This window comes from Vulpes vulpes, unplaced genomic scaffold (assembly GCF_048418805.1).
Source record: "Vulpes vulpes isolate BD-2025 unplaced genomic scaffold, VulVul3 Bu000000627, whole genome shotgun sequence".
NCBI classification, from domain to species: Eukaryota; Metazoa; Chordata; class Mammalia; order Carnivora; family Canidae; genus Vulpes; species Vulpes vulpes.
Window position 1 is genome coordinate 1299457 of NW_027325667.1, and position 72089 is coordinate 1371545.

General features: G+C 43.7%; 3 pseudogenes; 1 reads left to right on the plus strand and 2 right to left on the minus strand.

Moving 5' to 3' along the window:
- The first annotated feature begins 15011 nt into the window (after nucleotides 1-15011).
- Nucleotides 15012-47125, plus strand: LOC140596349 (transmembrane protein 19 pseudogene; annotated as a pseudogene).
- Nucleotides 47126-57914: 10789 nt separating this feature from the next.
- On the minus strand, nucleotides 57915-58950 carry LOC140596374 (microtubule-associated protein RP/EB family member 1 pseudogene; annotated as a pseudogene).
- A 989-nt stretch (nucleotides 58951-59939) lies between these two features.
- Nucleotides 59940-72089, minus strand: part of LOC140596350 (dnaJ homolog subfamily A member 1 pseudogene) — a 13341-nt pseudogene continuing 1191 nt past the window's right edge.

A 72089-nucleotide genomic window follows, 5' to 3' on the forward strand; every position in this document is an offset into this window, starting at 1 on the left:
AGTTGAACTATAGTGTATCTGCTCCCACTGCCAAGGCATGGACAAAGATGTACCCTGGGTGGGGACTGAGGCTTCCTCTCACTAGAGCCTATCTGTTTATCTTTCAAGGCAAATTAGGTTACAGGAGATTTTACTGACTACATATGAATTTACCACTTTATCATAAAGTTAAAATCAACACAAACAGGTTGCAAATAAGTCACTTCTCCATTGTGAACTAATTAAGAAAAAATGGACTGAATTGAAAATATAGCCCCTGCTTCACTGCTGCCAGAGCTGACCCATCTGCCTGGATTGGAGGCCTCACAAGCCACTCCACAACTTCCAGCAACTGGGCAAGGACCTGTAGAGGGGCTTACCCTGTGACATCTGCTCAAGAAGAAGGTGAGGAGGAGGAGAACATGAGCAGTTTGACAGCAGCCTTCTGTGGGGGACTTACCTTCAACAAACTTGTTCCACCCTTGGAATGAACAGCACGTGAGATGCCCCCACTGGTAGCAAGGGAAGAAGTACAGACAGTAGAGCGCCCATAGAACATCTACCATTACTGCCTCCAGGAAGTGTAGGAGACAGGAAAACTAACATAGATTTAAGATATTCTTTCTTTTTTAAATTGTCAAAGTCAACACCCAAGAAACAAAAAAATCCAATCATGAAATGAACAGAAGACATGAACAGGAATCTCACAGAGGAAGACAGACATGGCCAACAAGCACATGAGAAAATGCTCCGCATCCTTTCCATCAGGGAAATACAAATCAAAACCACCATGAGATCCCACCTCACACCAGTGAGAATGGGGAAAATTAATAAGGCAGGAAACCACAAATGTTGGAGAAGATGCAGAGAAAGGGGAACCCTCTTGCCCTCTTGGTGGGAATGTGAACTGGTTCAGCCACTCTGGAAAACTGTGTGAGGTTCCTCAAAGAGTTCAAAATAGAGTGACCCTACAACCCAGCAATTGCACTGCTGGGGATTTACCCCAAAGATACAGATGCAGTGAAACGCTGGGACACCTGCACCCTGATGTTTATAGCAGCAATGTCCACAATAGCCAAACTGTAGAAGGAGTCTCAGTGTCCATCGACAGATGAATGGATAAAGAAGATGTGGTATATGTATACAATGGAATAATACTCAGCCATCAGAAAGAATGGATAAGGGCGCCTGGGTGCTCAGCAGTTTAGTGCCTGCCTTCAGCCCAGGGCGTGATCCTGGAGTCCCAGGATCGAGTCCCATATCAGGCTCCTTCCATAAAGCCTGCTTCTCCCTCTGCCCATGTCTCTGCCTCTCTCTCTCTCTCTCTCTCTCTCTCTCTCTATGTGTGTATATATATATATATATATATATATATATATATATATATGTATATATATCATTGAATTTAAAAAATCATTTAAAAAATCTGTCTTTGAAAAAAAAAAAGGATGATACCCACCATTTGCTTCAACGTGGATGGAACTGGAGGTTATGCTGAGTGAAATAAGTGAAATGGAGAAGGACAATCATCATAATGGTGTCACTCATATGGGGAATATAAGAAATAGTGAAAGGGACCATAAGGGAAAGGAGGGGAACTGAGTGGGAAAAATCAGAGAGGAAGACAAACCATGAGAGACTCCTAACTGGGAAACACACAAGGGGTAGTGGAAGGGGAGGTGGACAGGGGTTTGGGGTGACTGGGTGATGGGCACTGAGGGGGGCACTTGACAGGATGAGCACTGGCTGTTATACTATATGTAGGCAAATTGAACTTAAATAAAAACAAATGTAAAAAAAACTATTCTTTCTTTTTTAAAGCTACTCACTTGTATATTTCTAGAGAATATTTCACTAATTTAGATTTAAGAATATAAATGTGTTATATTATTTTTAAGGCTGTGTGTGTTATATGTAGGAAAAAAATATGGTAAAAGTAACTGGTCTTAAATTTGATATTCAGGTTAAATTTCATATTCAGGTAATAGTAACTGGTCTTAAATTTGATAGTCTTAACTAGTGTTAAATTTGTTGTTCAGATTAAATTATTAAACAGGAATTTAATGCATTAATTGTGTCAAATTATGATGTATACAAAATCATTTTTTCTATATCTCACGTGTTTTTTTTTATAAGCTATTAGCTTCATTTTTGCTAACATCCAAGGTGCATACCATTATCCAGGTTGGTTATCTTATATCCTACCCTTCCTCTGCACTCCCCATCATTTTGTGATGACACAAGACTCTTCTCTTTGCAGGGAAACACTTTCATAGCCAACATTTAAGAATGACATAAAAGATCCCACATTTGTCATTTCCTCTGACAGTGCTATTTTCTTCTAAATATAAAAAAACAGACTTCTTGCATTTTCATTTTTGCTGACGATATCTGGGTCCCAAAGAGAACTTTGGTATTTTTTCCCTCCTTGTGGGAAAAGTAGCACAAGTTTGGTTAACCTGTCACTTTGTGTACAAAGGTATAAATTGTCCATTTTCATGACAGTCATATCATGACTGACATAGATTTTCAAGCTCTACTAGTCAGTGGTGAATACAATGTTGAGCACTGATATAGACTTGCTTTAAGTGGATAGGAAAGGAAACAGACTTTGGAATTCATTAACCATACACTGAAGCCTTATCCTATTTCTAAGTTAACACAACAACCTTTAATGTTAAAATTCTCTCATTGTTATGACCACTTTGTGATAAACTTATCATAACCTCAGCAACGCACAGAAACATGGCATTAATATCAAATGTCATTGAGTCAGTGAAAGGTAGCAACAATTACTTTAGGAAGTTAGCATCACATCTCCTCACCCAGATAACCTGTACTAAACCAAGGTAAACCCCACCATTAATTTTCAAAGGAAAGTATAACCTAAATACCTTTTAAGTTAGACATGAAAAAATACATATGCATTGATGTTTTAAGTAGATACTTTCAAACAAATTTGAAAAAATTATAAATTATCCAATCCCAAAGAGGTTTGCATAAGTGGAAAACAAAATACTGTTAACCTCTTACACTACCCATGACTTTATCTTTCATTTCAATAACTTGGAAATAATTTTCCTATAGAGCCGCTAAGTCCTTACCCATTAAGGAACAAGTTTCTACACTGTTAAATCATTCTCATAGAAAATTATGTTCTACTGAGTTTCAAACATTCGATAGAGACTAGCTATTAGCCTATTGTGTATCCAGTTCTCAGTCTTCACAAATATCTCCTTTCCCCTGAAGCCTCAATTTTCACTTCCTAACCCCCTAACTCACTATTGAATTTGTGCAAGGGCACTGCTTCTTTTGTCTGTTACTCTAGGAATACATAACTCAATCAAAAATCCTCAAAGCTTTGCAAAGAAAAACTGCTGCAAAAGCACCTCAGCACTTCGGATTAAACACATTTTTTAAAATTTTTATTTATTTATGATAGTCACAGAGAGAGAGAGAGGCAGAGACACAGGCAGAGGGAGAAGCAGGCTCCATGCTGGGAGCCCGATGCGGGACTCCAGACGCGGGACTCTGTCCGGGGCTCCAGGATCGCCCTGGGCCAAAGGCAGGCGCCAAACCACTGAGCCACCCAGGGATCCCCAGACAGACCAAATCTTAAAGTATATAAACTCTCCATTTTTAATAACAGCCATATCATGAATAACATTATATAAAATATTTAACCAGGTACTATTCACATATAAAGAAATAGAAAACAAGATAGACAAGAGTTTACTATTTCCATTCTTTCCATTTCCCCTGAAAGAATAGGAAGACTATGTCACATGTATAATTATATGGATTTATGAAATTATAGATTGCATACATAATCTTTCAACAAGGTAACATGGATTACAAATGCATTTCATAGGGAAGAATTCCATTTAAAAGGCTAACATTTAGTCATAGCGCTAAAATCAATATAATCATACTCCTTCAACAAACCATGTGTGCATGTGTATGTACATACATACACACATATATATATTTAAATGCATATAAATACTTAAACAAAATAGAAAGATAACTTTGCATAGAAAGTAAAACCAAGAGAAATAGTCCAAAAGCCTGATTTGGTTAAAAGGTTAGCTTAAAAACACACCATACATTCAATGAGCATTTAATAATGCTATGGATTGAACAAGTGTTCAAAGCTCCACTGGTTTACCGTGCACTTCTGCCATTTTAAATGGCACCGAGGTACAAACATTTTCTAAGGTTTATTATGATGTCTCAATGTTAGCTTTTAAAGGTAATCTGAATCATCAATATAGATATCAAGCATGAAAGAAATAAGCTGTATTTAACATGCTGATATTTTACCCAGAAACCTTGCTGAAATCTCTTCGTAGTTTTGTTAGTTAATTCTCAGATTCCTTTGGATTTTGTATGTAAACATTTGTTTTATCTGCAAATAACTTTTAAATGTTTCCTCTTCTTTTCCCATGCTTTTGTCTTTTCTTGTCTTTTTTTTTTTTTTTGTCTTTTCTTGTCTTATTGTGATATCTGAGGTCTAAGAAATGGTGAGAGCAAATATTCTTTTGGTTTTTGTGATTAAAAGGATAGCATCAATCTAGGATTTCAGTATTAGTTAGATTAAGAATATTCACAAATTCTTAGCGTACTGCAATTATTAATTGCAACCTAGTTTTGGAATGTGGTACTTCTTTAAGATTGATTAAAATAATCCCAAACCTCTCCTCCATCTGTTGATATTGGGGATTACAATAATTCCTGGCTGGTGCCTCCCCTCAGAATTACCCCTCTACCTTCCTGATTCCACTCAGCATCACCGGGCTGCCCTGCAGCCCGTGTTCTGTACACCTGTAACAGAAGGCTTCCAGCTAAGTTTCACAACAGGGAGTCCCTGCCAAGAGGCTGGATGGAAGGAAGGAGGGAAGATACAGAATATCACTCTTCCTTCCTCTTGGCCTCCAGTAGCCTTTCTGAAAGTGACTGCGTTTCCCCCTCTCCCCACCCACATGGCTCTACATCCTGCTGGATCATCCTCTCCCCCTGGGAAATCCAGGCCTTGGATTCCGGTGGCACTGCCTTCTCCTCTCTCTCAAGACCACTGGTTCTCCATCTGAGTACTACTGACTTTTTGGGACCAGATAGATTGTGCTTTGTTATGTGGGCTGGCTTGTGCATCAGAGAATGTTTAGCAGCGTCCCTGGCCTCTCTATACTAGATTCCACTAGCACCTCCCACCCAGTCTCCAAAGACTGCTACTTGTCTTCTGGTAGGGGTGAGAGGGACCACACAGGCCCTGGTTGAGAACCACTGATCTGGGCTAATGGAAGTCATCTCCTTGAAGCTAATCTCTGAGTTACTTCTCTGCCTCCTTGCTTGACTCTTAGCTTTTCTTTCAAATTTGTAACTATGCTCCTATATTAAATCCCCTCTGCTGTAAATACAGAAGTGGTGCGTAACTGATAAAACAAATTCTTAACATTAAAGCATACTTAGGAATGACTGTAGTACAAACTTCTACAATAGCTGGCTTTTATCTGCTTTCTTTCATTTTACTCTGTTGCCTTTAAGACGAACATTTAGCTCATTATCAATTACTCTTCTTTTCTAATAAATGCATTAAATGCATGTACTACACTAGCTACACACTTTGAATTTCGCTATTTGCTGTTTTAATTGGCATCCAGTTACATTTTCTGCAATTTATTATGATGTCTCAATGTTAACATTTGAAAGTAATGTTGAATTATCATTATAAATCATGCATATAAGAAATAAACCATATTTAATTTGTATAAGAAGCAGATTTCAAAAGAGGAAGAAATAGCTTTTAAACTGTATCACCAATATTTGAATACGTTTGTAGCTAATCTCCAATATTTAAAGTATCTATTATTGAGAAGCTTTTATTTCACATTACTTCTCAATCCATAGCTGGAAAATAAAAGGTTTGGGAAAAAATTCTCACTTTCAATAATAATGATCTTGATCATTATTATTATCATTATATTCTCTTAAGAGGTAAATTGAACACCAATAAAAGTTAATTTAAAAAAAAATGAAAGAGTATCACTGATCTTTAAGACAAAGACAAGAGAATCAAATGAGAAAGACTAATGCATTTGGGGGGAAAATGCTATGACCAAAGGCAAGAAAAAATATACAATTACAAACATCAAATTCGAGTAAAACTACATATAAATCCACCTAATAACTAAAAATATGTAAGCACCAAAGAGCAGCACGTAAACTTGAGTCTTTCTGAGTGGTGGAATCAAATAAATGAATCTTGCATATAAGAAAAGAAAATTAACTTCTATCCAAGCTTTCTTCTTTTAAGAGTGCCTTACAGAATAGCTTAACGATTTTATACACACACAGAGGCACACACAGAGGAACAAATTTTGGAAGTAATAAGAGACACTTGAAAATGCAATTATATTTTTTCTGAATTGTTTTGCATTTTATACTTGAAAAACTACATCAGTGTCTATTAATAAACATGGTGTAAGAGCGTCATAAAAATCATCATCAATATTACATATTTCCCTCAGTTCTCTTCCATCAAGAATTCCCTCTCTGGCTTCTGTGTTCTGTCTCCTCACCACTACGTGTGTTTCTTGTAAAAGGTCGCCCATTTGTCTCTGGGATGAGCTACCTGAGAAAAGGTCAGGTCCAAGGAAGGCAGGATTCATTGCCACCCAAGACACAGACGGTATTAGTGCCTCCGTTTACCTCCCATCTTCAGGGCAGAGCGATGCTCAGAGAAGACAGAAGCAGCCAACGTTGGCTCTGTTCTACCGCCCGCAGCTCCCGCAGTACTGTGGGCCCGGAACCCCACCCCGGCGCGCCGCCGCGTAGACACCTGCAGGCGGGGCCACACGGACCCAGGGCCCTGAGCCGCAGCCTGGCCAGCGCTGCCCAGGAGGGTCGGGGGCCACATCCTCCCGAACCACGGGGTGCTCCGCGGGAGCTGCTGCCCTGCCCTGGAGCCCTCCTCAGTCCCCCTCCAATCTCCCTGGGCCCCAGCACAGGGCAGCGGGGGCCGTGGCAGCGCCCTTCCACGAGGTGGGAGCACAGACGGGCCTGGGCGCTTCGCCACGAGCCTGGCTGCTCAAATTAATGACTTGTCGGGCCTGTCTCCGCAACTGCACTGGAAGCTTTTTGCAGAGCTCAAGGCCGTCTCGCTCTTTGATTGTCTCTGCCAGCTCCTGCTGCCCTGCACCCCCAGCGGCCCCCCCAGCAGCCCCGAGCCCCCCCACAGCAGCCCCACATCCCCTCCCCCTGCAGCAACCCCGCAACCCCCGCAGCCGCCCCGCCCCCGCAGCAGCCCGCAACCCCCACAGCGTCCTGCCAGAGACAGCCCCACACCCCGCGCCCCCCAAGCAGCAGCTCTGCATCCCCCCCGCAGCAGTCCCGCACGCCCCCCCGCAGCAGCCCCGCATGCCCCCCCGCAGCAGCCCACACCCGCCCCGTACCCCCGCAGCAGCCCCCCCACAGCAGTCCCGCAGCATCCCCCCAGCATCCCCCCCCCCGCAGCCGCGCCCTGCACCCCCCCAGCCGCCCCCCAGTCACAGGCGCCTGCAGCCTGCAGTTTCGATGGCGACGGGGCGCGCAGAGGGGGCACCACAGGGAAGCAGCGCCGCCCGCTCCTGGGTCCCTGGGGTCCCCGGGACACACAGACGCGCCAGCCAGGACAAGAGGGCCCGGAGAAGACAGGGCGGGGGCAAAGCAGAAAACAACCTGAGATGAGAATGAGAGGCATTAGAACCGCCAAGTGTCTCGGACGTTCCCACCAAAATGAAACGTAAAAATCAGGTCTGTGAGTTTATTTTTTAAAAACTATATATGCATACATACACATATAGGTACATATGTGCACACATACACGCATGTGCATGTCCGTATATACAGGAAAAGTTTGATCTGCCTTCTCTTAACACCTGGGAATAGCATTTCCAGAAAAGTTCATTTTCATGGAAATCTTGAAAAACAGCAAGGCCACTCTGGAGTGTGCTACCATTTCACTGGAGCACATTATCATAATATTGACTCCCGATCATGGATCATGCCCTGTTCTGGGCCCTTCATGAGGCTTTGACATTTATTTTTTTCTTACTTTTATTCAAATTCCTCAATTTTTGTTTTATTTACAAGAATTCCAAAGAAAATTTTGTTTTACTAATAAAAGCTATAGGCTCACAAATACCTCCTAGAGTTAAAATATTTCTAAGCTGTCCAACTCTCCTTCAAAGACTCCACCAATATTCTTTTTCTATTCTGTATTTAAGGCTGCTCACCAGTATCTTGGCTCTCCCTGACCCCAAGACATGTGGTAAGACTGGCTTCCTTCAGCATTTAAAGTTGAGCATGTCCACGTAACTCACCGTGCCTGATGATGCAGGCCTGAGTGACACATGACTCAACTTTTCACTCTTTTTTCCCCACCTCAATGACCATGAGGAATTCACTACGGTGCCAGGTCCATTGGCCTGGCTCCCCAAACGCCTAGAATTGCCCGAGCCTCTGTTCCCACCTTTTGCCAACCCCATGCTAAAGATGTGCCAACTCTCACTCTTTTTAAGCTGCTGAAATGGGGGTGCTGTTTGTTTAAGCATAACTGAATCTACCCCAACGAATACACAAACTTCTTATTCAATCGTAAAAATTTCAACACATTATGCTCATTTGTATGAGGTGTGCAGAAGATTACGAGAGAGTCTCTCTTCAAGATTATGATGTGACAAGACCATAGCTGGTGATTACCATAAAAAACAAAATATGAAACATTCCATAGTAAATGAAAAGCAAAAATTCTGTAAGAATTCACTTTGGGTTGAGGTTAAAACTAAAAGTCTTAGCACTAGAAAGTGGATTTAAGATAGTAACATAGAGGGATGCCTGGGTGGCTCAGTCAGTTAAGCATCCAACTCTTGAGTTCAGCTCAGGTCATGATTGAAGATCTGGAGATCCAGTCCCATGTCAGGCTCTACGCTGAGCATGGAGCCTGCTTAGGGTTCTCTCTCTCTCCCTCTCCCTATGCCCCTCCACTCAACTTGTGGGTACAAACTCTCTCTCTCTCTCTCTCTCTCTCTCTCTCTTGCTCTCTCAAAAAAAAAAAAAAGACAGTGACTTTGAAGAATTAGTAAACCCAAAAGAAGGTCTTCTATCACAAGGAAAGGGTTAGAGTCTGAAACATATACTAAAGGCTCAACTATTAGAATTCTTATTGTTAATATTATTAAAGAGAATTGCAAATTTTATCATACCTAGCAGATTCTGCATGTGGAGGTCTAGTAGAATCTGAATTGTAGAAAAAACTATTTTTTTTTTAGTATAAGTGTGTACCACGCAATATTTAGATGCTTATACTAAAAAAAAAAAAAAAAAAAGTAAAACTATTGATTATCTGCAATTCATATTTTACTAGGCATCCTGTATTTTTACTTGCTAATCTGGCAACTCTAACTCTGGATTCATAGGTATTTCCCGGGTATTATATAGGTTGTATAAGAGGGCCAGGGACAAGGCATTAAAGTTATCAGTAAGACAATTCACAAAATGAATACTAATTACATTTGTTTCTGGGTTTTGTAAAGGAAAGAAGCAAACATTCCATACTAAAATACTTGTTAAAATATCTTCATTTGTTAAATTATTTTCTAAACAAATGATAACAATGCCCTTTGCTTCTATAAAAGACATAAACTAAACAAAATAGTTTAAGCAAGTTTTGCCAATTTTGCATTATCTGTATCTTATAAGTCATTAGTTTTCTTTTTTATTGTTTATGTAATTTTGAGAAATTCCCTCTCTTCCCTCACCTTACCATAAATCCACAACATAGATGATAAAAAATATTTTATGCTGATTTGCTAGTGAATAATTAATAAGTCAATTTGAAGAACAATTTCAAAATATTAGGACATCATCCAAGCCTATTAAAATCAAATAAAAACATCGTTTCCTTTACTGAATTCCTTACTGGAATCTTTGAGCAGGCATTTTAAAAACTTACAGTGTTAAAAATAAAATTTGAAAAGCAACCATTGGGATCCCTGGGTGGTGCAGCGGTTTAGCGCCTGCCTTTGGCCCAGGGCGTGATTCTGGAGACCCGGGATCGAATCCCACGTCAGGCTCCCGGTGCATGGAGCCTGCTTCTCCCTCTGTCTCTGCCTCTCTCTCTCTCTCTCTCTCTCTCTCTCTTTGATGACTATCATAAATAAATAAAAATTAAAAAAAAAAGTTTGAAAAGCAACCATTATGTTTTAGGATCATTTTAGGTTTACAGAAAGATTGCAAAGATGGTAGAGAGAATTATCATATATCTCATACCTGGTTTCCCCTTTTATGAACATCTTACATTAGTATATTTGTTACAACTAATGAACCAGTACTGATATATTATCATTAACTAAAGCCCATACTTTATTCAGATTTACCTAATTTTTCCCTAATGTCCTTTTACTATTCCAAGATCCTATCTAAGACATCATACCAAATGTAGTCTTAATGTCTCCTTGGGCTCCTCTTGGCTCCGACTAGATCTCAGATTTTTCCTGTTTTTGATGACCTTGAAAGTTCTAAGGAATACTGAACTAGATATTTTGTACAATGTCCCTCACATGGGATTTCCCTGATATTTTTCCTAGGATTAGACTGCGACTAGAGGTTTTAGGGAAGAAGTCACAAAAGTCAAGTGCCATTTTCAACCTATCATATAAGATGGATTTTTTTAATTGACAATTTTTTATAAATTGCTTACTTACATTCTTGGAAACTAAATTATATTTTAATGCCCTCAATTTAGTATTACCAGCCTATCCAGTTTGAAGTAAACATTTGGACAAGACTCAGGAGTTTCAATTATATAAATCAATGGCATTTTTATATGAATTCTAACATCATTTAGAATGATCATATGACATTTTAAAGTGCAAGAACAAAAAATCAATTAAAACTTAGAAAAGAGTCTCATGAAAACATTAGAACATTAATTTACATTGTCCTTTAAATAAATAAATAATAAATAAATAAATCCTATATAGCTTAAAAACCAAAATTACAAGCTTAGAGCTAGGGTAAACAAAACAAAACAACAACAAAAAACAGCAACAACAAAAAACAAAGGAGATAGAATCATTGATGAAGATAACAGTAACTGTCTATGGCAGAAAGTGACAGCCTGCATCCCACTTCCTGAGGGCCAAACACACCAGCTGACAGGTCTCTAGGTTTCTCAGGGATTTAAGTTAATTCTTTCCAGCTTGGCCAACCTTAATCCAATCAGTGGTTTCCCCCATGACCCAAGAGTTGGCACATCTCCCTTTGTACTTGAAAGCACAAGAGAATTTGAATCTCGTATTTGTTATTAAACTACTAAATGGTGAACTGCATTGGAAAAAAGTATACATGTTATTTTGTGATTACTAATTAGCTCAATTAATGAGATTAACGATTAGATTTAAACTGACATTTTTGTAGGTTAAAGGAAGTTGCATGTCAGCAATTTCACATGGTTCTACCTAACACTCTCAAGGATACAGCAATGGAGGCCTGGATTTCCCAGAATGACTCATAAATAAAAACCTTCCCAAGGCATGTACTGCCCTTGGTAAACAATTAGGCGAAGGTACCATTTCTATCCTTGAATAAGACTCAAAACCAAAAGCTGAAATTGTTAGCATGCTGAATGTCAACAGTTAAACAGTGAGAAGGAACCAGAATGCCACTTCCACTCAGCTCCTGAGGACACCAGCATCTGGGCAAGAAGGCAGATGACACCTATTCCGTTACTACAAACTCCCAAACTGCTCTCCAAAACTAAACTGTGTCACTTACTGTCAGACACGATTTACAGACAGATTCAAAAGCTAAAGGTGCACATATATGTAGCCAATACAATAGGAGAGAAACATTTTAATCCACATTTTTGCTTAAGTGTAGCAACAAGTTAAGCATCAAAAAAAAAAAAAAAAAAAAAAACAACTCAAAATAGTCCTGATAGTTAAAAGGAAACCTCCTCAATCTAGTAACACTAAATAACTTTTTTAAAGATTTTATTTATTTATTTGAGAGAGAAAGAGAGAGAGAAAACACAAGTAGGGGAGGGGCAGAGGCAGAGGGAGAAGCAGACTCCCTGCTCAGCAGGGATCCGGATACAGGGCTGGAACCCCAAGAACCCGAGATCATGACATGAGCTGAAGGCAGACACCCAACCAACTGAGCCTCCCAGGCTCCCCTAGTTTAATAGCTTTAAGCTAATTTTCTACACGGAGGCTTTATATTTTTCAAAGATGTCATTTGACTAAAGGCACAGCTAATTTAAATAGAAAGGGGATTTTGTGATAGCAGAATCCAAATGTGAGATGTAAAAGTTTATAAGCAAAAACTTATTTTTCTGTTAATATTAATTCCAAGTTACAGATATTTCCTGTATGAGATGAAATGAAAGTAAATATGCCATTATGAAAATATCACCTAGAAGTCACATAAATTGGCTTCTGATATTTTAATATGTAGCTGTTTAAAAAAAAAATTCATATCCCTGACACATTAACATGCATTCTTTATAAACAAGTCACAAAATTTCCAACATATATCATTCAAGGACTTATGCCAAGAGTAACATCTAGATAATACTGCTCTAATTTAAAATAATTTGTTTTCCTTTCAGTTGACAATATTCCAAAACTTAGATGGTATCTTCAATTTAAATATAACGGAGAACATAATATAAATTCACTTTGACAAAACAAACCTACTTCTGAAAATCACATATGATCATATTTCCTATATTTGCCAACATTCAATACTTTCTCTTAAGATAATGTCTTGACAAATGAATATCCTGAAAGTTCTCTAAATCAATATCTCCCAGTGTTTCATATTCCCTGCTTTCTTTAAGATGATGAATATTGTTCCATGAAAAAGTAAACTTTGTACAGTTCTAATTTATTGTTCTAAAAGTAAGTTTAATGTCCTCCTGCCACAAAATTCCTGGCATATTTATATTCTATTTACTATAAGATAATCTCCCCTTGAAAAACAGCCTGCAATACTTGAGAATGCCAGGAAATACAAGAGAGCTGACCTGGTAGGTAAAAGCATTATATTAGATCTGCATGTGGCAACGCATCAGCTCTTCCTAACTAATCATCATACTGGTCTCTGACATTCATTCAGTGATAGATGATCTGTCTTCTATCTTCCCATTTCAACATATATCTGTGATATGATTCAATGGTTAGTACATTTAAAAATTATCCTATATAAGATATTTACTTGAAGCCAGGTAGGCATTCATCCTTGTGCATTCCTACTTTTTCTACATCAGAACAGGTATTTTAAAGTCTTTTTAATGACCAGCCTTCAAAGGGGTTGCATTCTACTGTGGGAAGACAGGAAAATAAGCTTGCAAACCAATAAATAAATTAGATGATTTCCAGTTCTTTCACATGTTGTAAGGAAAATAGAACAGGGAGTAATTATTAGGTGAAAAACCAAGAGAGGATCAACTTCAGGGAGATGTGTACAAGAGACAAGATGGCCAAAGTGGCTGCCACCTAATAAATCGGTGGGAGAGGGTGCAGGTGAGATAAGACAGGGAGGAGTTGAATTTATTTCTTTGTGTCATTGTCAGGGTCCTAAATAAAGGAAAGATATGAGTGGATACAGAGAGAGCTCTCTGGCTGCTGTGGAGATAAACTTCAAAGAAGCTCAGGAAAGGCAGGCTGGCTGGCTAGGAGCCTGCTACAGAAATCTTGGTGAGAGGTGATGGGGGCTGGGATCAGTATTTTTAAGAGTGAGGGTTATAAGATGTGAAAGGTTCAATCAAGATGAGGAGCATCCATGTAATTTTTTTTAACTATTATAAAAAAGAATTTTGGAATACCAGATGTTAATAAATACGGAAATCTGTACCTAGGTATTCTATCATATTGCTTTGTGTGTCACATTCTCTTTTATAAATCAAAGCAAATCGTTTAAAGTAAACTAAAAAGTAATTTAAAATACCTTAAATAATGACCCAGATTATAATCAGTGATTCCCATTCCCTTAAGGACCACGACAATACCAAACACCCCAAATCTGCCACCAGAGTGGGCCTTCCTGGGCATTGGGACCTTGCTGGTTTTAACCTGTGGTCTCTGTTATGGATGTAAAGTTTGGATCCCCACAAGTTGCATGTGTTGAAGCCCTACTTCCTTTAACATGATGATATTTGGAGTGGGGGCTTTGGAGGTAATTAGGGTTAGATTAGGTCATGAGATGAAGTCCTCATGAGGGGATTAGAGATCTTATAAGAAGAGGAAGAGAGAGGACACTGGGTTACTCAGGTAGTCAAGCATCTGCCTTTGACTGAGGTCATGATCTCAGCGTCCTTGGATAGAGCCCCTGGGTTGGGCTCCCTGCTCAGCAGGGATTTTGCTTCTCTCTCTGTCTCTCCCCTCTGCTCATGTGCTCACTCTCTCAAATAAATAAATACAATATTTGAAAATAAAATAAAAAAGAAGAGGAAGAGAGAAAGATACATGCACAAGGAAATGCCATGTGAAAACACAGAAAGACCGCGGTCATCTGCAAGCCAGGAAGAGAGCTCTCGCAGGAACTGAATCAGCAGGCATCTTGATCTTGGATACCCCGGCCCCCAGAACTGTGAGAAACAAATAAATGTCCCTGGTATTTTGTTATGGAAGCCTGAGCTAAGACTCCCATGCAGTGTTTTCACTTAGTGAAGTACTTCCACCAGCACAACACACAAGCCACCAGGCATTCCCTCATTTCCGTGACTGAGGGGATCATGGCATGTTCTTACATTTGGATTTAGGAATATTTGTGCCACTGAGCACGGCACCCGATTACCTACTCAGTGCCTCACAGCATCCTACAAGACTAGCTGTCAAAATGTTCTACCATCTTCCCCTGGTGAAGCACAAACAGCTCTGCAAATTCCGACATCACACTACAGTACGTCTGCATATCTCAACACCTGAAACCTCACACTGTATCTGTATTTTTTAGCTTAATATGCACGTGCAGCTTAGCTTCTTCACACGATGATGGCAAACTTTTCCACGTGCTGCCAGGATCACTGCAAAGTGTTGGGCACCACAGGCATACAGCAGGACAACCCACCTGCCTGCACCGTCCTGCCTTATAACGGGGGTACAAGCAGTTCTACCTTTTCCCAAATGCCTAATGATATCCATCTTCAGAGATACATGAGCGTTAAACACACAGGTAACAATGCTCTGTCTACAGGAAAACTACGAAGCAGAAAATCTGACATTACTCCTACGGTACACGGGCAGCTTTTTAATGTAAATCGTGGGCATGCATATTGCAAACTAATAAGGTACAACAAACAGGAAACAGAATAATCCCTCCCAGTCCACAAAGCGATTCCTTCTAGAAAGTAAGAGGAAAAAACAAGGGCACAAAACACAAGCTGTGTAAGCACAAAGGACAGAGAGAGAAACTGAAAATAACTCTGAGTTCAAAAGCATCTTCTTTGGGTCAGAGCTAAAAGATAAATAAATAAATAATTTTTAAAATTTCTATAGTCAACAAATACTGTATCCGCCACACATTCATTTAGCTCAGATGATGAATACCTACAAGGAACAACATGTATATTCAAATTCAGATGAATATCTGCTAAGGAGCTTCAGAGAACAAGCAAAAATGACATCTACTATTGGTTCAAAAATCTGTTCAATTGTTTTCAAAACTCTCATCCTCACTTTCAAAAGATAAAATATGGGGAAGCGTTTGTAATGACTAAGATGCTATAAAGCTCAAAGGAATAGCTTTGCTTGTATCTCCTCCTACACCCTGTTCAACTCAAGACAGAACTTCATCAGGCTGTCACCCTTCTCTCTCCCACCTGCAGCTCTATCACCCGCCATCCTGGTAGAAAATACATATTCTGGGACGCCTGGGTGGCTCAGTGGTTGAGCGCCTGCCTTCAGCTCAGGGCATGACCCCGGGGTCCCGGGATCAAGTCCTGCATTGGGCTCTCCGCAGGGAGCCTGCTTCTCCCTCTGCCTGTGTCTCTGCCTCTCTCTGTGTGTCTCAAGAATAAACAAATCTCAAAAAATGCATATTCTGACAAGCCACTAGGAAACCACATAAACTCATATGATTTAACTGTGTAACTGTAAAGTATTTACGTTTAGTACTGGAAGATCTTGAGTCTTAGTCGCAATCATAGAATGCATTTTAACAGAGTTGGCACATGGAAGGAAAGGAAGGATTTCATATAAGTGACTTGAAGTAAGGTAGCATGGCACCCTGAGCTTGAAATCCAAGTTTGGACAGGATAGATACAGCTACTCTTCAACTAGAGAAAATGGCTCAACCACTCAGAGGGGGGCAGATGATCTGGGCCTGGAATATCCTGTCATTTGCTACTCTTTATATTGCTTCTTCAAAATTCATCCTCAGCCTAGTTTGTTGACTGAATGGACTGATCAATGAAAAATTGACCAGCACATCAAAAAATTGTGTTGCCAAACTAGTTTAAGCTTCCTGTTCCCTCTCACTTCTTAAAATTTCCACACTTCTCGGGTGTTACAAGCCCCTCAGCTCTCTATCAGAGGTCACCAGAACACAGTCTTCTGTCTCTACCATCCATATTCGTGGAGGGAGGAGGGATGTCAGTTTCCCCAAAGGTCAGTTTCCCTTTGCCCCATAACCTCTTACACTCTCTTTGGTTTGGGGGATTCACATGTACAAGCTACCAGCACCCCAGGAACCGCTCAACTGTTGCAATGAGAAACACAGAATCACTATATAATTCATCACACAATCTTCCAGCTAAATTTAAAAAAGGGGGGGGGCTGTCTCTGAAAGTGCTACAAGCATAAGCAAAACCATGATTAGCATATCCACTCGAGTACCTAAAACTTCACTACTGACTAAATAACATACCCACTGAGAGGATATGAACTTGCCTTCTGAACTTCCTTCAAAAGTTTTGAGAATAGGGGACAAATTAAAGTTTTTTTCATAACTTTACACACGACTTCATCCTATTGGAAGCCTACAGTTAGAGTGATAAGAATTCTCTGAAAACTTCTTCAAATATTTAAGGAAATATGTTCAAAAAACAGAAGCCAGCTACAGTTCACACTTCTAAAACTGTTCTGATAAAGCCTTCCAGGCGCCAGACTCAGCAGCCCACTATGAGAAAAAATAATATTCTGGGGACATTTCTATAGACTTCAATCCGTGAGGAACAATAGGGCTTCGTTTTTACTACTCTTTTAAGCAGCACATATCTTTGCAAAAAGAAAAAAATAGAACTTTTTTGGGAGCCAATTTGATATGAAACAATTTTTGAAGTGATATAAAGAAATAACAGGAATTACTTCCAGTGATGGTATCCTCTAAGTGATACCCAATGGCATGGAATATAGCAGTATCTTTACAACCAGTAGGGGAATGAGCATTTCATAATCATATTAATAATGGAGGTCAGACAAGAAAGTTTTACAGACAAGAAAATCTTTTGACTCCAGCTCATCAAAAAAAGAAAGCCAAAACCCTGCTTTTGAAGCACATCACAAATTTCAGGGAATACATTTTATACTGAACTGCTTGTCATGATAATGCTTCCCAAAGCATTTTTACATTTATTATCATATCACAATCATGAAAACACTGTAAATGTTGATCCTAATGAGCAAGTGACCAAATAGGGACACATGCAAGGTCACAGGAGAAAGCAAACAATTTCATTATGTGGATCCCAGAATCCAGAACCCTAATTCAGTATTCCCTTCAGAAGTGCCCAGTTCCCAAAATCCACAAAAAGCAACCAAACCAATCCTAGTTCATGAACCACTTTTGACAATGAGAACAAGACTACACATAGCCCATCATGATTAATGGAGTATTTACTATGTGCCAGTTATTGGTCCTAGGATTTGAGAATCAATGATAAAAAGACAGATGATCAGTATGGAATGGGGGTGGAGAGATACATAGTCCTAGGTGACCAGAGAGAAAGGTACATGTACCCAGTGGGTACACACAGAATATGATAGGTGTAATACATGTATGGGGACAGCTGGGGGGCTCAGTCGGTTAGCCCTCTGACTTGACTTTGACTCAGGTTGTGATCTCAGGGTCCTGGGATCCAGTCCCCATGGAGCTCCATGCTCAGCGCAGAGTCTGCCTGAGAATCGTCTCTCCTCTCCCTCTGACCACACCCCCCCCCACTTGCTCTCTCTTTAAAATAAATCTTTAGAAAAAAGAAATATATATATGTATCTATATCAGATCTGTGAGGTAGAAAATCATATATTTGCTTAAGAATGACATCCTAACTTGCTTTTCCCAAACATCCTGAAACACTGCTTCAGCAGCCACACAGAGGATGACTATGGCACATATGCAGAGCTTCCACCTGTGAGCCCCAGCTGCGGCAAACACCTGACCTGTCGCACACAGGTCCTGAGACAGTACAGGAGAGTAATTATGCTTCATGGGGAGAAAGCAAAGGCCAGAATTAGAGAAAAAATATGTTATCTTTATTATTTAACAGTAGAGATTGCTAAGATGTTGGAGGTTCACAAATATACTAGGTTCTCTGCTATGTATATGAGGTCCATAGTTTCTTTTTTTTTTTTAAGGTTTTATTTATGCGAGAGAGAGCAAGCGCACACCCAAGCAAGTGGGGGAAGGGGTGGAAGTGGAGGGAGAGGGAAAGAATATCAAGCTGACGCTGCATGAAGCATGGAGCCTGACACAGGGCTCAGTCTCACGATCCTGAGATCACGATCTGAGCTGAAACCAAGAGTTGGAGGCTTAACTGACTGAGCTACCTGGACACCCCAGGGTCCACAGTCTCTTAATCTGCCTTCAAAACAACCTGAAAACACAGGGATTATCTCCCCTCTATCAACATTGGCACTCAACAGTAACGTAACCACTTGCTAAAAAAAAAAAAAAAAAAAAAAAGGAAAAGTTGAGATATGAACTCAGTCAAGTCAGGATACGACTATTAAATGCTCCCTCCACCATTTGCTCCATTGCCATAGTTACTACTGAAACCCACAAAATCAGCGACCAAGAGAATGCTCCCTTAAAGAGGAAAAGGGAACAGATTTAACTATTAAGTTTTAGAATTATTCTTCAAAAGTAAGAATAAAATGAGGAATAAACTGATAAAATACAGCAAAGCGTAATATAACTACTTTAGAAAAATAATATAAATTAATATGAAATGGAGCATAAACCAGTTGAGAAATATGCAAAAGATACAAAAAGAAAATTTACAGTAGAATTACAAATGCATCATAAACTTATGTAATATTTAACCTCAGCCATAGTCACAGCAAAGAAAATTAAATCTCAGGAAAACACAATTTTCCCCCTAATTGGAATGTGCCGCCTGGGTTTTTGTTTTGTTGTTTTGGGGGGTTGTTTTTGTTTGTTTGTTTGTTTTGTCTTTAATTATAATACTCAGTTGTTAAAATCATGGGAAAACTGGCACACTTCTGTCTTGCCAAAGGAAATGTAAATTATATAACCTTTCTGCAGGACACATTGACAACATGTATCAACAGCCTTGAAAACACTCAGTTCTATGAAGTAATCTACAGAAAATAGCCTGATGAAAACTATTTAGCTTTAATCACGGTATCATATATACTACCAAAAAATGAAAATGCCACCAATGTCGCAAAATAGGAAGTTATTTAAGTAAATGATGTTACATAAAGGTATGGAAAACAGACACTAAAAATGAATACAAATTATATGAAAAAGGCTGCTTTACATGTTAAACAGTAACAAGACAGAATATGAGGACTCTTCTAAATTTAAAAATGTATATGGATCAGCATTTCTACTAAAAACAGTCATTTCTGTGGCTTCACATCATGTATGAACTTTAGCTTCCTTTCATCACTCCTGCATTTTCAATTTTTTATGATCATGCATTACTTTTGAAAACAATAAAAGAAGAAAACAATATTCAAAAAAGAGAAAAATATTTCATTAATATGCTGCACATTCTCAAGAAGACACCAACTTGCTAAAACTACTCAATACATCTCTTGAATTTAAGAATGGAGAAAATCTAGCTGTAGCACTGAAGAGGATACATGTAATAGACACTCAATAAAGAACGCATGTTGTTGATTTCAGTCAAGCATTCAACTAATTAATGAAATTTATCCCAAAGCAAAAATATAGTATTCTTCTCAAATTTAAAGGCATGCTTTTCTTTTTTTTCTGTGTAATGATGTAATACATAACAACTATTATATATTTGGTGGGCAGATAATATACAAAGAGCAAAACACTTGAAACCCTGTCATAAGCGCTATGTTGTGTTTGTATAGGTGTATATACGGGTATGTGTGCTGGGTATCATATTCAATATAATTCACTGCCTTGCTTTTCTTCTTAACCCTTAGTGTTAAAAACACTCCCCAGTTTCTTGGAAGAGATAATTCCTAACTGTTATCATGTTCCTTCGGATAGAGGTGTCATAATATATTTATGCATTTATGGTGGATGTAACATTATTACTCTTTTGGAACCCAACTCAAGCCAAACAGTCTGATCCACACACTACCAGCCCCAGGCTTCCTGTGACACCTTCCATGACCTGGGTAAACATGACATGATTTCTACTGTCTCTGAGACTTTTCAGATGATGCCCATTTCACCTTTCTGCTTTTCTGGAAATCTCTACCTCCTTATACAGTGACTCAAAACAAAAGAAAAAATCCACACCAGAATCAGCACCAATGAGGGCGGTGTTAGAGACAAGACACTGAATTTTGGCTTTTTTGTATTTGGGAGAGTTGGTTTGCTGCCAAAAACGTTGCTATTCTTGGAAATTAAATTATTGCATTACTGAAAGTAATGACTGCTAGGTTACTCTAATGTTTGAAAGTCCAAACAAAATATTTGAGAAAGAAGAATAACATTTATTTTAAGAAGTAAGCTTTTATAAGGTTGAGTAGTCATGCTCGGATTCAAATAAAACTTAGAAATTCACTTTTTTCTTCTTTCTTGACAGAGTCTGTTATTGCTCCTATTAAAAGTTAAAACATTAAATGCCAACCAAACTCAAATTATCTACACTGGGATAGAAAGTACCTTATAGATAACAGTTCGCATGAGATCATTATTTATATATAGTTTGGGAAGTCAGATTTTGACATTGTCCCTTTTATACCCAATTCCTACCACTTACAAGGCCATCCAATTATTGGTAGTCAAAAGTCTAACATGGAGAGTAGGGAGGAAACACCGAGAATGAGTTATTTTAAAGTTGGCAATACATAAATCAGCTGAATTTCATGGACCGTACTCTCTATAAATCAGCCAAGGCATTGGACACTCCCCTGATAATTTCTGATACAGTGTCAAAATACCATAAAATATTTAAAGAGCTCAACTTCTAAGCAAAATACTATGGAAGCTATTATATTAAGAATTCTACAACCAGAATTCTTTATAAACCATGTCAGTGAGGCACACTTCTTGCCTACTTCTGATATTTTTTCCAGGTAAAGGGAACTTAATTCATGTGATATTCTGGCCTCCCTCCAACCCTTCACTTTCTCTGTTTCTGAAAAATAAAGGAAGCACCTTGGCTAGTTCCTTGCTTCTTCCTCTAGAGATCTTTCTGCCTACAGAGAGACAAGGCTAGGCTCTAGGGCTCAGATCAGCTCTGTCCTGCAGGAAGAGAGGAAGGCCAAGGTCCTGTGATGACAGAATTAAATTATATCTATTCTTCATCATCTAATGCTAGAAATTAAGCATCTCACTTAGTAATATATCTGTATGATACAAAATTTGTGGAAATTTTGACACTTATATTTAACCAAACATACTTGGATCACTGCTTACGTTGAGCCAAAAAACAGGAAGGTCTTATTATAACACGTATTTTACTCTGGTAACTTACAATTAGAGTTCCCACAACAACACATAAATTTGAATATAAATAACCGTATTTATTGTCAAAATGTTTTTTTTTGACTTAAGATAAATTAGTCTCTTGTTACACAGGTCACATTCCATTAACAAATTTTAAGGTATATCTAAACATTATTATAAAAATTATGCTGCTAAAGATCATGTTTTTTCTTTGAAGGAGCTGGGCATAATCAAACCCACAGGAGCTAAGCTCTTTACTAAAGGTACCCAGAGTAAGAAAACAAGTGAAAATTACTATTTATTGTCAAAAAAGGTACCAGTACACACACTTTCACTTCAAAAAGTTGATTTTTAATGGGGGGAGTGGGTCTTCTCTTTAAAGAATAAATTCAACCTTTTAAGGTTTCTTTCCTTTTTGTTACATTGCTATTATGCTGGGATTCATGCCCTGTGGTTCCAAACAGAGGACAGATTTAATATGTGACCTCACAGAAAGGGAGGCCGTGTTTCTTCAACTATCTATAATATTTTTTGTATGAATCTTGTAGAAAACTTGATATTAACCAGATGAATAGTACACAACACTAATAGAGAATATCAAAATTTTATAATTTCTGACTCTTTGATTGGCATCTTTTTTAAAAATAATGGTGCTGGGAGATATAATTTACTTCTCTTTTAGCTTAACTAATATATATTTTAATATGTAAAGGACTGGTATGTTGTAGATTAGAGAACTTAATATACCTCATATGAAAATCTGCACAATAAAGTAACATTACAATAGGAGTAGGGAGAGAATATATACATTTAATAGCCTTTGTTAGAGAGAGGCCTATATAACATATTTAATAATACACAAATGAAGCATAAGTATCCATCTTGCAATGAAACGCCGGGACACCTGCACCCTGATGTTTATAGCAGCAGTGTCCACAATAGCCAAACTGTGGAAGGAGCCTCGGTGTCCATCGAAAGATGAAGAATGGATAAAGAAGGTGTGGTTTATGTATACAATGGAATATTACTCAGCCATTAGAAATAACAAATACCCACCATTTGCTTCGATGTGGAACTGGAGGATATTATGCTGAGGGAAATAAGTCAATCAGAGAAGGACAAACATTATATGGTCTCATTCATTTGGGGAATATAAAAAATAGTGAAAGGGAATAAAGGGGAAAGGAGAAAAAATGAGTGGGAAATATCAGAAAGGAAGGCAGAACATGAGAGACTCCTAACTGTGAGAAACGAACTAGGGGTGGTGGAAGGGGAGGTGGGGACTCTGGGGGGGGTGACCGGGTGACGGACACTGAGGGGGACACTTGATGGGATGAGCACCAGGTGTTATTCTAAATGTTGGCAAATTGAACACCAATAAAAATAAATTTATAAAAATAAATAAATAAATAAATAAGTACCCATCTTAACATGCAGATACAGATCTCTTGTGTCTACGCAAATGTTTATAATTTACAAGCCACTTACACTTTCAATTAATCCTGAAATAAATCTCCTCAGATATTCTATCCTTTTGTACCCATTTTACTGCTGAAAACCAACCAACAAAAAACTAAGGTCTAAGTAACACATAAATGGCCAACGTCACAGCTAAAGAAGAGACAGAGCTGGGATCCACCCAAAGCCAGCACTCTGGCTTTGAATATATATATATATTCATTGTGGGTCAGAACCCAACTTTTTTCTCTAGAAATATATTTGTGACAGGAAATGACAATTAATGGAATAATAAGTTTCAATAGATGTAATTCATTTTACAGATCACTTTCAGGAACCTCACCAAGGGATACATGTGAATATGTCTCTAAGATGAAAAGCTTCTAGGAAGCACTGTTTGTAATTTATCAAAAACTAATTGATACAGAATATAACTTCAATATCCTAATATAGCTAAGACATTTCCTACAAAACAGTTATCCGAGATATGGAGCTTGAGATCATACTTAACAGCTCAGTGATCAAAAGATAAACAACTGGAAGTGTCATAACTACACATTTTTGTTACGAGTCTTCACATTTTTAATGGACTAAAAGCACAGTAGGATAAAATACTTCTGTGACTTTCCTGTGTTAAGAGGTACTGTTTTTTTTTAATAATAAATTTATTTTTTATTGGTGTTCAATTGAGGTACTGTTTTTGAACATAATTAGATTCATTAAACCCAACCAGGCAGCTTATTAATCAGTAGGCTAGATTGGCAGACAATGGGATAGAAACTATTTATCTATGACACATTTAATATTTTACATTAATACAAAAAGCTGTTGCTCTGGCATATAATCAGATAAACTTGAAGCCAGCAACAAGTATCATGAACTGTTCCCACTCAAATTAACTTTTCACCTACATTCACATAACACTTTTGACAAAGCTTATGTTCAGGAGAGCACCACCTTTATAATTATATGTCAAAAGTAATGTTATATTTGAGAATATGGTAACTTCATTTTTAATTTTAAAGGTCATTATGAAAGTGACATTATCCTTAGAAATTATTTAACAAAACTATAAATTGCATTTTCCAACTAATTTCATTTGAATTTCATTTTCTCCCTGATGAACCATTTCACTGGGAGAAAGACTTGGCTTGTATTCTACTGTGGAGGATGTGAAGTTGATGGAAATATTTTTTTTTTAATAGGGTATTATTATTTTTTTTAATTTTTATTTATTTATGATAGTCACAGAGAGAGAGAGAGAGAGAGAGAGAGAGAGAGAGGCAGAGACACAGGCAGAGGGAGAAGCAGGCTCCATGCACTGGGAGCCCGACGTGGGATTCGATCCCGGGCCTCCAGGATCGTGCCCTGGGCCAAAGGCAAGCGCCAAACCACTGCGCCACCCAGGGATCCCGGAAATATTATAATTTGACAGTGCATGACTTTTATTACAAACAATGAAAACATTAGTGACATCTATAATGATTAGGTTGTACAACTACACAAACATTCACCAAATTAAATAACTCCTTTCTGCAAGACTATGACAATTTTATTAGGGCAACAACCTCATGTACTTACTACAATTGCCATTCAATCAGGTACTATCATTTTCAATCCACAACATGACATAAAACTCACATATACAACACGTATAGTGCTGCTCATGCTCATCAGCTGCTCTCTGCATACACACATAAGCACAGAACAGTGTCTACTAGTCCTTTAAGTATCGTGTTTAAAACTCAACAGTAGACTCAAAAGGAATAAAGAAAAATGAACGTCTACCCCATTTATTGCTTCTTTTTGAAAGAAATTTTATATTAAAACAAGGCAGCAAGTACAACAGTGTGTTCAAAGTGCTCTTGTAAAGTTTTCTAGATGTGAACAAGCTGAAACTAACACAATATAGGTAGAGCTAATCAATCGCACTGTTCAGTTAACTCAAGCCGTATGGAGCTTGCTAGCCTTCCTGCAACACTGAGACTTGCTAGCTGTGTAATTACAGGCCTCCCAAATCTCACCATCTAACTCCAAACGCAAGCATCTTCATCCAAGTCCTGAGATCCTGTGACCCACAGGGCAGTGAGGACGCCACTTAACATTTTCCCCAAAACATTGAAAATGGATTCTGCATGTGGCAAAGAGAATTTAGGGCAGTTTAAAGCATCCAGTCCACACTGGAGGATGCCCGCCCCTACATGTCATACTTCTCAGGGACCGAGCTCCCCATGTCATGCCCAGGTTCATCCTTGTAATTCAACCTAAGTCTTATCAAACACTCCTCCGTGGGATTTTAGAAGCGGTGCAGCCAGAATGCCTTTTAATCCTGGAGGTGAATTACTAACTGCCAAGAGAGGAACTGGTCTACCACCGGACGCAGCCGAGCTGATGGAAAGATGCACAATGAGACAACTCCTGGGTAGTGTGACCAGCTCCCTATTTTCATCGAAGTCGGTGCAGAAAATTGCAAGCACCTTAAATATTGGTCATATAGCTCCGAAAAGTGAAAATCTACGCATGTCAGGCCCCACAGTATGCTTGTAACATGTCCCTTTTCTCCACCAACATCTTTGCTTGATGACATTAGGCATGCATGTTAACAGCACCTTTCAGGGCCAAAGCAAATCAGATCAGATCAACCCAAGCACACAAGGGGAACAAAACAGCTTGGAATCACAACCTGCTCCTCTTTTTTCTGTGTTTCCACACCCTTCACTTCCCTCCGTGTACATCTCAGCACAACTTTAGGCATTCTGGAAGTAGCTGATCTTTGTTGGAAACACACACACACACATACACACACACACACACACCCCAAATCCCTAAGACTGCTTCCCTACCACACGACTTGGGAAGCTGCATCACCTCTCTAGTGACTTGATTCTGAACGTAGCGGCTCCAACCAGCTGAGCAGCAATCGATGCAAACGCATCACACACCAGAATAAGAGCAAGGTCGGTGAAAAGGGAAAGCAGCTTTGCTCTCAGCCACTAATTACCTACCACCCGAATACCGCGTCGCAAGCTCCCACACACAGACAGGGAGCTGCCCTTACCAGACACCACTGGGCGCAGTGCTGCCCTTGCACAAGTGTGCAGAGGTGCTTGGAGACTCAGTATCCCTCCCTTGTAGAGGAGAAAAGTCTGACTTAGAGACAAGGGAAACACACACAGGCCCCAAACTGGTGGGTCTTATGGATGCAGAATTCCAGCCTAGAACCTCTTGGGTCCCATCTTGACTTCCTTGCCATCTGCAGGATATCCATGGTGTCCTGAATCCTCGTGGGCTCCAAGTCAGGCCCTTTATCACTGTAGACATGTACCAGTGAGGAAACGGGTCTGCCCCTAAACACATTCCTCTGCATGCTGTGGAGCTCTGGAAACTTGAGGAAACAATGTGTTAATGAAGGCAAAGTCTTCTTGGGTTATTTTACAGACAATCCTCCTCAGAAATTGGCGATAATTAGCATTCTGGCTATTTTTCCAAGGCTGAATTCCTCAGAGGTGAAGCAGTGCAACTTTGCAATACCTGAAGCAGAAATAATTTATGTTATGAGCACAGGGAATCATCAAACAGCCACCAAAGGGCATCCACTTAGAAGCTGGGGCCCAACCTTGTAAGACAACAAAGCAAACCACGCTCATGCCCTCTCCGGAGGGAAAGTCCAGGACAGCTCCTGGCTCAGGCAGATTGCCAACCCGTCCACACACGGAGGAGCAGTACCTCCAGTTAGAGACGGTGGAGAGGCCCTCACCTCTGAACAGAGCCAGTGGAGCAGAGCAGGAGATGGGCCTCACGCCCCGACTCTGGGTTCCTGTTCCATTGTCCCCTCAGATGGAAAAGACATTCTGAGATGCATCTTGTTCCTCCTGGATCAGCTTCCTTTTGTTATTGTAACAACTCCAAATTTAGTTCCTTAAGACAAAACAAAATTATGCTCCTACAGTTCTGGGGGGGGGGGAGGGCAGAAATCCCATTAGCACCCTCTGGGGGCAGGAATTGTGGTGTGGCCAGGCTGCCTTCCTTCTGGGGGCTCCCTTGCCTTTATCAGCTTTCCAAGGCACCTGCCTTCCTTGGCTCCTGGCCCCAACACTCTAATCTGCACTTCTGACAGCAAATTTCTTCTCGGACTGATCCACCTGCTGTCCTCCCTTGGGAGGCTTTAGGGTCAAGTCCATGTCCTTGTCTCTTTCAGATTTGGGAAGCCATTGGCATTTCTCAGCTTGTGGCTCCTTCCTTGGCCTTCAAGGCAGCAGCAGAGCGTCTCCAAATCTCTCTCCCCTTCCAGCCCCCCACCTCTTTTCTCCTCTCTCCCCCAGATGTCCTGTTACTGCTCCTCTTCTGCCACTGCCACCTGAGGAGGTGCTCTTGGGCATGGCATGGGCATCAGCATTGAGAGTGTGAGAAATGTGTGAGTGTGCGTGTGAGACAATGTGTATAGTATAATGTGTGAGCATGTAAGCAGTGTGTGTAATGTGGCCAAATGTGAAAGCACGGGTAACTGTGGTGAGAACATGAGTGTGTGGCATGTGAGGGTGTGAGTGTGTAGTGTGGTATGTGGGTGAGTGAAAGCATGAGTAAGTGGCGAGAATGTGTAATTATGGTGTGTGAGAGCATGTGAGTGTAAGGATATACCATATGTGAGAGCATGAGTAAGTGGCATGGGGGCATGAGTGTGTAAACGGCGTGTGTAGTGTGGTATGTGGATGTGAGAGCATGTGAGTACATGAGTAGTGTGTGAGAGTGAGGGTGGTGCAAGCCTGCAGGTGGGCAGTGCATCCTAGTGCACATGGTGGAGCGAGCCGACTTCAGCACGTGTGGTCTCCACACAGTAAGAAGCCACCTACCCAGACTCTTCTCTCCGCCAGACAAAGCTGCTTCACCTGCCATCCAGCACGAGCGCGCACTTCCCTGGTTTGTCCTCCTGCCTCCTTCTCAGCTCCTCCTCCGTGTCCTTTCATCTGTTATCACCTTCTCGATTTGGACTTCCCTAACCACACCTCCTCCCTTCGCCATGGGTGACCTTGACCCACAATATGGCTGGCATTCATGGCTGTTTGCCCACTGAAAATGCTCAAATTCTCCTGGCCTCAACCCGGTGATCCCATCTGACTCAATACACCTGCTCGCCTGAGCTGAAGGTATTTGAAACTTGCCATATAAAAGAAAAAAAAAAAAAGCTAAAATCAGGATCTTTCTTCCCAGAAATCCCCACTCCTGATCTTACCCACCTTGGGGAAGTGGTAAGTGGAAAAAATCCCTGGAGTCAACCTTGGCTTCTTTCTCTCATCCTCCCTCCAACTCACCAGCAGGTCCAGTTGACTGTACCTGCAAACTTAACCCAAACTGACTCCTCTGCTGCCAGCACCCTTCTAGACCACTGGATTGTGCAATAATATGTTAACGTCTCCCTGCTTCACGCTTGCTTCAAGAGGCTATCCTCAAAGTAGCAGACAGAGTGACCCTTGAGCTCAGACATGGCCCCCATAAGTAGAGCCTACAAAAGAGATTTGGATGTTCACAAAATACTGAAGGAGTTCTCTCAGGGGGGAAAAGAAATCCGTAGGGAAGTAGGGGACACAGAATAACAAGGAGACAGAGCAGAGCCAGGATGGGGTCTCAGTGAAGTCTGGCCTTAGCTTGACCCACAGCAGGGAGGACTGAAGAATAAGCCATGAACAGAGCCATCAGCCCTCGACACAAGAGCGGTCTCGGTCATGTGCTAGGGACCAAGCGTAGATCTGGTCAACCATGGGGCGATACCCCAAAGAAGGTGGCAGCCGAGGGCCCTCAGCCATCAGCACTCACTGGGTGGGAGACACCCTGCCTCCCAGGCGGAGGGCACCTGGGTGGGTCAGCTACAGCTAATAGAACAGCGCTTTTCAGACATCAGCATGCATCAGAATCATCTGAGGGAGGGTTGCCAGGTTTAGCAAATAAAAATAGAGGCCACTCAGGTAAATTTGAATTTCAGATAATTAAGTACTTTCTTCGTATAAGTGTGCAACATTGCAGAGGACATAGTTACATAAAAAATTATTCATTGTTTGTCAAACATATTCAAATTTACCTGGGCATGCTGTATTTTGTCTCTCCCTTGGAGGGGCTCAGTGAAAGCAGGTTGTCCCAGATTCCGGAGATCAGGGATGAGGTCTGTGCATATGCCCTTCTATGAACCTCCCAGGTTTAGCTGATTCTGCTGATTGGGGGACCTCAAACATGCTCAAAATGCCTTTTGTCGTCTAAGAATGTTTAAGTGTTGCTCAAACACTTCTAGGGCTCTCCATCACCGTTAAGGAAAACCCAAAGTCCTGACAAAGGCTTGCAAGGGCCCAGGCCCCCTGGCAATAACCTCTCTTGCCACGCCTCCTAATTGCTTCCCTTGAGCTCTGTACAGAAACTGGCTGCAGGGCTCTTTCTTGAACCAGGCAGGGTCCAAGCCCAGGACCTTTGCACCAATAGTTCCTCCTCCGTTAAATGATTATCCCCTAAATAGATGCAGGGCCGAGACACCCCTCCTTCCACCATCGCATAATTCTACATTTGACCCGATTTTAAATTGCACCATGCACCCCCCCCCCACATCCCCGCTGACCTGCTCTGCAGCACCGTCTCCATCAGACAAGCAAGAAAATAAATCATCGCTTATTGTCTACCTCCTACCACTGAACTGGCAGTTCCATGAGCACGGAGATTGGCGTTGATCAGACCCACTTCTATTCACAGTGGGACTATCCTCTGCCAGCACTCAAGAGGTGCTCAACCAATGTGTGGGATAGGAGTTTACAGACAGGGAGCTGCCCTAACCAGACACCACCCACCGGGCGCAGCACCATTCGTTCATTCTGCAAATGCTGGAATTAAATCGCCCTGAGCCCTAGGCACAAGGAACCATCTGCAGAAAGCATCTCTTTTGCAAATGTGTAGAGCGTCCACGTGTGTGGGGAAGGGGAACAGGACTTTGAAAATGCTGCTGCGAAATGACTCTAAGCAATCCGATTAGTCCACGATGGCCAGCTACTTATTGTTGTTTCTGAATGAATAATCAGGCAATAGCGACAGGTGGGAGGTACGTCCCATCCCCCACAACCCGCACCCAATAGTGTCGCAAAGATGAGGCTCAGAGCCCATTCTGACAAAGCACACACGCGTGCATTAGCAATCAGCACCAAGCAGCCCTATACTCTATTTTTGCAAGTTCAGAGAGTTCCCTACACTTTGTCCCCGAGCATTGCAGAAACGGCGTGTAATTTTCACTGAGTAAATGCAGTCTCTTGAAGGCAGGATGAGCCAAGCCTTTCATCTCTTCAGGGGATTTGAGACCTCCTTAAAAGCAGAGAGGCTGAGGAAGGAGAACCTAGCCCCGCAATCTGCTCTCCACACAGCGGGCAGGGAAGATGCTGGGCTGATGGGCCACTCGGTCCTGAGGTCCTCAGACCCTGTTCCTCCAACAGCAGTGGCATCCACATAGTATTTCAAGCCGGCCACGTGGCTTAGCCATTGCTCACGGTGCTGAAGTCACTTCTAACGTCCCTTAGAAACAGATGAAGGCATTTAAAGAGCTTGGTGGTCCTCTCTAGAGAGTAGAATCTCGTTAAAGTGACTGCAGTTACCTAGAGGCCCCAAGGGTGTAGACTAGAGGTATACAAACACCTTATGCTATTTATACTGAAATATTTTTATTTAAACTACATATAGACAATTTACCACATGTCTACATATTAACTTTAAAACGTGTTAGCGAAAATCATCAGCACATGTATCAATTAAGGCATCACAAATGAAATAATTTCAAGAAGCTTCGATCTCCCATCAAAACTGGCAACCGAACCCCAAACCGTGTAATCCACTGAACTCATTGCGTTGGCCAGTCCTGAGGATAAATACAATGAGATAAACCTACCACCACCATAGAGTGATTGGATTCCAAATTCTTAACCCTACAAACAATGTATGATTACAGTTTTCACCTTTGGAACTACCTGCCATCTTTTAAGGGGTCCTAACAGTAAAAACCTGACATTTAACTCCTTAAATAGGAGGTAATCAGACTTCTAAAAAAAGTTTCCGCGGGCCTAGCTGGTGAGCTTGTTCATAATTAAGACACAGAGGTACACATTTAACAAATCTCACAAAACTCTTAGCCTTTCTACCCCCAAATTAAAACAATGTGAATTAAGAGTAATAGGAAATGCTTCGGGTCTTTAAATAGGCAGAGTTGGAATATGTCTAGGGTGATTTGTAAATCTAAGTGGTTTAGAAACACTCAAGGGCATTTAAATAAAGCAAAGTGTTCCCTCCCTTACAGCTCCCAGCCCAAGCCCTACCAGCCACGGGAGTCCAGACCCTGGAAAGTCACTGTACCTTCCTCTGCAGGGATGACCACTTGACAAGATGAGCACTGGGCATTAGACTGTATGTTGGCAAATTGAGCTTCAATAAAAAATATAAATATACATATTAAAAAAAAAAAAGGATGACCAACCCCCAATTTGCCCAGGTTAGGAGATGTCCCAGGACACACAGAACTTCCAGTGGTAAAAGTGGGACAGTCACAGGCAGACAGGGATGCGTTGGTTGCCCTACCTGAACCCTCAGCTCTCCAAGGAAAATCCACCCCACCCCTGCCCCACCGTGGCTGTCCCCAGGGCCAGGGAGGACCTCCCAAAAGTGGTTTCCTCGTTCACAGTAAGCTGCTGAGCTGCAGAGAACTGTTGCCAAGTCTCTCCGACTGCTTTAACAGTGTTCACGTCTCTGACCCTGAAGACCCCAGCTGCCCCTCAGTAGCCCCCAAAACCCAACAGGAGGTTGGCGGGGGCAGGGCAGGTGAGAGGCTGCTGGCGCAGGTGGCTGTCCTTCCAGCTAATAGAGGGGGTGGGGAGAAGGCAGGCCTATAAAGAGGCAGGTTGCGGCCTCCTCCCTCCCGTGGGTATCTTGGCTGGTGTGAGCTGTTGGTCCAGCCCTGGGCGGTCAGATCCTGGTGGTCCCAGCGGGGCTGCCGGAGCTCTCTGATACGAGGGAGGGGGGTGGGGGTTGCTGGGCCTTTGTTTTCAAGCTGGCAAGGTTGGCTCTTCCTCTGGGTTCCTTCCTCCTGAGAAAGCTCCTGTTTTCTCTTGCTCTCTTTCACTCTGCTGAAGCCTAAGGAGGTTCCAGCCCGCAATAAGCCTGTTCGAACGCACCTCCACCGGCATGTCTGAGGCCTCCTTTGCTCTAAGACCTTTCTTTCCTTTTCTAAAGAGGATCGTAGGAGCAATTCCTTGGCTCCTGGGCTAAGGCGAAGTTCTCTTTCATCCAGCAGAACAGGGTGGGAAGGAGCCTGCTGGGTCCCTAAGGGCCCAGCCTGGGAGGGAATGCTAAAGCAGCCTTTCAAGAGCAGCCCCCTGGTACGCGGAAGCCGATGTTGGTGGGGGAACCATAGGCAGGGCCTCACAAAGCCTCTGAATCAGAAGTTGGGAAGCCTGGAGTCTGCGGTACAGCAGTCTGCAGCTCTCCGTGCCTGTCGTTCATGAGCGGAATTATTAACTAGGTCAGAACAAAGCGCTAGTGATGGTGGAGCAGGTGAACCTGAGCTCCCAACCCACGAGCAGCAGGCATCTTCCCTCCCCAGCACCAGGACTGGCTGCCCTGGGCACTAGACATGGTCTTCTAGATGCTTCTTCATTTACTTCTGTGGTCCTGGAGGTCTAGGTGGCTTCTTAGATCTGAATTTGTGATGATAGGGACCCCTCAACCCTTTTGCGGGCTGGCTCCGCACGGCACCAGATTAAGGAGGTGCTCAGCAGAATGGAGACGGGCAAAGATCTTTGAGGTTCAGGAAGCTGGTTCCTTTTCTGGGCTGTGACTAAAATAGGCTTTCTTCCTCAAATCTTGTCAACGCTGTCAGAGGGATTAGTCCTGCAGTGATGGGGGGGGTGTAGCTGTCCTCCAGAAAACCTTAAGGCCATCTCTAACTCGTGAGGGATAGGGACCTCCGCTCCTCTCCCTGAAGGGTTATCTGGCTACTAGTTCATTAGAACTAAATAAACCAAAGCTCTCCCCCAGCCCCTCTAACCTGGCAAGGGTTCAACATTCCTTGCTAGTTCTGCTTCTCTAGTCAGGTTTCATTCCCCAAGGATGAAGTGACCTGATCACTAGAAAAGAGAGGAACTAGGATCTGTTTGTACACTTACTCTCTCCTACAGAACCCCTAATCCTCACCTCGGGAGGGAGGGAAAGTCTTATCAGCTGGGGCTTTCTCAAAGCACAAGTCCCTGTTTGAAAAGGCATTTGGGCCCGGTTCTAATCAACTCATTAGATCTTGCTTCATGATGCTGGGAACTACCTGAATCTAGTTGTAGCCTGACTCCTTCCTATGCCTGTGAAGCTGAGCTTTCTTGTCTGCTTTGGTGCTGCTGCCCTCCCCTGTAAAACAAGGAGTTAGGGACTAGCTAGCTCTTGAGGTCTTCACAGACCCCACTTCAACATGGAGTGTGCCCAAAGTGTCCGGGCGCTAGCTGCAACACTTCTGTGGGTACTGGCGTGGGCCTCCGGCTGGAAGTGGCGTGCTAGCTGGATTGTGTGAGGCAGCAGCCAACACCGCCACAGGCGGCCAGCAGATGAGGCTCGTTCTAAATGCAGGTGATGTTGGCGTTCCTTGTGGGAAAGGGGGAAATGCAGAGGATGCAGAAGCCTTTGTAAGCCTGCAGCTCAGGGAGTGAAATTGCATGGAGCATAGTCTGGCTTAGCCGTCCTACCATAAGGGGTCTTTAGGTCCCCCTTATGGTGCACAGAACGCCGCAGTCCTGCTCATGAGCTTAGAGGAAGCCACTATGGATTCTCTTGCCTTGCTCCCAGCCCGGTGTCCTCCTATAGTGTGTCCAAGCTGCCATTTCCCCCATCCATCATTGTGCAGAAAAGTGGTCCTTAGCTTCATGCTGAAGTAATCCTTCCCAAACAGTAGGAGGTGGGTGGGTGGGTGACCACTTAGTCTTCATGGTGTTCCTCTAGGGAGGATCCTACTACAAAGCTAAGCCCCTAAGTGCCTTTGTGGTTTGGCCTTAACCTTGCCTTCGGAAATGTGGAGTAGAAGGTGCTTGGTTCTATTCGCTATATATCCATCTTAGATGGATCCTTAAGATCCAATCCTAAGGATCTTCTCAGCCATACTACACCCTCCACTCATACAACAATTAAGTGCATGTAAAGTATAGGTGTTGAGGCTGCTCTCTGAAGTCATGTGCAGCTGGGAGGTGAGCTTCTCTGGCAACTTGCACGCTGTCCCCTGAGATCTGTGCTGGGGCTCTAGATGCCACCCTATAAAGGGCAGGTGGCCTCTGGTGGGCCTTGAGAGGCTCTAGGTGCCTGCCGTACAGCCCCCTTAGTCTCCGGTGAGGTACGACTTATCCTAGATGAAAAGTCTGTTCAGACAGGCAGGCCTCAGATACCACGGTTTCTTGCACACCACCATAAAGCGGCTAAATGAACTTCTTGGTTGCCTGGAGCACGTAAGAGCTACGTTTATACTACACCATAGCCTACTAAGTGTACAATAGTCCTAAAATGCCTGAACTAAATCTCCCCAAAATGCTGTCCCCTGAACCTTCAGCTGGTCTTTCTGCTGGTGCAGTGTCTGCCCCAGTGCTGACAGCTGCCGACTGATTGAGTTCTTGGGACGACAATGAACTTAGCCGCATGAACGGACTCTCCTCCCACACGATTGCTCTGTGGCTATGTGCTGCTGTTCCACAGCATTTTACCCACGGAGCTTCCAAAACTGGAGTCGGTCCTCTTGAACCCTGCTATTACCTTATCAAGTAGGCTTATGGAAGAGTTCAAACTGCCATTTCAACAGGCTTCACAGCATCCTCGCCAGGAGTAGATTCCATCTCAAAAACCATGTTCTTTACTCCTCCCCGAGCCGCATCTATTCTCCCACTAGCTCTAGCATGAGATCATGGCTGTGTGGTCCCACGTTCAGGCTCCACTTCTAATTCTGTCTCTACCACATCTGAGGGGGCTTCCTCCACGGATGTCCTGAGCCCCTCAATCATCCATGGGGGTTGGATCCACTTCTGAACTCTTGTTCCTGTTGACATTTTGACCTCTTTCCAGGAATCATGAATGTTAATGGCCTCTGGAACAGTGAATCCTTTCCCAGGTTTTGAACTTCCTCTGCCCAGATCCACCTGCAGGCTCCCTGTCTACAGAAGCTATATCCTTACAAACTGTCTCCTAAGAGGACTTAAGTCAGAAATACTCCAACTGTGGGCTGCAGAATAGAGGTGGTTAGCGTGAACACCTCAATCGCTCTGTAGGCCCCCCTCAGCTCTTGGGTGACCAGATGCATTGTCAATGAGCAGTTAACTAGAAAAGGATCTTTTGAGTAGCAGGTCTCAGCAGTAAGCTTGAAATACTCTAAGCCATGTTATCGGCTATCCAGGCTTTGTTGCTCCATTTTTGGAGCACAGGCAGGGTCAATTTAGCATAATTCCTAAGGGCCCTAGGATTTTTGGAATGGCCAAGGAACACAGGCTTCAATTTAGTCACCAGCTGCATTTGCCCCTGACAAGAGTGGCAGCTTGTTTCTCAGAACTCCTGCCCCAGTCTACTAGAAGTCCCTAGATGGCGTCCTACGATACAAAGCTGTTCTCACTATAGTGGAAATCTTCACTATCTTAGCTAGATCTTCTAGAGAACTTGCTGTATCCACTTGTGCTTCTATTATGGAGACCACTTCTTGAACCTCAAGAACGGACCTCTGCCGGCCTCAAACTTGAGCATCCCCGGGTCCCTCCACTCACACAAAATTGGAGAGTTGGCCTTGCTCTGGATTAAGCTTTAGTTTGAGGGAATTTTGAGCCAGACTTGACCCTCTAGCTCCATCACTCGAACTTTATATCCATGTCTGCATTAAGGCTGCTGGCTTTAACCTTCCTGTGGTCCCTGGTGAAGTACCAACTTCAAGAACTTTTCCTTCCACTTGAACGCTTCAAGTCAAAAAACAAGCTTAGCAGAGAAGGTACACTGAATGCTGATAGGCCCAAATCTGGGCCTTGTGATAGTTATACAAGTTGTGAATGCAAAGGAAGAGTTCCATCTCTCACACGGAGATCACTGTATATTAACTGGCTTACTCTTGTCTCAGGGAGGCTTGAACAGACGAGACAAGAGTACCAGGTGGGTGGACCAGTCAGAACACTCCTGTCCGTTTCCGATCCTATGTTGTGGTTCATGGTGACCTGAAACCATAATTATAATCTCAAAGGTCACTGATCACAGATCATAATTATGAAATCTCATGAACTATCAAAATGTGCTGCAGAGACGAATGGTATAGGAGGGAGTGGAAATGGCACAGATAGACTCCCGTTTTGTTTTGTTTTTTTTAAATGGAACATTTTTATTTGGAGACATCTGGAGCATTATTTTATCTTCATTTTCTATTAAGCCAGGAGCAGTCTTCCCGGAGCCAGGTGGGGGAGAATCATGTGAGGCTACATTAAGTTCGGTCTGAGACAAAGCCAACCACTTTGTATTCAGATGCAGCAGAAATACTGATTACATGCTAGAGGAGGCCACATTTTGGGTTCTCGAACCTGCTGCCGAGGAACAGATCCAGGGTGAAGCATTGCAATTCCTTTGAAAGCTGGCTACGACAGTCTAGTGTTGGTTCACAATGCTCTGCTGCTTCTTAGCCTCTGGCAGGTTTTCATGAAAATTGTATATACTCTGTTAGGGCTCCTCGAACTCACACTGCTCCTCTGGTTTTGTTTCAGAATCCTTTAAATGTCTTGTGTATATGACTCTGTGTGGGTGTGTGTTGTTGGAGGGCAGGGGGTGAGGTGGGGGCACTGCTCATTAGCACCTGTTGCTCCCTCGAGCTTGGGGGTGGCAAAAAGCTTCTATACTACCCCAAAAAAGTAAACACTGATAATATGGCCTTGCAGCAGTCAGGGGCACTAAGATCTAAGAACAAGTGAGAAGCGGAGCCGAATTGCTTCCAGTCACCAGTTAGCCACACCACAGTAGAGAGGTCTGAGGAGCAGGCCTAAGGCACCGAGGGGCAGCGGCCTGGAGGAGAGCCGCTTTGTTGTGGCTCCACACTGTCCGCCTCATGGAACAAGGCTCAATTACACCCTCCTTGGGGGTAACCTGCCTGGAGGTTAAGAATCTCCCTGAAGGCACAGTATTCAAGATGGTAGACCTGATCTGGGCACAAATCCTAAAAGAACAGAAGCTTCCTGTGTGCTGACAAAACTTAGGCCATTTGGGACTCTCGTTCTGAGGAAAGGCTCGGATGAGGTCTTACTTTTGCGAGTCACCAGGGACTCTCAGGACCCCAACACCCTGACCCATCGGAGGCGCCAAATGACCCAGACCTGAGAATGGGCAGCAAAAGTGGGCCACAGAGAAGGCATTGTTCTGAGAGAGTATAAAGCAAAGCCACAGGAGGGTAGGAGAGGCTTGTAACAGATCAAATGCCGGCCTCCAGAAACAGGCTTTGGGACTGGCTTGATGATTCCCAACCCCCGCCCCCTCCGGGGTCTCACCTTGAACCAAAAAGGCAGCCAAATTAAGCCAGGCTGAAATATTGTTAAAATTAATAACACTGCAGCATCTATACTTGACTAATAGCAAAAGCAGGAAGCGTGCCTGGAAGGTAAGGGTTTTTTTTTTTTTCCCCCTCTAGGTTTTCAAAGAAGCAATAAATTCAATAATAAAAATATTTGTGAGAGACTGGTTTGTGGGTTTTTTGTTTTGTTTTCTTTTGTTTTATGTTTTTGCAAAGAATTAAGCTTTTTTTTCTTTTTCTTTCTTTTTTTTTTTTTTTTTTTTTTTTTTTTTTTTGCATTCATACAGGAGAGGCTACCTGGCTGGACAAACATACACTTTTTGGAATCCTGTATAATATCACGGAGTTGAAAACTGGAATGGCTTGAGCAGTCTCCGTGCTTCCCGTGGAAATGGCACGTGGAAATGCACTCCGTGCAGGGTTGCCACAAACTTTTTCTTAAGCGTGTAAGGACCCAAGGTACGCTTGTACAGGCTCAGATGTAGAGCAGCTTGTGCCGTCTCCTCCCAAGCGGGGGTGTGGGGAGCTTCTCAAAATACTTGAGTATTAGGTCCATAAGAATACTCTGAAACTCAACTGAGTGCTTTTCCAGATCCTGGAGTACAAAACCAGATCTCCTAAGCACAGGGTTTTGTTGAGGGCCTCTGACATGGGGATCTGCCCTGAACTATGTTCAGTTTCAGAATAGTGGTTGCTTCTAAGATGAATCCATCTGGTCGGGCTCCAGATGAATGAGTCACAGCTAGACTATACTCCTGGCAAAGTTTAGAAGGCCTCCAAACAGGAGCAGAATACTGGACTGAGCAAGTTTGCACTCAAGTTTGCACTCAGGGTACCCCCTTAGATGTTCTCAGATCTCCACGGATTGGGTTTGCCTGAAGTTTCAGGCTCCCTTGTTTCTGCTTTCCTTACCCGTGGTTTGTCTGGTCTTGAGTTTTCTTTAACTGCTGTTTGAAGACCTTCAGGGACTCCCAAGAACTGTTCCTCTGGCTCTACAGTTCTGGGCTTGAGTGTAGCCTAGTATCTAATAAGAATTCGCTTTGTAAAGGGAAAGTCTTTACTGAATTCAAGTGGTAAAAACTAGCAAAGGTTGGCCCAAATACCCAGTGTTGGACCCTGGGCTCGGACTATACTGCAGCAATAAAATGAACAGCTGATTGCAGAAAAGGTTAGCAACTTCTAGTCTACTTTCAGCGAGACAGAGGGCTCCGTTAGGGGGTGACTGGGTGGCTCAGTAGTTGGGCATCTGCCTTCAGCTCTGGGTGTGATCCTGTGTCCCAGATCCAGGGATTGAGCCCTGCATCAGGCTCCTTGCAAGGAGCCTGCTTCTCCCTCTGCTTGTCTCTGCCTCCTTCTCATGAATAAGCCTATTTAAGCCTTCCTAAGAAGGCAAGGGCCTATTGAAAAGCCTCCAGATAAGAGCATCCATGTTCTTCCTGACAGGTGTGGTTGGAGATTGGCAATGAAGTTTAAAGCCAAGTAAGGACCACTGAACTTCCAGGTCTTACGGGGTTCGTCCTAGCCAATCCTAAAGTCCCCTGGTGAGCTGTGGAAGTTGGGGTGGCTATCAGCTGTACACTACCAAATCCTGCGGTCGGTCTTGGTCCATGCCTAATGAACTTGACCAGACTTAAAGACCCGAGCTAAGGAAACAGGTTCTGTCATCTATATCAAGACACTACACTTGCCCCCTACCTCTGCTACTTGTGAAGAGGAGCGGTGGGGAGCTCTCCCAGATTCCTGACCTGAAAAATGTAGTATTCCCATAACATGCACAACAGGACAGGACACTGGTATGAAGCTCTAGGTGTTGACTAAATTGAACATGGAGTTAAATGTGACCAGCGTGTGTGCCCAGTAGGCAACTGCCTGCTTAAAAATAACAGCTCTGAATCCTGGGTGCTTTCACGGAGTAACCACATTCAGAGCATTTTCCCTAATATCAGGGTCCAGAGCGCTGACGTCTAGCTGGCCTTTCTACTATAGCCCTAAGGCCTAATGTCAATTAGGGGACAGTCTGACAAATACTGCATGTGGCCATATTTGTACCAGCTGTGCTTTGGAGGATACTTTTGAATTAAGATCTACTTAAATGGATAGAAGATCCCTACAGGCATTTAGCTTGGGTCCCAGATGACCTGGCATCCATCAAAGCCTAGCCCTGTGACTGGATTTTGGAGGTGACTATGCCTTCCCTTGAAGCTTCCTTTCAAGGCAGCAAGTTCCTTTCAAGAACTTGAGCCCAAGAGATCTCCAGTGCCATCCCAGGACAGCTCTGAAAATGAGGCTCTTTGTGAGCATAGTATCCTCCTGTATAGTACTAGGAGCGTACCTTTTGTGATGGAGGGTTATCAGGACCAGGCTTTAAAATGAAAGGATCTTGTTCAACCCTCTATCCTGATAGCTAACTTCCGGAGCCCAGCTGTGGCTCTTCCTCAAATGAGGGCTTTAGTTGAGAGTGACTCACCCAGCTTCTGGTGGGTTTTTGTTTTTGTTTGTCTTCTATTGGAGTTCAACTTGCCAACATCTAGCATAACACCCAGTGCTCGTCCCATCAAGTTGCCCCCTCAGTGCCCGTCATCCAGTCACCCCACTCCCTGCCCACCTCCCTTTCTACAACCCCTAGTTTGTTTCCCAGAGTTAGGAGTCTCATGTTGTCTCCCTTTCTGATATTTCCTTTTTTTTCCCCCTCCTTTCCCCTTTATTCCCTTTCACTATTCCCCCAAATGAATGATACCATGTAATGTCTGTCCTTCTCCGATTGACTTATTTCACTCGGCATAATACCCTCCAGTTCCAACCACATCGAAGCAAATGGTATTTGTCGTCTCTAGTGACTGAGAAATATTCTGCGGTATACACAGACCACACTTTTTGTTTGCTCTAACTGGCTTTACTAACCCATTCATGAATAGGCAGCTATTCCACACAAGTAGAGAGCTGCTCCGAGGATCTGTACAAAATTGGGATGGTCTTCTAGGCAGGAAGGTGGGGTGAGGAAATCAGAATAAAAGATTTTAGGCCAGGAGCTCTTCTAGGGGGTGAGGGAGTGAGCAGCAAGGTTTTCATCAACCAGGTTACCTCACAAGTGCTGATCAGGAACGTACAGATGGACTGCTGTTCCATTCTTGGGATGAGTTTTAAGTACCTGCTTCTTGAAACTACAAAACCCAAACTGCCTATGGCCAAGCAGTCAGGGGGAAAAAATAGCTTCACAAGATCTGCTTGTACTGAGAATGGAGTCCAAGAGTAGACCCCAACACTAGGGACCTCCGAGGGGAGGTGGTCCCACTAACATGGGCTGGAAGTACTGCCGCTGAAGTTGTGCAGCATGGACTGTATTAAAGCTACAAATGGGGGGGGGGACAGGAAAAACCTACAAAGCCGACTCCCTATTCTAACGGATTCCTCCATTCTTAGCACAGCTGGTGAAGTAGCCTTCTTGGCTTTTACGAGCCACAGGTGGCTTTAAGGTCTTAAGGAATGAAGGGATGAAAAGTATTAGGGGAATTGCTCAACCTGAATGAGTCAAAAGCAGTATCTCCATCAGTCACTTGAGCTCAAAGAAAAAAAAAAAAATCCTGGTGGTGAGAAGCAAAAAGTCTAAACTTATTGCCCTAACCTTGTAGATCAGTCTGCAAAGGTCAAGCCCTCGTCTTCCTAATACATTCCATTTGTAACTTTCCCTCTTCCAGGATCGAGAAGCAGATCCTATCTGCAATCCCTTTCAGGGGATCAAAAGCATGGAGGGATTATCCTCCTAGGCAACATGCCTGAAGTAAGGGTTTGGAGCACAACTGCCGAAGAACAGGGCTGGCTGCCTCCTACCCTAAATTCTGTGCCGTTTCCTGTGAATGGAGGACCGGACACCACTCTATGCCGGGGCCTCCCTGTTCTCCAGAGGTGAAATCCAGGTGAATCTGTGCTATAGTCTCTATCAAGGCTGGGGTCTTCAGGGCTCTGGGGGAGCCGTAGTTTCTACCTTAGGGACCCAGACAAATCTTGGATCTTCTTTCCTTATTAGTATCTTCTTGGGTTCTCTCTTCTCTGCCTCCAGAGAACTAGGTCAGGAAACCAGCGGCTCGCTGGGGACTTCACATACTAGTGTGCCTAGAGAAACGTGTCCAATGTTGCTGACAGGGCTTCTGATTGTACAGGTCATGGTGAACCTGGAAACCATCTTGTGCCTGGTGCTCCAAACGGTAGTTTTCTGGGTTGGATGAATAACTATCCCTTGGTTGCCTACCTGGGAGTTCAGGGAGTCCTGCCAGGACGCCATATCTGTTCTGCCAATACCTTGGTGGTCCTCCTGGTCCCTCAAGGGGGGGCTTCTCGGTTGTAGAAAGCCTGTAAGGGATCTGTCACTCCCTGGGGGTTATCTGCCCTGGAAAAATGTATCTATTTTCTAGGATTCTCTCTAACCCCTCACCCCCACCATCTTCTGGAGGGATTTCAACTCCTTCTAGACCTTGAGCTTATCACAAAACCAGGATCTCTATCCTGAAAACCATTTCCCCACTAACACTAGTGCCTTACCACGTTTGCAAGACCTTCCTAAATGTCTGGGGTCTGAATGTTCCCAAACAGACTTCAACCTCTTCAAATCTCCCTGACAGATCTAGGTCTAAAGCGCTTCTGGCCCAGCTGACACCTGGCCCAGGGACTGACAAGTCTCCAGCTATTTTGTTCAGGTCTCCTTTGCAAGCTGTTCTTTAGCTGGTCCCTATCCTGCTCTAGGTTTGGTCTCAGGACGTCATAGCTTCAACTAGCAGCTAGGTGCTTGCTCTCCCTGCCCTCCGCCCCCCGCTCTCCTCCAGTAGCACTCTTCTGAGCTGCCATTCAGTGTGTTGTAATGCCTACTACTGGTCCCTACTAGAATTTCCTAGGTGCTCCAAACATGGAGGATTCTGTGATTCACCATCTTCCTTAAACCAGCTAGATCTCCACAATTCCCCATCCCACACTTATTTTTAGAAAGCCTAAAACTGATGCTGCTTCAGGTTCCTGCTGTCCTTGCACTGATGGTTTTCTTGGTATCTTGGTGTTTAGGAGCTATTCGGAAGTTTAGAAGGGGCTGAGGGAGAGCTGGTGTCCCCTTCCTGTTGGGTTATAAATTGGGCAATGGTGCTGCCGCCATGGTTTCTAAATACAGTGGCATCTCCTAGCAGGCCCCCCACCCCTTCCACAAATCCTCCAAAATCCATGTCTGATGGGGAATCCTGGGAAGGAGCTTAGGGGGTTGAAAGCTAGGCCCATGTGTGAAATTAAGCCCATGGTGACTTGTATCAGATGAACAAGCCTGGCAAATGGTACTCCTGATACTGACCTGTAAGGAGGACCATCTTTGAGATATGCTAGCTTCTTGGCTATTACATTTTACTTAAAATCTGGATGCCCCAAAGCACTTAAAATGTGAAACCCAAGATTGGAGTAGAAACCAGGGTTTTTTGGTGCTAGGAAAGAATTACCTTGGCATCCTGACTGAAGCTCCACATGTCAAAGGGCACTGCCAGCAGCCATTCAGTGGTACCTAGATGTTCCCCAGGGGGCTTTCCTGAGTACCAACTTTGCTACTGAAACTTAACATTTCCAGTCATCCTCCCTACAAAACGTTCTCCATGTTTCTAACTTTAGCAAGGGACTATCAGATAACCAAACTTAATGCTGTCTTGGTAAATGTCTCTGTAGAACTACTGCCACGTGGCTTTAGAAAGAGCCAACTCTTGTCAGCAAAAGGGCTCCCACCTTAGATATCTGGATGCCTTAGAGTCTCATACTCATGTACCCAGTACATAGGAGAGACTAGGGGATGGCTTGGTGGCTACCTGCCACAGGACTGGGGTCTAATCGAGGAGGAAGTTGTCCCAGCACATAGGGCAGGAGCCTTCAGTTCTGGACTTCACCTGGTTGAATGACTGGATAGTGGAGAGGATAGGCACTACCCTTGATCAAAACTGGAGATGTTGACGATCTTTATTACTAGACTTCAAGGCAATCCTGGCTCAAGACACTTCTCCAACATGGTCTCCGGAGAACCCTCTACTGAAATGACCAATGATGGTTGAATGTGACTAACCTAGAAAATGCTGTGAGGCCTGTCAAAGTTTGATCAGTCTTCTAGACACCTGATTCTGTGAATGTAGTTTAGGCATTGCTTTTTTTTTCTTTTTTTTTTTTTTTAAACCTTAAGCAGTTTTAGTTCACAGGACTTGAGCAGAACTATAGACTTCCATACATGCCCTCTGCCTCCCTCACATGCAGTGTCCCTCCCTTGCTGTGAATATATACCACCAGATGGTACATCTGTCCACCAATGGACCTACATGGACCAAACCTCTCCCACAAAGCCCATAGCTAATATTGGGGTTAATTCTTCGTGTACATGGCTAATGAGCTTAGACAAATGACCTAACCACTATTATGGTATCTCCCTGAATATTCTGCCCTAAGAATATGGAGTAGTTTTTTCAAATTCAAACCTAATATGTTGAGGGGGCCTTGGTTGGAGAACCTCTTGAGCTCCTTTGTATGTGACCAGGCTTTGGTCCACACAGACCTGCCTTCACACTGTTACCGTGATCCATGCAAGGAGCAGAAGCTCAAAGACCCAAAAGCACACAAAACAAGGGGCTGAGGAGGTAAGGAAGGGTGTTCCAGACATAAAACTGATCTTTGAATCTGCGCTAGAGGATGGAGGTGTGAAGGTAGCAGAATTGAAGAGCATGGTGGATAGGAGCTAGTGTTGCACAGACTAGGAGCAGAGGGGAGTGCAACTTGCTGGCTATACCGGGATGGGGGCCATGGAGGTAGCATTCTCTATACTCCAAGCTCCAATAGACCTTGGAGTTCCAACAACTTGGAGTCCCCTCCTGCAGGGCCTTCTGGACCATAGAAAGCAGGCTCACAAGGCCTGAGGAGGTGGGTATAACACAAGTCCTCACTGTTGCTCCTTGGTGCATCACCAGTGTCCAAAGCAGACAAGAGTCCAGGAAAGTCCCACCACGTCAATGACTGGCTGTGTGGTCACACAGGATGTCTGTCCTTTCAACTAGTAGCAATTTTTCAAGCTCCTAATACTGCTGAAAAATACTAGATTTCAGCAAACTAGTAGACAAGACCTCTCTTCCCGGAAGACAGGCCAAGTCTTCCTTAGCACTACAGGTTTCAACAACTTGAAGAAGTCAACTGCAAAATGGTTCTGGCAGCCTTAGGAATTCCACCCCACTTCCCTGAGGTCAGCCCAGCCAAGGGTGTTTTCCGTTGTAACCAGCAGGTTCCTGGGGGAAGTCCGGATCTCCAGGGCCCCATTGCAAAGACCCAATTACCGGGAACTGGCCAAAAACCTTGAGAGGCAAATTTGCAAAGCTTGGACTGAGCCTGAACTTCTATGTACTTTCCAGTGGTGTTCCTCTAACCTTACTCTACTGCATTGGTGAAGTGTTAAAGTGAATCCCCTGCATATAACTGATCCAGGAAGATGAAGTCATTACTGACAAGCCCAGACACATTCCTTGCGCTGCCCCTGATCCTTATCAAAGGCAAGATTTATCAAGTGATAGAAGTGAAAACACAGGGAGGGGAGCGGCGCGGGCGATGCGGGCCTGGCCTTGGCGCCCCTGCGAGCCCCAGGCCGGCGACCCCGCCCGGTGAGTGGGCCCCTGGGCCCGAGCCCATGTCGGACGCCGCCGGCCGCGCGTGCACGCGGTGCCTGAGGATGATGCCCACGTCGCGCTGCTGAGCTGCTGAGCCTCGCGCTCTGCATCTCCCTGGCCTTCTGGGTGGTGTCTCTGACCGCCAGCACCTACTACGGCAACTTACACCCTATTTCTCCTTGGCGTTGGCTGTTCTCTGTCGTCGTTCCTGATTTGATCGTCTCCAATGGCTTTAAAAAGAAAAGTCTAGACCACAGTGGGGCCTTGGGAGGGCTTGTGGTTGGATTTATCCTAAGCATTGCAAATTTCAGCTCTTTTACCTCTTTGCTGATGTTTTTCCTTTCTTCTTCAAAACTCACTAAATGGAAGGGAGAAATAAAGAAGCGTCTAGATTCAGAATACAAAGAAGGTGGGCAGAGGAATTGGGTTCAGGTGTTCTGCAATGGGGCTGTGCCCACAGAGCTGGCCCTGCTGTACATGATAGAAAATGGCCCCGGGGAGATCCCAATAGATTTTTCCAAGCAGTACACCGCTTCCTGGATGTGTCTGTCTCTCTTGGCTGCACTGGCCTGCTCTGCTGGAGACACCTGGGCTTCAGAAGTGGGCCCGGTTCTGAGTAAAAGCCCGCCGAGGCTAATAACAACCTGGGAAAAAGTTCCAGTTGGGACCAATGGAGGGGTCACAGTGGTGGGCCTTGTCTCCAGTCTACTTGGCGGTACCTTTGTGGGCATCACCTACTTCCTCACACAGTTGGTCTTCATTAATGATTTAGGCATTTCTGCCCCCCAGTGGCCAATTATTGCATTTGGGGGTCTGGCTGGATTACTAGGATCAGTTGTGGACTCATATTTAGGAGCTACAATGCAATTTACTGGTTTAGACGAAAGCACAGGCATGGTGGTCAACAGCCCAGCGAATGAGGTGAAGTACATAGCGGGGAAACCCATTCTTGATAACAACTGAAGAAAACAGGTTCACTGCATTGTTATTGCCCTCTTACTCCCAACTGCTGCTTGGGGTTTCTGGCCCATGGAGTGAACTTTTTTTTTCCTTTACAAAGGTTGAAAACTGTGGCAAAGTCAGCTAAATTTGCAATTCCAAGTTTCATCCTAAGAAGAATAATTGTAATGGCAAAGAGGAAATACCAGCTCTTCCCATATTCCATTGTGATGAAATTCCACATTTTTCCTCTCATTAACTCCCCTGTAACAGCTGACCTCTTTGTAGTGAAAGAGATGTGTGCATAGACCTTATTCATATTTTTCTTCTGAATAGAGCTTCTTAAGCAATGAAACTATAATGTCCCTATATATTGCTGAGCTGAAAGTTCCTACGTGGTAAATACAAATTTTGTTTTGTTTAAACCAGTGTAGGGACTAAAAATATAATGCCACTAGTACCAGTTGCCCAAATTTTAGTTTTGGGGAATTTAAACTGATGTGTGTGGAAGCCTGAATAAATGTAGTCCTGGACTTCTTCCATTACTTGCTATTTCCAGTTGTGAAAAGTGTGGAGTTTAAGTTCTTAGTATGCTACTCCACATTTGTTTTTCCTTCCTCAGGGTTAGAATGAAAATAAAGTATATGTCTTTTTCATATGACCATTGGAATGCACGAAAAAATTATTTTTAAGTGAAAGAGATTTATCTTCTATCTAAAAAAGTGCACCTTACATTTTAGTTGATTTCTGAGCAGAAATTATTCTGAATTCAATATTTGTTAATGTATTTTCTAGCTTTCTTTGAAATTTGTATAGGAATCTGTTTTACTTTGGCATCCTGAATAGTTAGTCACTGGAAAACTATTGTAATTAGTTTTTTCGTTTGCTACCTAGAATTCATTGGAAGATGCTATGACTTCTATTCTGAGCTTAAGTTATGCTCTCCTGTACAATACAGACTCAACTAAAATGAAAAAAAAAGTGAAAACACAAACGGTTTTGAACTTCATATACCACAGGACTCCATTTCTATATAGTTCTTCACCCTTGTCTGAAACTTCTGCATATTATTTGTAGCAGTTCTCCACCGCTGTATGGTATTTCATTATAAACCTACTATGGCTTATCCATTCTAGTGTCATACACTCAGTGGGCTGCACTAACTGTAACCGTCCCCAAGCTGTCATGTCGAATATGGCAACTGGTGTACAGAAATGCGCTCTATGCACTCTGCAGTAAAACCCGTGTTCTAGGCTTCATGCCTGGCTTCAGAGTGTGAAGTGGTGAGGGGAACACATCGGAATGGCCTTCCAAAAAGTAATTCACTTTGACAGAGCAACTGGAACACTCCTATGTATTTGCCGAGGCTTAGTAAAATCTATAACCCTGCCTTGCTGTTGACTTGGTACAATCTTTCAAGATGGAAACGCATTGGAGGTGTTTCGTGCTAAGAAATAGGTGTGGGAGTGGGGGATTCCTGGGATACTCCAAGGGAAACGAGGTCACCTTTCCTTCCACCTCAACATGTCCCCACCTCTGAAGATGGAGGTGAAGATCAAAGAGCCTAAGGCAACTATCCTAACCACCTCACTCCTTAATGATTATCCCTGCTGCCTCTAGAACAAGATAATGGCAAGTGTTCTCTCATCTTGTCTGCAGCCTGGTAAGACCCGGGTGTTGAGAGGCTGAAAGAAAAGGCTTCACTGGTGATGTCCTAAAGTAGGCCGTGTGACCTTCTGTTACAGCTGCAGAAACAGCAAATGGAATCCTGCTTTCTCCTGTCTTCTGAGCAGGACTCTTGTCCGTGTGGCACATCGTGGGTAGTAAAAACACAAGTGGCTCTCTGGATCCTCGGAACTATGTGTAGTTTAAGACAACCATGGTAGAGACTATAGAAGTCTCTAGACTTCTGTAGAAGTCTATACAAGTATAGAGCTGAAGGGGACTTGGGCCTCCAAGGACACTAGGAAATAGGCTGAAAATGTTCAGAGAAAGCCACAGCCAGTACAACTCACTCAGCTTGTTTTCCTCTAGACCTCATTCCCCAGACTCTGGCTCCTAGGCCTACACTGGTTCAAAGAATCCCTTGGAGGCTGGTACCTACTCAAGAATTGCCCAATAAGCAATTCCTAGGTCTCCATTCAAGTCCTTGCCTATTTGGTTGATGTTGGAGCTCTAGGAAGCCTGGCCAGGTGGGGCTTCCAACCAGTTCAACTAGTAATATGGCTGTTCCTACCTATACAAGTGGGTTTCTGTATGTGGTTCTTAAGTCTAAACCCAGCTTGGTGCCCTAACCATGTTTGGGCAGGTAACTTAAGACTTATTTACCAGTGTAAAACCACTAAACCAGCAAAGCTAAAGCCACCAGGGTTTCCCACTGACCTACTTTTCTGCTTGTATTTTCAGTAGAAGGGAAAAACCCATTCGTATCCTATAGAACATTAGTGGGGGGGGGGAAACAATGTGGCCTATAACTAATGGATGCTAGTCCATTCAAATATGGAGTACCTAGAGTGGTCAAGGCAAGATGGGGGAAGTGTAGGGGTCCTCAACTCCTGCTCCCACAAACTTCCCTAAATAACTTTCAAAACATCCTGAACACCTATGAATACAACCTGAGATGTAAAGAGAACAGCTGGAATGCTACAGTTTTTGCTCCTGACAAGGAGTGGAAGGGGGGGGACCATGACAAGCCTAGGTGAAAGTGAAGCCCCCACAAGCTTCCAGGCATGAAAACCCAGCCATGGGCAAATGGGAACTTAAAAAAAAAAATCCATGCCTGAGCTTTCCCTGACTGAAAAGTGCTTAGCAGGGAAGTAGTGCAGACTCGGGGAGGGGGCAGTGAAGCTTCAAGATTCCTGAAGACCCTAGTAGAGGAGCACCCGGAGGAAAAGCTCATAGCAAATCGTGGCCTGATCTCGGTAAAGCTCATAGCAAATCGTGGCCTGATCTCTAATACTGCCAGAGCACCACAACCCTCCTGGACATTTGGGAGAAGCCTGCCAGTTACATGGGCCTGCTCCAGAGCTCTTTGCCCTAGAGCCCAGCAATGGAGGTGGCTGTCCTCTATTCCCTTCAGGAGAAGGGGGTCCCTGGGAGCGTAGGTCCAGGAGCACAGGCCCTGGATCCGAGGACACCTAAGCGGACAAAGCTGGCTATCCTGTTCCCCCAGGGAGACTGGTGGAAATGCGGAGGGCACAGGAAAACAAGAGCTTTCCTGCCACTGGGCACCCTGCGAGTTGTACAGATTGGTGCATCCTCACCTGTCCCCGGGAGCATCTGGACCAGTGTGGACGAGGAGGCCCCGGTTCAGTACTCACACGGAGCTCTTGGCTCTGGAGATCTGGCTGCCTCCATTTTTTTTTTTTCTCCTCGACTTTCATAAGGAAGGGGCAAGACCTAGGGAACAAAGGCCTCACAGGACAAACAGCTCATACTGAGTCCTGCACCTGGCAAGAGGCAGGGCATCTCCTCTCAGGCACAGACACCTGAGAATCCGTGCAACAAGCCCCTCCCCAGAACTACCAGTAGAATAAAGGAAAAGCAAGCTCACTGGACAAGCAGCGCTGGAAAGCTCCAGGGCTGAAGGGGAAAACAGCATAAAGAAGAGGGTTGGAGATGCCTGGATGGCTCAGCAGTTGAGCATCTGCCTTTACCTCAGGTCATGATCCCAGGATTTGGGATCAAGTCCCACACTGGGCTCCTTGCAGGGAGTCCGCTTCTCCCTCTGCCTGTGTCTTTGTGTCTCTCACGAATAAATTTTGAACAAAAAACCCACCCTCTTTCGTTAATCACAACTTTTTTTTGTATAAAGTTAAAAATTCCCAAGATTTTTTTCTTCCCACCTTAGCTACATTTTACCAACTTGTTTCTAAGCTTTTTCCTTTTGGACTTTCATATTGCTACAATTACATGTTTTAGATAGATCTCTTCTGGATTCCCTTCAATGTAGTCAGCTTAATTCTGGTAGACCCATGGGATATGGGGGGGCGGGTTGTCTCATTTTGTTTTCCAATGATAAAAGTTAATGCCTTCTAACGCCTGGATCAAGATACACCCAAAACCAATTGGAACACCATGTTGGCTCATTCTGTGAGACTACAGTCTCTTCCCAGTCTGCCCCCCTCTTCTATCTTTACATTTTTGTAGTTGATGAGTATTGCTGGTTTACTTAAATTTGGATTTGAGCATCTTCTAACATAGAGAATGAAATCCATTCTAAACCAGGAGGATCACCCTCTAGGGTCCCCTTTGGGAGACTCTATTATCTACTCCACCTTTTTTTTTTCCCTTTTACTATTTTAAAAATTTTCACTTTAATGGTCCTTTTTCTTGTCTGGCCTTATTTAAAAACACTGAATCATGAATGAAAGATCACCAATACTGAAAAAATACAAGACTCTTAAAGTATGAGCAACCATATGTCAACAAATCAGTCAATCTAGAAGAAAACCAATGCTTGGGAATCATGATGCCTGATTTCAGGCTGTATCACAAAGCTGATCATTAAGACCATTATAGCACTGGCACAGACACTAGATCAATGGAACAGAACCCAGAAATGGACCCTCAACTCTGGTCAACTAATACTGGATACAGCAGGAAAGAATATCCACTGGAAAAATGACACTCTTCAAAAAAAAAATGGTGCTGGGAGAATTGGACCACCACATGCAGAAGAATGCTACTGCACCATTCTTACACCATACACAAAGATAAACTCCAAATGGCTGAAGTATCTAAATGTGAGACAAGAATACAACATCCTAGAGAACGGACAAAAACCTTGAATTTGTCCACAGCCTCTTGCAAGACCAATCTAATAAAGGTGAGGGAAACCAAAGCAAAAATGAACTTGGAACTTCGAGATTAAAAGCTTCTGAACAGCAAAAGAAACCAACTAAAAGACAACCTACAGAATGGGGGAAGATACTTGCAAATGACCTATCAGATACAGGGCTAGTATCCAAGATCTATAAAGAGCTTATCAAACTCAACACCCAAGTAAACCATCCAGTCACTAAAGGGGCAGAAGACCTGAAGTGTCTCCAAAGACCTACATATGGCCAACGGGCATGTGAAAAAATGCTCTATCACTTGCCATCAGGGAAACACAAGTCAAAAACCACAATGAGACCGCCTGACACCAGCGAGAATGGCGAAAATGAACAAGACCGGAAACAACAAATATTGGAGAGGTTGTGGGAGAAAGGGGAACCCTCTTGCACTGTTGGTGGGAATGCAAACTGGTACCGCTACTCTGGAAAACTGGAGGTTCCTCAAAGTCAAATACCCAAAACCCGACAATTGCACTACTGAGCACTTACCCCAAAGATATGTAGTGAAATGCTAGGACACCTGCACCACGATAGCGGTGATGTCCACAATAGCCGAACTATGGAAGGAGTCTCCATGTACTTCATCAGGTGACTGGATGAAGATGTGGTCTGTATATGCAATGAAATATTACTCAGTCATTAAAAATGACAACCACCATTTGCTTCAGTGTGGGTGGAACTGGAGGGTATTATACTGAGTGAAGTCCATCAGAAGGACAAATCCTATGGTTTCACTCATACATGGAATATAAGAAATAGTGAAAGGGATTGAAAAGAGGGGATCTGAGGGGGGTTGGAATTAGAGGGAGATTAACTCTGGGGAAACAAAGGGTTGCAGAATGAGGGGTAGGTGGGGGGGATAGGGTAGCTGTGACAGACACTGAGGAGGGTATTTGATAGAATGAGCACTGGTTGTTATAGTAGGTTGACAAATCGAATTTAAATGAACAAATATGGAGTACCTATAATGTATAGTGGTAATCTAAGGGAGCAAATGTGCCTCCACCAGCAAGGAGCCCCTTCTCTAGTCAGTGGTGTAGACCATATAGCCAAGTGAGTATAGGAAAGTCTCAGGTCATAGATCCTGCAAGGACTTTGTGTTTGGTCTTCTACTTAAAGCTCACCACTAGATTCCCATTTCACTCAATGCGGAAAAAAATAGCCATTAAGAGCCTTAAGTTCTTGTTGTAGAAGACGGGTGGTAGGGAAGAGACCAGTTAAGAGCACCATGTAGAAATCAAGATGTGGTTTGGCCCAGGGTGTACATGGCAGTGGAAGTGAGAATGGGCCCAAAAAACCTTTTTTTCAGGAAGGATGAACAATTGCTGGATACTCGAGGTAGGGAGGCCAGTATGAAAAAAGTTCAAGAAAGTGGAGTGAGGAACCAAGCTTGATCAATAAGAGCAAATAGCTTTGACAGTGAACTGCTTAAAGCTTAAATTCTCATTAAATTCTGCTCAGAGCTTCTCCTTTCCTTGCGCCTCATGCTAGGTGGTCTTGTTCTAGAACACCAGCATGGACCACAACTCCAAACAAAGGACCTCCCAACATACCATCAGGGAACAAGAACTTTGGCCACAAATGCCCAGTTTCCTGGTACAATCAAATATGACAGCACTCCAAAGATCAAGGAGATGGAGTGGAGAGCCAGCTTTCACTCAGGAACCTGACCAATAACCCTTCTGGGTCTACAGTGTGGGCCTTGACCTTCATACATCATAACTGTGCTCACTAGGACAGGACACGGCTTGAATCCTCTGTAGATGAAGTAGGAGCATCCTACCTAGCAACGTCTTGTGTTCTGCAAGAACACTTGGTTTCCTTGGCAAGGTCAAGAAGTGTGCTTCTTAAGCTCTATGCTGTCTTTAACTGGCTAACAAGGTGAGAAGTACCTTGGAATTCAAGATAGTTGGGTCTTAGGGGTCAGGGATAAAGAGGGCTTTTTTCCTCAGGTGTATCTTATGTAAAAACTACACATGCTTGTTATACCTTGAGTTTGGGCACATGTTTTGATCATGGTACTAGTAGTTTATACAAGAATATTCTTACAAATTCACACACACCAGAAACCATTGACAGGTTCCTACAGGGAACCAAGACAAGGGAAAGTTAACCAGAGAACAATCTGTGGTGACAAGTGACCGTAGCAAGAAGAGTCAAAGAAGGCTGAGCCAATGCGAAATAGAAAAAGGTGACCTGAAGTCTTCTGTTCAGGGAGAGCCTGTAGCCCTGGAGTGAAGGAAAGGAAGCTGGCTGATACCATTTAAAAAAAAAAATCTTAACCAGAAGCCCAGAGAAGCTGGGAAGTTCATGTCTGCAAACCAAGTATGGTGTTTAAAAAAAAAAAAAGGCGGGGGGGCTTCTAGTCTGAAACCACCCACCTCCTCTAGAGTTACCACCAGGATAGACTCCACTTCTAGGACACTGGTACCCCTGGTGATGTCCAGTGAAACCAGATTCTCCGTGGGCCTCTAGACAGGCATCGAACACAGGAGATTCCAGGGCCACACAAGGCCAAACTTGTGTTCTTCTAAAGAATGCATCAGGCCTAGGTCAAATGACCGAATCCTCTCAAATACCGCTTTACTCCCACCTCCCCGAGGTTTGAAGGACAGTGATGGGTCTCCCCAGGTGATAGACCTCAGCACAACACGTACAGAGGATGGAGTCTGGCCAAAGTTCTTCAAACGCCTTCAAGTCAGGCTGAGCTTGACTTCAAGTCAGGCCTGACCCTCATGCACAAACTAAGTCAAGTCAGCATGAGCCTTAGGATCAAGGTTCAAACCAGGACCAGAGATTGAATGGGAATAACCCTCAGACGCAAGATGGTAACCTGGTGAAACTGGAGTCTTTTGACCTCGGAGTTAGCTTGGTCTCAAATTTGTTGTACTGACCTTCTATGCAGTATGAGCTTGTGATTACTTGTGTCAGATGACATCCAGTTTGATAGTTCAGTCACTGGAAAGTTGCAGGCATTTAGTGACCCCTCTCTAGGCATGTATCACTCCCAGGACCCCGGCAGGAGAGGAATTGACTATCAAACTAGCAGGACTAGGCATGCTGCTTCTCTAGGAATCTGTGATCAATCAACTGAGGCTTTTTGTTAGCTCTATATTGTATTCTCTCTGCCCTAGATCCTTCCATATTATCTGTTAAGTTGTATACTACGTGGCATGGCCACCCCTATACTGGCCTGCATGAAGCCAAGCCGCCTTGGCTCTGCATCCTACTCCAAAATAGCAGCTGTAAGGGTGAACTGTTCCACAGGTCTGAGCCCTCCAAGACCCAATGTGCTGGGTCTTCCAATTCTTCACATTAGTGCAGAGACAGCAACTTGCCCTTGTCTTGGAAAGTATCTCCTGACCAGTTCCAGATCCCTGACCACCGTAGTGACCCTGAGGCACATCTCTCCCTAGAGCATTCTCCTTGCATGTGCTTGAAGCACAGCCAGATTCTTAGCACCACCACCCCATCCCAAAAATCAGAGGTCCCTTGGCTTTTTGACATGGACCAAGTAGAGCTCTGACCTCTCACCAGCCAGAGGTGCTAGCTCCATGAACTAGGTCAGCTTGGGAAAGCCCTTGCCTAGAGCTGGGCTTAGTGGTCAGGGCTGCCTCTGGGACTCCTTCCCTACTGCCTACCCCTGGCCTCTAAGGATGTGGCTATTTCTGTCTGTCACTGTTCTGTCCTTGAGTAGAGGAGGTATACAGTACTAAGTCCATCTGCTTGTCTTTGGGTCTGTAACCAAAGATATCCTGGGATACAGGATGCCAGGAGCTTGGGGAAGATGTTCTTTCCAATGATCCTGCTCTGACTACAGTATTCCTAGGACAAACTCTCCTGAAGGGACTTTCTTAACCTGCCTGTTCTACAATCGTCCTGGGAGATGAAATTCTCTGTAGAACTAGAGAATAGACCTAGAAGTTTAAGGCTGACCCAATTTCCTGCATGTTGCTAGAGTTAGGGGTACCTCAATGATATCAAGGCGAGCCCTGGTTCTGCAGACCACTTGGTTCTATTGACCCAATCTGAACAGATTACTTCTGCTCTACCTCAAGTTCATGAATTCTCTTCTGTCCTCTCTATTCGAGTCCAGCCAGTGAGTTAGAACTTGGGAAAGTCCAATAGTTCTCCAACTGAAATGCACGTCTTCTATTTCGAGATTTTCTATTTTCCATTTGTTTCAAGTGTTCATAACTGTTCATTGGAGCATCTGACAACCCTTCTCTGATCGTTCTAATCTGTTCTCAGTGTTCACTTCTTGTCTGTCTTCCCCCTTCAAGCTGAAATTTTCCTGGCTCTCAGTAGGAGTAATTTTCGGCTGTATTGAGAAATCAGGCTTAAAATCCTGTTCTTATAAAACAGGCCTATGTCCCCATTTGAGCAGGTAGTTAATCAGCCCAGAATGTACATCACTTTCACGAGCTGTGGATCAAATGTCCATTCAAAAAAAAACAAACAAACAAACAAACAAACAAACAAAAAAAAAACAAAAACAAATGTCCATTCAGTTAAGCACCTGCAGAGCTCTCCTGGTCGGTCTCCAGGTGTGTTGCCCAGATGGCAAGACTCCAGTCATTCCCTCCATGTTAGCTGGAGGGGGAAGTGTGCTGCTGCCCCAGACTCCAGGAGGTGTCCCTCTCCTAATAACTGTAAAGGGAACAGCTTCTTCTGTGAACTCTGCTGTGGTAGTGCTCATTATGGTCAGAAAGGAGCTTGGGTTGTTTTCCTCTCACCAAGAATGGGCAGGTGCCAGTAAAGCACTCTTGTCCCATTGGGTGTCCTTGCCTCAGGCTTCTGGCTGGAGTTATTCCTTGGGGCTATTTCTTATCTGTGCCTGTTGGCATCTCCTGGCTGCAGACATCTGCAGCGCCCAGGCAAGGGCATCTAGGAGCTTAGAAGATCACCCAGGAAATTTTTTTTGCTGGTTTGTTGCTCATGTCTCAAGATCCCTAGCAAGTATGCTGACTTCTCTATTCTAGAATCTTCTGGCAGGGGACTTCTTCAGGGAATAGGTCACTTCCAGCCACCACTCTAAAATTAAGCTGCTGACAACAGGGACTACTCAAGACCATGAAAGAAGAGTGAATTTTGTTTTTTTTTTTTTTGAAATACAGAATTTTATCTAGAAACTGTTTAAAGTAGAAAAAAACCCTGTCAAGAAAGACCAGGTGGAAAATGGGTTCCCAATAAAATGGTATTTTAGGGCAACAAAAGTCTAAAAGGCCACAAAAGAGAAATAGCACCACTGTTATTTGAACAATGGCTAGTTACTTGCATTTTTTTGGCATTGTTAATCACTGAATCTGGGTTGTCCTCTGAATTCCACACAGAGCATGCACTACACAACAATTTTATCATAAAATATCTGCTTTCTACACACATTTTAGGACAAGCTACCACCAGGAACAAATCAACACAAATACATTGGGGGCTGAACAATCTCAGTAGTGGGTGACACACATTTTGCAGAATTCTGCCAAACAAAGGAACTGAATAGGCTAGGGGCAAAGCAATGAGGAAGAGTTAAGGAATGAAATATTTTAAATATTAATAATTAATTCAGACACGGTACTGTATCTTCTGCAAAAGAAAATGAACATTTAGCAACACGCTAACGAATTTTATCTCCAAAGAGATTAGTGCACTGGCAAAGTATTCCGATAACAGTGGAGGGTGGTGGACAGCAGGTACCGAGAACACCCAGCCTTGCAGATCCTAAGGTAGCAATGGCCTTCACTAGTCACTCCCTTTGCCAGAGGTCCAGAAAGACTTGCAGCGTGACCACCTGCCTGCTGAACTTACACTCTAAGCAGCAAACTTTAAGGAGCCAAAGAGGAGTCCCCAGTGGGCACAGGGAGCCGAGAAGAGAAACATGTTCAATGTAAACTTAAAAGACAGTAAAATGGGACATGAGCTCCATTCAAATCCCAGACATGTGGGCAAGTCCCCAAAAGTAGTTGTTAGATTTAGAAACTGGACACACCTCCTTTCCCAAAAACACAATACATAGAAATTTCAGGGATAACTGGAAAAATCGTCAGAGAAATGTTCAATGAAATTCAAGCTCTTCAACATCTCAGGGCTGAAGCGTGCCCTCTATTCATCCAGGCAACAATGCCTCTTGCTTCTTAGAGGAGGGATACGATTGGTCAAGGACACCAAATGGCTTTACAGAGCAACGTTTTAAACTTCCCTTTTGAGCCAATGTCTAGGTCTTTGAGGATTCAAGCAGCCCTGCAAGGCCTGTGAACAGCAGATTCCAAAGGTCCAGAGGTCTGGCCCTTCCTTCCCAGACACCTTGTCAAACATGTAACATCTCCTGTCATGGTACATTTTATATTTTGAAATATGGAAGCATATTTTAAATACTCTTAAGGCATTTATTTATTAAAACGTTCTCTGCCAAGATTTCACGTTAGCTTAAAATTCAAATCAGTCTTTACATTTCTCTACTGAGGACTCCACCTGAGTGTATAACATAAAAAGCACCTTCTCCAGCAGTGAGTGTTACCAGCATCCACACAGTGAGCCCCATGGTCAGCCTCTCTGTTCTCCAGGTGACCCAACTAGGTGTTAATACTGCTCTGCTACAGGGTAAAAGCTCCCAACTCAAACTCATTGGAAAAGGGGTGAAACTTCTGCAAAGTGCACTTTAAGAAGAAGTACTGTTTGCTCATGAAAAGAAACCAGTGAGTCCTCTAAGAATAATAAAATGGGATATTTTACAGTTAAGCACATGTTTTGGAGTGAAGAATTCGGATGTTGCTTTGCTGGTCCAGGCTGTTAATACTCTTCTTGTTCCTCCTGTGGGCCCCCTTCATCAGGTATCACAAAGCCTTCATCTGTGGCATAGAGAATGTCCACGATCCTCTGCAATACAGGGTTGTTTTCCCCTTCGTTCTCCTGGCAAATCAATTCAATGTTTCTTAGCTTTCCAAAGTAGAAATCTCTCTCTTTCTCCAAGTCTTCGACGGTAAGTTTCAATACATTGACCTGCTGCATCAATTCAGCTGCTTCATCATCCCCGTTGCCCACACCAGGATTCTTTCGCACCACACCCGGGCCAGCCTTAGGGGTTGCATTAGTTCTGTGTGTTGCAATGGGCCTCTGTGGAGCTGCACTGCTAGAGCTGAGAGGTTTCTTCAGTTTGTTCAGAACTGGAGCAACAAGGGAGGGAGCCACTGCAGTTTCTTGACCTTGTCTGGCAGCTACAGGGTCATAGTCTTTTCCATCATAGTTTGCATCAAAAAACTTCTTGAACCACTGAACAAATTCAAAATTGTCCTGAAACTTTCCTTTTAATAATTTGTCCACAGGAATTATTTTGTCAACACCCATTCTCTTAAAACCTGCTTGTAGTATTTTGAAGTTCTGGATGTATTCATGCTCTAGTGTAGCCTGGAATTTCACTTTCTTCAAGGCAATGGAGCCAGGGAATAGCATGTCCATAAACCGACAATAGGCAGCCCCTGAGCACAACTATTCAATCTTTGTCAGATTAAGCTGCAGAGACTCATTGATGCAGGCCAGCATATCATGTCGACTTAGGTTATCACTGGTGACGGACGTTGAGTATACGTTCACTGCCATCTTCGGCTCTCGGCGGGACCGCGTCCACTGCCTGTGCCCGGCTTCGATTCCGTCTTCGTCTTGTTCAAACCGCCCGACCCCTGAATTTGTTTTTTTAATATATACTTCCCAGAATCTCTCCTTACTCCTAACTATAGTTGGCAGCTAAGTATTATCAAAGTACAAAAACCTTTTGGTTTGCTTATCTTCATCCTTCTGGCCCCCATTCCCATCTTCTGACACTTAAGCAAAAACAAAGCTATCCTGAATGTTGTCTCAGACCATGACTACTGCTGTGAATATAACAGTTTTAATCTCCTATTCACCCATGGATGAGCAAGTAAACAATTACCACTGTACGGGGATATAATGAGATATCAGAAACTTGTCCTACATACAGCCTAGGTGAGGACACATGCCATGTGGGCCATATGGAACAGGGACAACCAGGAGTTGTAAAAGGCTGGCTCTGTAGTGACAAGGATGTGGGTGTCCTCTGGTTCCCATGGAAGATGTCTTAAGTTTTGTCTAATTCTATAAGCTAGCAGGGAATGGAAACCAGACACCTAGGGATAAGCAGAAGCTGTGCCTAGTCCCTTAACAAGAAGGGTTGTCTAGCTGGGGGGCCTCCTCCACAGGAGCAGAGTCTAGTGGGGAACTTGTAAGGCCATTCAAGGCCCTCTGATCTTCCCCAGGGAACAAGACAGTTCTTAACACAGGGTCTCTATTTTAGGCCTAAGCCACTCTGGAAGAACCATGGTCTTTACCCTTATGCTTCAGACCAATTAGTACCACCTCTAAACACTTCAGAAGGCAGACTTCCTTCTACAGATTTCCTCTAATACTTCAATTCCCCAATTCCCCTCCTATCATTAATACTACCTCCAGTTTTAAGCCTCTTGCAATAATCAGGACTGCTGCTGACTTCATTCCAACCCTATCAGCCAAAGCCAGTTCATCAGGAATATATGCTAGTGGTGGGCTAGGTTCGAAGGAATCAAATAGACCATTGCAGAAATGGAAGAATTTTTTTTTCCAACATGCTCTAATCCACTCAGAATCTTGCACACTGAAGTCATCATACATACAGGGCAAAGTCAGAGCTTTTATATTTGAGTTTATTCTTCATTTAACTTTTAAAACACTACTATAGTTGAATATTAAAACAAAAACAATAGCAAGTAGTGAGCTATGATTATAGTCCTTCACTCATCCACTACTGCATATAAAATGCCAGCAGCAGTGTTATTCACCAGCCCCATTAAGAAGTCTGACACTGAACACCACCCCTAGGATGATGTTCATCATCCTCATATGCTTCCCCATTGTAATGGTGCCGTCTTTCCTGATTGGGATCAAAGTCCACAAGTTCTACCTGGTCCATTTCATCAGTCTCTTCTACTTCCTTCCTCTCAGGTAGGAGTTTTTCCAGCAAAGAAAGTTTATCAGGAGAGAGAAAGCCGTTCTCGGGGAAGTTTACCTTAAATTCGATGATTAGGCGACCCTTCTCATATGGTCTATGATAAATTGGCATGCCTTCATTTAACACACACTTGATATCCCCATGCTTGACAATCTGACCTGGATGAGAGGTGATGACGATGGTTCGGTTGTCAAGAGTAGATATTGGCTTTTGAAAGCCACACAGGGCTTCAACCAGCTGTATATCCATACACATGAAAAGATCTTCTCCTCGTCGAGTAAAAACAGCATGGTCCTTCTGATCTAAAACAATGATAATATCTCCTGGTTCAAGTCCTGGTTCTTGGTCTCCCTCACCATGGAAGCAGAGGTCAAGATTGAGGCTAAGTCTGTGATAAACAATACTTGTACTCTCAAAATAGGATGTATCCAAATCGGGTACTACTGCTATGCAGATACCAGGCTTAAATCTGCCTGCCCCCCTGCTCCCTACTAATCCTCTATTGGGGCTGATTGTTAGACTTCCAGATATTTAAAATGCTCTCCCCTCCAGTAGACTGTCCTTCCCTAAGGATATCCAGAAGCCCCCAAATTAAGGCAAGTACGGGCTACTGGAAAACTTCTAAGACCGATACTTCCCTCCTGCATGATACACAAGCGTGGATTCCCATGATAAGAATAATACAAATGGAAGGTGGTCAGTAACTCCTCTCCTCCAAAAAAAAAAAGCTACTTGTGACACCTGCTCTTGTCTAGAGGCCCAAAAATATAAATTCACTAGCTATAGTTGAGCAATTATACTTAGTTCTTAGTTGGGTAAAGAGGAATTGGAGCTAGTACAAATGCTTCTTGCTGGAACTAGAATATGGTCAAGAACAAGTCAATAGGTCAAAAACAAAAACCACCTGGCTTTCTAGAACTGACCCAGCTGTATTTTTGGACCAGTATTCAACATGAATAGCACTTAGTAACCTAGGTCCCTGGCTACTAGGTCTCTAAGAACTAACAAGCTCTGTTTCCAATAACTTTGTATTAGAGTTGGATGATGCTTTAAAGATTCTGGTTAGGATTCAACTGTACATCTGTTAAGTCAGATGATTCTACATCTTTGGCAATTAAGGAGTAGGAGTGACTTCAGTCTAACTACAGGCTACATTCCCAGGAAAGCTCTCTAATTGGAATTGCTACAATAGTTAAGATCTGGATGGTCTTATTTCTTCCGTTGACCAAGAGGCCAACAAGGGGGACAGGGATGGAAAGAAGACTTATAGTGCCGGTCTTCCTAGCAGTTCTATTGAATACCGGCAAACTTGTCACCCCACAACGATGGAATGAGGGCACTAAGATCTCTGTTGCCTACATGCAGATAAACTTCCAATGACCGAGTATCAGTAAGCAGCATGATTTTCCCCCTGAATCTTGTAGTTCTCTCCTGTTTCAATTTTTCCAGAAGATATTGAGAAATAGTCGGACAGGATGGATGGGTATTAAGCCTAAGACGAGGGCAAAAGAGCCATCGAACTTGGATCCAAGCCCAAAAATGCCTTAGGTCAAAGCATGCAGGTACTCTACACTCGCATCTGTTTGGCCACTGACTGTTGAATACTAAAGGGAGGATTGTGGGGGGAAAGTGGCTCAAATGAAGCAAATTCTGCAAGAGCTGGTAGCTGAAATGACTTAGGGTCTTGCTGCTCACCTGTAGCAAATGAGGCTATGTAAAAGGACCTCTATATCCATGGTGATACTTGAGTTCATGGAGCTGACCAGTCTGTACTGGCTAGGGAACAGATTCTTAGGAGTTTTTAGCTTGAGAAAATCCAGGATGACTGGCGATACCTACTCCATCTTTCTCCAAAACCAGCCAACCCAAATACCCAGCTTTATTTTGTGTTGTCTCAGTTTATGGTCTCAAGATTAAATTTGTACAAGAGGACTTAGCTGAACTAGTAAGATACATTAGGACATGCTGAAGTAGTATGATGGGCCGAGACCAGGGAAGGTCCGAGGTGCAGGTCCTCTGTTAGACCCAGACACCCTCAGGAATGGCCAGGCCTTGGAGTAATAGCTCCTGTTAAATTTACAAGGTTAAAGGGATAGAAATATTGGTGAAGGTCAAGACCCTTCTGCCAATAGATTTAGTCAAAATGAAAGCGAGAGGTTGTATGAAATAATAAATGATCCAGAAAGAATGTAAATTCTACTCTTGGTCTTCAATGTCCTGAGCTGTACACAGGACAGAAAAGGGAAGAGAGCAGACTTGAAGGGAGATCTCTGGGGTAGTGAGGACTTTGTGATCAGGATTTGGGTTATTGGCACAGGCACTTCCAACATGGCTTAAATGGCACCCTTGTGATGAGATGCACAGATCTTAAGTGCCTTTTCTTTCAAAGGGAAGAAGCTGTAAACCAATATCGAACTAGAACATGCATATTAACTACTCTATGTACTTAGGGCAAACGCAGCTGACGCCTGTAACAAATACATCAAAAACAAAGCAAATACCAAAATGGTAACTGTAGTGACTAAGTGGTGCAGCACTATAAAACTTCAACTTTTCAATACGCTTAAGTTTTTTCCTAATGTGGGGTAGGGGAGTAGGTAAAAACGTACCTGGAAGCCTGAAAGTCAAAAGCTGATAGCTTAACTCCTCACACATTAGCGTTTATTCACTTACAGAAAAACAAGATCTCACGGGCCATCCCATAGTTCTTTTCCAACTGATTGTATTAAGCCATACTTTGCTATCCTACTGAAAACAGGGAATTCATTTGTGTACAAGAAAACCCTAATCCTCAATCATCATAGGAACTTCTAGATAAAAGAGCCATTTGGTAAGTACTTTAAGACCTTGTGTCTCAACTCTCAGACCTATAGGCAGTTACTCCCAAACAGCACCTTACTCACATGGACATTGTAGGTTAAGTCTCAAATTAAACCTAAATTAAGACTAACCACTCCAACTGAAAATCCATCTGTAGGATTCACTTAGTTGATCTGGACTTAAGTATAACTTTGTCTTGGGAACAGATCATTTTTTCCCCCCAAACTTCTAAAGTGTTTTCTCAGAGCCTCTCAACTGATCATAATACTCTTCAGAAACTCAAAATTCCAAATTTAGTATAACATCATGAAACAGAACTATCATAGGCTCATTATGCCCAGGATGCAGAAAGTTCCTATAATTCTATGTTCTGGCTTTTTTTTTTTTCTGTAAACCTCTCAGATGTGATTATGCTGCTAATTTGTAGCAAAAAGGAAAACTTGGTATAGTGCTAAACAAAATAACTGACTCGTATATGTCCCGGTAGAATTTGGTATTGTGAAACGGTGAACTGAAAGTCCAGATTGCCGAAAGAGAAATGCTGGAGAATGCTAAAGAGACCGGAAGTAAAAAATCAGGGGTGAGTGGGCTAGTGGGGGTATGCGGCCAGGCAGGCCCTTGGGTACAGGGCCCAAAATAAGGGCTCCACCAGCATGGCTGAGGTGGTGGTCTACCATGATGCTCCTATCTTTCTAACGTTAACTGGGTCTCCTGTATCTTGGAGGCTTTTTGCCTGAGTTCTGACTAGTGTTGAAAGAAATCAGTTCACATATAAAAATAGACCCTTCATGTGTGGTTCTGGATGAACCTGGGGGTCCTGGTTTCCTCACAGCTTGGAGAAACCTCCAAGAAGTCTCCAATATGAGAAAACCTCAGAGCCAGTAGGAGACCTGAGTGTTCATCTCCATAATTCATGTTCATTCCTAAATAAATGGTGATATTTCTAGGGCTTCTGAAATGCCTGTACATCCTCCATAGTCCTGCTAGGGCTTGAGGCTGAGAAACAGAAGATCTAGGCATTCTCTGGTTCAATGAAATATTCAGGGGCTAAATATTCAACTACCCTCCCCCCCCCAAAGCCTGGCTCTTGCTCTCAGGCTAGGGTCTAAGAGGCTCCTGACACAGCCAGGATTAGACTGAGCCTAAATCTTGCACTGATTAGGCAGTGTTAGCCCCTGGGACAGGGAGGGAGAAGGAACATGTGAATGGCCAGTCTGGCTGCAGGAACACCATTCCTGAGGCTCTATGTCCACATGAAGCACCTCTACCTATGGTTACCAAAACCCAAGTGCCTCATCCTGGCAAGGAAGCCCGCCACATGGTTATGAAGCACCAAACATCATAAAAACTGGGCTCCTCCCAGGAGTTCGAATTCTCCGTGGTGGAGCAGGCCCCAGGATCCTTAATTCCTACTCCTGGGAATCCTCTGGCCTTGATGTGCAGCTGAGCTCAAAGGCAGCATCTCCTGTAGAAGTTGCAGCAGGCTTTCCTGGAGCATAGTACTGAATCTCACCTGTCCCAGATTCCTTGGGTGGGACCATCTTGGCTTCCTTGGTGGTGCCTTCACAGCCGAGAAACTGGGCCACTCTTCTCATAAGAGTTATCAGGTTTCTATGGTATGGTCCAGGAGAAGATAAAGCAGGGGAACCAGAACTGGTCTCTACCAAAAACAGCTAGCCGTCTAAACATGTGGCTCTAGGAGCCAGGATAGTTCACATAGGACCGGATAGTGAAGCTGCTTGATCTAAAGGGGCTTAAATTAAGATGGAATGAAGGAGCTTGTCAACGTGGAGTCCCTTTCTTGGAATATACTCTAAGACCTCCAGGACAGTAGAAACTCACCAGGCAGAACCTTACTCCACAAATTTCCTAGAGGTTCTAAATGAAATACTGGAGTTACCTTGGCAGCACAGAAAGGGGCGATGGGGCCCAGTGAAGTGGGCATGCTGGGGAGAATCTATTACAGGAGTCCAGAAATTGAATGGGAGATCCTGCACTTGTGAAGGCTATTGGGGACCCACTAGTGAGTGGGACATGGCAACCCTAAGTTCACTTCCTACAGGACTAGGTTAAAGGCAGGGGAAGTGTTCATGGAATTTGGCTCCCTAATTAGCAATGGGGATTATTCCACACCCTTATAGTGACCCAAGCAAAGTGGTCAGAGCAGTTGACTATTGTAGTCAAGGAACCATGACTTTCAAAGAACTGTAGAAATGATTGAGAACATGTCCGATATTAAGCAGCACGTTTGGCTGAATATTAGGATCAAAAGATTAAAGGGTAAGGGACATAATACTCAAGCCTAACTCCTGAGCCTGATCACCATATGCATTCAGTTTTCCAAGACTGTCTAAACTTGTTCTGTCCATACTACAGAAGGACTGTCAACATAATTGTTTTTTTTTCCCTTCAGGATGCCCAGCCAGTTCAGTGTCATGTTGACCATGCGGAGTAAGAAGAGGCTAGTATATAGGAGGCCTTGGTAAAACACATGTATCTCAGAGGGTAGGAGACAAACTCCAATTCTTCTGGAAATAAGTTCCCAAAATCTTGTAGAATTCAAGAGCTTAAGGTACACTGGGGCATCCCTTTGTAGGAAAAGAAATTGTGGCATCTTGCATCTACAACTGCAAAGAATCCCAGTGCCTGACAGGTGCCATGAGGGTTCTAGAGGCTATACTCTAGATCTAGGCATGTACTGTTCTAACCCACATACTCAATGACCTGGAAGAAGCTGTCAGCTTTGTTTGCGGTTGAGAGCTGAAAAGGGCTCTACAACACGTCCAGGCTGTGGAGCAAATGGCCTTGACATGAAACTTGAGCTGCATAATCCAGCAAACCTCAGGGCTGGTAGAGAGCTCGATGAGGAAAAAGGTGCACAGTGGCACTCATAGCACACCGTCCAGAGAAAATCAGATTGTGGGTTCCCAAGATCCTACCTAAAGGTATGCCATGTGCATATAGCCCCACAGAGAATGGTCCTAATGAAGCAAAACATTAGCCTGCTGTTTAAGCAGTTGAAGCAATAGTTTAGCAATGATCTGTGAGGATGGGTGCCATCCTTGAGGATTGAGAACCCTGAACAGAACTCTTCTGTGGTGGTCTATCCCAATAAAGAGAACATGGGTCTAGAAACCAAAGTGTAGAAGTAGGTGTGGTGATAATACTACCATTGCCACTGACCCATGGGGGACTTTGTGTTTACTATCTCAAACTTGGCTCTGCAGGGTTAGAGGCCTAGTTCCAAGAGAAGAGCTTGGGGGAAAGGATAGGAGGGAGGGCTCATTCTTGCCAGGGGACACAGCAAGGGTCCCATTGAATCCTAGGATATGACTGCAGCCCAGACAACTTGGATTCCTGGTATCCAGGACCCACAGGCAGGAAAAGTCATGACTGCAGCAGGGGTGGCTGACTCTGGCTGATCAGGTGAAGGTGTGGAGCTGCCAGTATACGAGGAGGGCAATGGGCAAAGTATGGTAGCCCAGTGATCTACTTGGACAACTGTATTCCCTTTCCCAGGTGTGACTATGAATGGACAAGTTTTGCAACCCAACCTGAGAAGAAGAAGTCTACTGGGGACTCCTCCTCAGGAATGAGGATTAATTCTCCCCTAAACCAGTGAGGGTAGCAAAGGTGGTGACTGAGGGTCAGGGGAATCTTTGGAGATGGGAGAAGACAAGGTCCTGGGACCAAATGCAGTGACACTGGCTATGCATCATATTGCTAGCCCTTTCCTCCCTTTCCTGAGCTCAGGAAGAAGGGGCCTACCAGGGCCTAGGAAGAGCTGTTCCCCCAAAACTCAGACCAAAGAGGTGTCACTCTGCCCTCTGCTTGATAGGTTTCAGACAATGGCCAACGTGACTCCAATTCCTGACCGTCCGCAAGTTCTCCAGAAATGCTCCTTTCTTCCTTGGAAGGGCATTGATCCACTCTAAGAAATCTGGAAGCTCAGGGCAGCCCGGGTGGCTCAGCGGTTTAGCGACGCCTTCAGCCCAGGGCCTGATCATGGAGACCTGGAATCGAGTCCCACCTCAGGCTCCCTGCATGGAGCCTGCTTCTCCCTTTCCCTCTGTATCTCTCTCTCATTAATAAATATTAAAAAAAAAAAAACCTGGAGGCTCTAACTCCCCTCACAGCAAGGGGTCTATCCCCCGCCTGATCACAGAAAACATGCCAACCTGCTCACAAATGGAGTCTTAACACAGTATTTAGTAGGATGTAGGCCAATGTTTCTTGGAGAGGCTCAGAGGTGCTTGCGCTGAAAGATGATTCAGTGGCCTTGGAAATGAAGTAGATTGGAATTTTGAAGGATTGTATACTCAAAGCAAAAGTCAAATAGGTCAGCTTACCAGACTTAGAGTTGCTTTTCTCAGACATCCCAGAACTTGAAAAGCTGTTTTCCTGTGGCATCTGTGCATCTGATCACAGGCACAGCCATAATAGGAATCAATTATGGAAGCTACCAGTAAGTAGACTTGTAAGTAGACTTGTTCTTTCTCAGGACCGTAGTCCAAGGAAAACCTCCTAAATCCTTTCTTACCTGAATTTTTACTGGTATTAAACATGAGCCCAAAGAAAATAGCACATGCCTCAATATGGGTAGCCCTTACAATGGGAGAGGAATGTCCCCTCTGATCATTAGACACTTCGTGGGAGCAGGTGTTCAAGAACTCCCCTGCCTCTAGTGGAGGGTGGAATTTCCCGACACTTGCATTGCCAGATCTCCTTGTCCTAAAATAATCCATATATCAAGATCATTGGGAACAAGTGATTCTCAGGGTCCAAGCCCTTCAGAGAGAAAAGGACCAGTGGAAGTTAATACTAGGATGTTGGCAGGAGGCTTCTTGAAGGAAATTAAAATGGAGACTTGACATTGTACATCCTATGTGTCAAATACACAACAGCATGTACTTAGGTCATAGAGGGTCTTCACTACCCTAAAAATGCTATTCCACCAAGAGTAGACCCCTGAAGTAAACTATGAACTCTTAATGAACCTAAAACATCCCCAGATATTACAATATTGTAAATAAGATATTACAACTTTATTGGATGTGGATATTACAGCCCTATTGGAGGATGCTGATAATGGAGGTACCTATGCACCTGTGGGGCAGGAGGTATATGGAAAAATCTCTACCTTCCTCTGTTTTGTTCTAGGTCTTGAAATCCCACATTCCTCTTTGGATCCAGGGCCCTGTCTCACTCCCACTACCTCTGACTGGGGCATCTCTCCTTGCAGTTCAAGTCTCCACATGGCATCTTTCATGACCACCCCCTAAGTTCTCCAGAATCCCATGCCAGGGAGTGTCAAGTCTTCCAAAGCTAGACCCATGTCTGTGAGTGTACTGCCAGCACATCAGTTGCTCACTTTAGGAAGCAGGGTTAACTCCCTTTCGAAAAGAAAGCTGTTTCATGGGCAATTCCCAGTGTGAACACTTCTACTTTAATGGAACAGCTTATTCTAAGGATACAGAGTGTGTTGGTGATAATCTTGTACACACTTCAGAATTTTTTTTGGCCCTCAAGTGCCAAGCTGGCCTGTTAAGTTCCTCCCACCCCCCCACCCCCAAGCTGGCCAGTTGAAGGTTGACCTACTTTCACAGCTAGTTGAAACCCTATGACATGTGGTGTAGTATTTGGGTTCTCCTTTTTTCCTTTTTTTTTTTTTTTTAAGATTTTATTTGGGCAGCCCCTGTGGCTCGGCCATTTAGTGCCACCTTTGGCCCGAGGTGGAATCCTGGAGACCCAGGATCGAGTCCCGCATCAGGTTCCCTACATGGAGCCTACTTCTCCCTCTGCCTGTATCTCTCTCATGAATAAAATATTTTTTAATATTTCTATTCACGAGAGAAAGGCAGAGACACAGGCGGAACAGGTCTCTGTTCAATGGACTAAAAGTATAATCTTTGTAACACTTCTGGTCCCAGTGAACAGACCTGCTAAGCATCACCTAGGTCAGCTTGTAGTTCCTGACCAGATAGCCAGAGGAGTGTATGGCCTCCCATCACTTCATTTCCTCCTCCACTTCCTCCCCCTAGCAGGGCCCAGTCACAGTACAGATCTGGCCACTTCAACCAAATGGGGGACTTCCAGGGCACGGCCACTGGAGGTCCAGTGTGGGGTAGAGCTGCAAAATCACTGGCAAGGGCTGCCTATGAAGAATACACCGTCCAATCAAATGGTGGGATGACTCCTGAAATCACTGACCACTGGAGCCTGTCAGACAAGTATTCCCCTTTAAGGTAAACCTTAAGGATGCAAGGCCTATACTTCATAGCTGCCCTAGCCCTCACCTGTCCTACTGAAGTCCACCTCACATGTGTAGAGGAACAGCTTCCCAGTCCCTAGTGGGCAAACTTAGAAGTGGGAGACTGGAAGAAAGAACTAGTGCCCATCACTGCAGGCAGTCTCCGGGGGCTACTGGCACTCACTTTTACTCCTCCACTATCCATCCTAAATTCTCTTTACCAACCCACACCTTCCCTGGTCTCAGTGACTAACTTGATGATATGACTCAAACTCTCATTCCTGAGGGGTCTGAGTGCCTGATACTCCTCCCTTCTCAGGCTGGTGTTGCTGTACTAGTCATTCTTTCACTCAAGTGGGACAACATGTCCAAGAGGACTACTCCATGCCCTAGATCCCCTCCTGCTGCCTGATATCAAAGAAGCCCTATTGCATTTTGATGATCAGGGCCAATGCTCCTACCAGAATAGTGGCCCTTTTTGTCTGCTGGTTTCGGACACAAGGAACCCAAGATCCCCAGTAACAGTTAAGATTGGAAGGTCAACAGGATCCTATGGCAAGAGTGTGCTATTCTTGAACAGAATCTATTATAGAAGAAGCAAGAGTTGCAGGGACAGGAAGCACGAAGTCCCCAGCGAGTCAGTTATGGCAAAGGGGGGAGGTGCTCTGCTATTTCAACCTCTTGGTTTCTATACCCATGTGTCCCTTCCCCTAGGGACCTAGCCCCTTAGAGACCTCTGTTTGCATGCATCCAGGAGGATACCTGTCCTTGCAGAGGGTTGCCTCTGAGCTAGTGCTATAGCTATGTCTTCAGGAAGCTGTTCCAATGCTCTATCAGACCAGCACCCCCTGAAAGGCCTAGCATAAGCTTCAGCCACTAGATTCCAGGATTGTCTCCTCAGCATCTTCCACCAGAGAGGAAACCTTAGAGCCAACCCCCCAAGGTAGCTCACAATATCTCAATATTGTGCATAAGATAGTGACCCTTTTTCTAAGGAACCATTCTGCCAGGCCGTGGTCCCTTCTAACTTTTGTTAACTGTGTCCAGTGTCCTAGGGCTGAGTTATAAATGGATTCCAGAAAGGCCATGGCACAGCTTCTTGGACTGGAGAACCTGAAGACTGCTAGAAAGTGGTAGAGCTCTATCATTGGTGGTCCTGAATCCCACCGTCTCTCCTGGTATCAGGGTCTCTGACATGTCACCATGTTGTCACCAGAACTCCTTGTTTGGCCTCTGTTAGCCTGAACCCGAGGTCTTGCCACATATACCCTCACCTCTGCCCCCACCACATGCTCCAATCTGTGTTTGGTGGCTCTTAAGCAAGAGGTACTTTTCCCCCATGTCCTGTGACAAAAATCCCAAAGGTTCACAGCTAGCTCCTTGCTCAGCTGCAGACCTACTCTGCAAATATATCCAAGTGAGTATGACCTTGGCCAACTTTGGGTATCCTTCAAGGACAAAATGTCCTTGTCTGTCCTTGACCCTTGATTTGATTTTTTTTATAAAAATAGTGACACATCTTCCCATTGCCAAGTAACATCGAGGGATGGGAAAGCACAAGTTTTTAGAGCTTTGAATGAAAGACCTTTGTACTGCAGGCCAAAGGAAATTATCTTAGATCCCAAAGGGTGTTGTGTTCCCAGGCTGTTTTTTTTTTTTTTTTTTTTTTTTTTTTTTTTTTTTTTTTTTTTTTTTTTTTACATGATGTCCCCAGTGGATTCTGATTTGGACGGATCCAATTGTTATGTTGATGGGCATCTGATTTGGGAACAGTAGGAGAGGGGCCTGATGGTGTCATCAGCTCTGAAAGTCCTTGGTCTTGTAATCACAAGATGGTTCTAGGAGGCTAGAAGTAGCTCCTCTACTTCCAACTAAGCCTGGGCGAGAGATTCCTTCATAGGATATAGCAATACTAACCTGGTTGATAGTAAGGAGGTCATGAGGGAAAGGCTACCAGGCCACACTGGTGACTAAAGCTGCCATGGATAGGGGCAAGTTCATGTGCATGAAGAATTAAAAGCCCAGGAGTACTGGTTCCAGGATGAGAAGGACTATCCTGGGAATGGTTCTGATAGCTTCCCAAACTGACTTCTCTACCAGTGCGTCTTGGCCACAGCCTCTAACTGCTGCTTGAACTTATAGACCATATCCCCCTCCAAATCAAATGGTGCAAAGGGCCCTATCTCAAATGAAGTAAACCATCTGGTGGAACAAATGCTTCTAGGTCTTGAAGTAATGGAAAAATGCTGCCAAGGATGAAACCTGATGGGGCTCTTCTGAGAGCTGCTCCCTGCACAGGGGCAGTATCCTTAACTGATGCTCCTCTGCAGTCCTCACCAGCACTAGAGCTCTGGGATTGCTTGAAGTACCTTGAATCTGACCACTGCTGTGAGGGTGAAGTAGAGGGGCAACCTGTCTGGAGGGGAAAGGTTCCCCCACACACATTTGAAACTGGACACTTAGGCTCCTGAGGTACAGGCTTGACCCAGTTGTGCTGTGAGGCCCCCCTCTCCCTTTTCTGCCTTACATAACCAGTAAGAAGGGGACCCCAGGATGTTTCTGACCCTTTGTGAGCCTGGCCCGCTCTTCTAGAGGCCCTGGATTTGACACTAACCATGTTTGATAGGAGTTGAAGAAAATGATTCAGTCTTTTGTGACTAATGGTTTTTCTTCAAACCATCCCACCTGCTTTCAGTTTCTGATGGGTTCCTTTGTGCTGATG